Source organism: Salminus brasiliensis, chromosome 23 (assembly GCF_030463535.1).
Source record: "Salminus brasiliensis chromosome 23, fSalBra1.hap2, whole genome shotgun sequence".
NCBI lineage: Eukaryota > Metazoa > Chordata > Actinopteri > Characiformes > Bryconidae > Salminus > Salminus brasiliensis.
Window position 1 is genome coordinate 27166946 of NC_132900.1, and position 72089 is coordinate 27239034.

Here is a 72089-nt window from a genome sequence, read left to right on the forward strand (position 1 = left end):
GTGCGTACTATGAATAATGGCACAATGTGCATGACTGCAGCCAGAGGAGCAGACAGGCGACAAGTGGAGTGGACAGGGTGATAAAGCTCTCTCTCTCTCTCTCTCTCTCTCTCGCTCACTCTCGCTCTGTCTCGTTCGCTCTCGCTCTCTCTCTGTCTCTCTCGCTCGCTCTGATGCTTGTTGAAATAAGCCTTTATGAAGGTTAACGTGAATGAAACTGCTCCCAACTGTACAGTAAGCAAAGTGTAGAGTGCCACACTACATGGACAAAAGTATTTGGACACCATTCCTCTGAAATCAAGGCTACTGCAAAAAGAGCTCGTCCTGCTTTTGTTTGTTTGTTTGGAGAAACTGTCTCTACTGTCCAGGGAAGAAGAAGGCTTTGTACTAGATTTTGGAGGAGCACTGCAGTGAGGATTTGATTGCATTCAGCGACAAGAGCATCAGGGAGGTCAGGATGTTGGATGATGATCACCACCCCACCTCATCATCATCCCCTACTCCTCAACACATCCCAAAAGTATTGGAGGAAGCTCCATCCATCATTCCAGAGAACACAGTAGTTCTACTGCTCCACAGCTCAATGCCAGGGGGCTTTATACCCCTCTAGCCCACGGCTGGCTTTAGGCAGCATGGTGCCAATAGGTTTATGTTTATCTGCTCCAGAGAGTCCTACTCTATTCTGTGGGCAGTACTTCTCTACAGGGATTAGACAAGCTGTGTGTGTGTGTTCATTTGCTTGCATCTGTTAAATGCAATCATTAGAAGGGGTGTCCACAAAGATTTTTTGGACATGTAGTGTTCAGTAATGCAGATTTCTCCTGTACAACATCCGGAGAATTCGACCCTTCCTCTCTAGAGAGTCGCCCAGGTGCTCGTTCAGTCTCTCGTCACTACGAGACTTGACCACTGCAGCTCTCTTCTGGCTGGTCTCCCTCTGTGCACCATCAGACCCCTGCAACTCATTCAGAATGCAGCAGCACGGGTCATCTTCAACATTCCTAAATTCAGCCATGTCACTCCACTGCTGCGTTCTTTCTTCACTGGCTTCCTGTAGCTGGTGCCCACATCAGATTCAAAACCCTGACGCTGGTCTACAAAGCTAAGACTGGACCAGCCAGCCCCTCCGTACTTGATGGCAATGGTCAAAAGCTGATCTGCACCAAGAGCCCGTCCAGCTTCGAGTACGGCTCGGCTCGACCCGCCATCCCTCAAAATCCATGGAAGACGAGCGTCCAGGCTTTTTTCTGTCCTGCACCGAAGTGGTGGAACGAGCTTCTCCTGGGTGTCCGAATGGCAGAGTCCAACGCTCACTGTCTTCAAACGCAGACTGAAGACCCTCTTCTTCTGAGAGCACTTGGGTGAATAGCAGAGTGGTCTCCTTATTGACTTGTGTTTAGAGTCTAAACTTAGAAGATCTTTGAATTATTAGCCTATTCAAACTAGCTGAGGTTTTTCTTGGGTAAATAGCAAAGTACTTTTGTAAGTCGCTCTGGAGAAGAGCATCTGCTAAATGCCTTAAATGTAAATGTAAATGTTTGTAGAACCTGTTTAGGGGAATCTAGGGAAGATCTGATATTCTACAAGAGCTATAAGATCTACAAGAGGTTTTTCCTTATATGTGAAGAACCAGGCCAAGAAGCATTTGAGAATACAAATGGTTCTTTAGGTTGTTATGGTTCTATATAAAACACTAGCTTTTTCTAAAGAACCCTTAAAGAACCATATTTTTAAAGACTTTCATACTCAGTCCTTTTTGTTCTACTCTGAAAATGAACATCTGAGCTGTTTACAACAGATAATCTGTGTGACGACAGCTTTTACTGATAGTAGTTACTCTCTCAAATGGCTCTCAGCTCTCTAAGTAGGTCATTCCAATAGTGGTGTTTTTGATGTTTTTTGATGGTTGATTGACGTGACATTATTGATTAGGATGTACACTTACAGATCGTTACTGGGTCCAGGTTTGTTTACACTAATGGAAAATATGGATTACTTACCACATGGGAAGTCACAAAGATTGAGTAAGGTGAACGTTGGCCTTTTGCATGTGGCCCAAGATCTGATGCATGTTGAATTAATGTGGGAGTAATGTGAATATAACCTTAGGCAAAAAAAATCCAATTTATGCCACTTCAGCCTGATAATGTGAGCATGGCTTATGTATGTGGTCCAAAATCTGAAGTGACACAAATCTGATTTTTTTGCATTAGGCTGCATTCACATTACCACCACATTCATTAGACATGTATCAGATATGTAAAAATGTACCTGGCAATGTAAACATGGTCTTACAAATGTGGTCCAATATCTGATAATCTGGTATATCTAATTAATGTGGTGGAAATGTAAACATAGTCTAAAGCAAAAATCAGATTTGTGCTACTTCAACCTGGTAAAGTGAACCTGGCACAAATCTGATTTTTTTGCTTTAGGCTGCGTTCACATCACCACCACATTCATTAGACATGTGTCAGATTTTGGACCATGTTTACATAACAGGCCTGAAGTGGCACAAATTAGATTTTTATGTATATCTCATATGTATATATAAACCTGGTCATGTAAGCATGGCCTTAAATATATGTGGTTCATATCTAATCAATGTGAAGGTACTGTGAACAGAGTCTACGGCAAATGAAATAATCAGATAATGTGAACCTGGCTTACATATGTGGTCCAAGATCTGATGTAACCGGGTAATGTGAACATGGCTTACAAACATGGTCCAAGATCAGATGCATATCTAATTAATGAGGTGGTAATGTAAACAGAGTCTAAAGCAAACTAAATGATACGATTGGGGCCACTTTATCCTGGTAATGTGAATCTGGCACAGTTTTCTTTATCCTTAAGCTACGTTCACATTATCACCACATTCATTAGATATGTACCTGGCAATGTGAATATGGTCTTACATATATGGTCCAAGATCTGATGCATATCTAATTCATGTGGTGGTAAAGTAAACGTAGCCAAAAGGAAAAAATCCACTTTAATCTGGTAATGTGAACATGGCTTACAAATGCGGTCCAAAATCTGATCTATATTTAATTAATGTTCTGCTGATTATTTTGTAGCTTGCAATGTAAACATGGTCTGTAAACATATGTGGTCCAGGATCTGAAGCATGTCTAATTAACGTGAACATCGTCTACGGCAAAAAAATCAGATTCGACCTGGTAATGTGAACACAGTCTTAACGGAAGGGGGGGGGGGGGGTCACATGAACTCTGGTAATGAGCTAGACTAGAGCATGTAAACCAAAAAGTTTTGATGAGGCATATTAAGTATGGAAACCACAGGAAAACGAGTGTTGCCGTTTCCCCTTAATCATTCATCAGATGATCATTAATTTGTGTCTAATTAGCGAATAATGTTCTACATGAATATGTAACAGTAGTTATACGTTACAATATTCATGCGTTTCCCAAGTCAAACATTTCCCAAAGGCTCGGCGGCTTGGAATCGATGCAATGCAGCCCACGTGGCAGCAACAGTTTTTTTTTTGGGGGGGGGGGGTTTGCGTTGAGAATAAAATAACGAGAGGACCGGGCAAGGAAGAAAAGATCGTTCCGTCAGCACTGCATTTAGCGCCTTGTTCCTCGGAGGTTTCACTAAGATTCATCAGCGTTTCATCAGAATTATCAGCCTCTTACCGCTGCTGATATGACAGCAGATAGAGTTTGGGGGGGGGTGGTGTCTTTTGTCATGGCAGTAATTCCAGAAATGACGGGGGAGATAAGTGGAGGTTGGGAGGACAGTGTTTACTATGGCTGGGTGTCAGACGGCGCATTGTGCGGGGCTTTATCAGTCCCCAACGTGATCCCTCTGGCGAGAGAAGACACACAATCACACAGCACTGACAGTTCAATTTCACACTTCATTATTGGGCCGTGGAGTGGTTGGAGTCACTCAAAGAACTGGCATTGTTTTGGTTCTGTTCTGTGATGCTGTTCATTTTTTCTCTCTAAATTGGTCTGGAGCACAATATTAACCACCGTGCTTTGAAGGATCTCTTCCAAAAATAGAGGAGCCATGCTTTTATTTAAGGTTTATGCACCAGGTGAACACCACTCGCCTTCGGATGCGCGTCAACGAGCTGAGATGAGCTGCTGTTGGAAGCATCACAGGTTGAATATCTAATTGAATACGAGGTCAATGCAGATGCTCTGCATTCAAAATCAAGGCGTCAACACGGGCGTTTCGAGGCCTGCAGAGGAATGTCTCAGTGAACAACACCACTGTCATGTCTGCCTTTGTTATGTGTTGCCATGTGCTCCCAAGCATGGCTCTGTTTGTGTCTTGTCTGCCCTAGCCACGCCTGTCTATTAGTGCTTCCACCTGTGTCTCCTCTTTAGCCACGCCCCTTTGTTAGTCCCAGGTGTTCCTCATGGTTCCCTTGTTAGCGTCTGTATAAGTGAAACAACTCCTTTGTTTCAGTCGTTCTTTGTCTGGTCTTGTGCATGTAAGTTCACAAATGGTCCTGGTCCTGGTCCGTGTCCGTTGATTTGGCCTGTTTAAGTGAGTCTTGTGTTCTTTATTTTGCTAAACTTTGTGCTTGTTTGGTTTCAGTTTTCTTGTCTTGTATTAAAAACATTATCCTGAGAGTATGTCCGCCTCTGTCTACTACTATGATGTAAAAAATATGGTTAGTTGTGGAGAAACTTACCAAAATAGTTCGGAACCAGGCGTCAGAATTGGTAAGGCCTCTAAAAACTAGTTATTTATTATTTCACCCAACGTGCCGGTGACTAGGTCATGGGCGCCTAAGGCTCATTGGTGAGATCCATGGAGGCTCCACCTTGCAGCCTACAGCATGTGCTGTTAACGTTGGTTAAGAATCTAAAACACTTCTTCATCGTGAGACAAGGGCCAAATTGAGATCTCTAGACGACTGGGTCAAAACATCTTGTAGGGTGTTCCCGGTTTTCCCGGTTCCCTGTTTTCAACGTATGTTTCTTCCTATCTTCTGAGTTCACAGAGACCGGCTAGACTCTGCCATGCCAAAAGCAAAACACAACATGGCAGGATTGCTTGTTTTGAACAAGGCTAACATCCCTGGTTCAAAACCTGTAGGGGCCCGACTGCAGTGCTGTCAGTGCTGTGTCAACCTCCTCATTAAGGAGGTAGGCCGTGACCCTTCCACACCCCCTCAGGAAAAACCAGTAAAACGTAGGTTATTCCACAAAGCGTGGTCTTCTAGATCATCAATCACTTCCTTGCGCTGCATGTTGTCAGATTTGTCCAGAGAATTACAGACTGATTTGAGGTCAGTGATCTGCTGAGGTTTTGACATCTCGAATCTTGGTATTAATGGACCACAATCTGGATTTGAGATGAATGTAATTTGGCGATAAATTCTGACCTGAGTGAAGAAATCTCTTGAAAATGGTCGTTTTCAAGACCTCCTTCACAAGAGCAGGTGGTGATGGGTGAAATCACTGCAGGATTTGAACAGGGGATGTTCGCATCATCCTGGATATTATCCTCAAATCAGGCGTTTAGCTTTTGGCATGGTAAGACTTTAGCTAGTACTTGTCAGCTTAAAATGGCATGAAAAAAAAGGCTAGAGCAAACCTAAAAAATGATCACAGAGAAACCAGAAGCCCTGATTTTGGATACTAAATAAAATGGCTGAATAATCAGCCATAACATTAAGACCACCCGCCTCTGAAGATGTCTTGTGACATCTAGCACCAAGACTAACGGTAGCAGCAGATCCTTAAAGTCCTGTAAGTTGTGAGGTGGATCCTTGGGTGCCCATGACCCTGACACCGGTTCACTGGTTGTCCCTCCTTGAAGCACTTTAGGTAGCTACTGACCACTGCACACCAGGAACACCCCACAAGACCTGCCAGATGTTTTGGAGGTGCTCTGACCCAGTCGTCTTGCCATCACATTTCAGGTATCAAGCTCAGATTCTTACGCTCGCCTGTCTGTCCTGCTTCCAACACCAGCATCACCTTCAAGACCTGACTGTTCACTCGCTGCCTAATATGTAGCTCCCACTTGTTGTGTCTGATCAGTGTATGCAGCCCCTGTTTCCCATCACCACCACTGTAAAGACATCCCTCGATAACCCTCTCTAATGAACCAACGCACTTCAAACCATACTGAATGACTTGGTTCACACCTCAACTACTGAATTATGCAAGACTAATTTCTGTAAATGAGACAAGACCATAAGGTGCAAGATCTAAAAAGGCCGCTGAGGCCTAAGAAGCCCACAAAGACCAAAGGTTCCTCAGTGATTAAAGAATCTTTCCAGTGCTAAGAACTATTTAGGAACATTTCCCTTTGTAAAATCAAAAAAATGTCCCCATGGTTTACCCCCCTCCAAAAATTCAGCATTGTTCATTATTATTATTGTTACTGACCAGTTCGTTGAGGCTGCAAAGCCAGCGGCCATCATTATATGCCAGGCTACCAGCAGTAACCATTCCACTGCAGTGCTTTTGGCGTAAGCATTACAAGAACCTCAATGCATTAATAAGTTATGAGGAGTCATGATCACAGAGGAGATGCGCCAAAAATTCTAGAAAATAAGCGAGACGGTTCGGATGCTGATCCGCTTGAGATGACCTTTTGACGAGCACATCTGAGCGAGATATGCATCTTGTTGTTTTGGCTTTGTGACTAATGTGAAATATTGACCATAAAATTCAAATCAATCCAGCTTCTCTCCTGGCAAACAGTTTCCTAGGAGACATGGGGGTAATTACAGGCCTCTCTCATTGAAGCTTCTTTTTGAAGTCCCTTGAAAGTCCAGGCTTCATTTCGGATGCCGTTGGTTAGAGGCCAGTGAAACAGCTGCCCAGGACAGGCGAAAACATGCTCGCTGCAGAGGGGCTTTCCACTAATCAAACATGACACTTCAAAAATCTACCATCTGATATTTGTCTTCATCAGAGTGGAAGTTATTGATTTATTAGTTAGAAGCACATCCACTCTGGAGAATGCTAGTGAGATGCAGCACTTCTGGAAAAATGCTTCGCTTCTGCCCTGGGTGATCAGGGAACTGTGGTTACGCACTTATGGCCTCATCATTATATTATATCATATCGAGATGAATTTTAATTACTTTAATAGTGGCTTGACCATAATGACGTATAACAAAACCGTCTATCTAAAGAAGCAACTCTGCAGTAGAGTAGAGCCCAAAAACCGGCTTAGCTTTCAATGGAAAACTGTCAGCGTACAAAAAGGTCATTTCTATTGGCCGAATCAACATAGATAGAACAGCTGACATTTGAAATATTTATTTTTTTAAATGAGAAATAACGTTTTTTAACAAAAATTGAGATTATTTTGTACTGACAGAGACCATATGTCATCTTTTTTAATATCAAATTTTATTTGTTCATTGTCACCTATTACTGCTTACCCAATATGCTCAGACATAATCCATATATATGTAATATTAACCATATATCTCCATTTTTGCCCGTTTTTATTTTTTGCATAGTTTTAAAGTCTGTAGTTGCATCCTCTGGATAAATGGACCAATAGAAATGCTCTAAATGACTTGGAATAAAAAAATGGAATAAGCTCTTACATTGACTTCCATTCAAGGTTTCAACAGTTTCAACATTTCATCATTTTGGTGATAGATGTTTTTTTTATTGGAAAGCAATAGACTAGACTTTCTGCAGCAGATAAACATGAACCTACTGGCACCATGCTGCCTAACGCCAGGCGTGGGCTAGAGGGGTACAAAGCTCCCTCCCCGGCATTGAGCTGTGGAGCAGTGCACTACTGTGTTCTCTGGAATGATGGATGGTGCTCCATCCTTTACTTCTGGATAAAATGAGTTGGGGAGTTGGGGATGATGAGGTGGGGTGGTGATCATCCAGCATCCTGACAACCTCACAAACGTATTGTCTGGCTGACGTACTGGCTGAAGAATGAGCAGATGTCCAAATACTTTTGTCCATATAGTGTATGTGTGTGTGTGTGTGTATAGACATCTATTTTAATGTTGATTACACACCAAAATACCAAATAAAAACACATCGTACTACTTTGTCATAGTTCCGGACCTTGCTGATAGTTGATGACAGGTCAAGGGCATTCCTCTGGCTAGTGATAGGGTAAGTATTTGCAGTTTGCTACGATATGTGTATCATATCTGTAGGTTAATCTGATCCTGAGTAACTGCAGGGGCAGTGGTGGCACAGCGGTTAGAGCTCTGGGCTGTTGATGACAGGGTTTGAAACCCGGGCTCGGCAAGCTGCCACTGTTGGGCCCTTGAACAGCAGTGTTTACCCTCTCTGCTCCCCGGGCACCACCACACTGCAATGGCTGCCCACCGCTCCGGACATGTATGTTCATGGTCACTGTATGTGTGGGTTCACTGCACGGATTGGTAAAAGGCGGAAGCCAAATTCCATCTGTTTCCAGCCCTGATGGTGAACATGTGTGTCTTGTCTTGATGACTAGAATACCGACCGTGGAGATGGATCGGCCTAATTATCCAGTACCTGATCCAGCTATTTTGTTGGTATCGGATCGGTGCAGCACTACTTGCATCGCTACTCTTTTTAGCTGCCAGTTCATGATTCTGTTTAAACTCCTGTTCCGTCTTAACTGATGCTGTTTCAACATATAGAAGAGGCTCCGGCAGTGCAGACACTTGTGTGCTGATTTGCTATCAGACCGCACGTGCTCTGGCAGCGAGCCCACTGATTTGCTGCCAAGAGCGAGTCAACAAGTCAGCGTAAACAATCAAAGTATTATAAAGTTATGAAGTTAACTTCGGTCTGCGAGGAATAGGCCGAGTTTAGCGGCCAACAACGCTGCCTCCGTACGCCACCGGTTCGCTACGTTTTAGCTCGCTGGGAGTTTGGCATAGAAGCTCCAGAAGAGAGGATATAAACTCGGGAGTTTTGCCAGTTGCATCATCCGCAGGCACTTGGCTGGAGCTGGAGCTGGAGCTGTGTGTGCGTGTGAAGGGCAGGAGATCCTGCTCAGCCTACATAAAGAGCAGCATTGCAAGCAGCTCACAACTGCACTCATCTACCTGCAGGGTGGTTTCTGACCCTTTAACCCTTAGAGGCCTTACATCAGGCGAGGGGGATTAAGTAACTTTAACATGTGATGTCTGTAATATTTCTGTAATATTAAACACATGATGCCTGTAATACATTCTGAATACACACCAACCAGCCATAACATTAAAACCACTGACAGGTGAAGTGAATAGAATTGATTATCTGGCTCCAATGGCGCATTTCAAAGGGTGGGATCTACATAACAGGCAGCGAGTGGACAGTCAGTGTTGGAAGCTATGTGACTTTGAAATGTCCAAATCTCCAAAACATCAGGCAGGTCTCGGGGTCATGGGGTGGTCAGGGCCTACCAAATGTGTTCCAAACCAAGGACAACCTGTGAATCCCGATCCATGAAGGCCTCATCTCACGACTCACAGATGTCTTGGTACCAGATACCACAGGACACCTTCACAGGTCTTGTGGAGTCCATGCCCTATCAAGCCAGAGCTGTTAAGCCAGATATTTCCAACACTTCATGATGTGGCTCAGAGGTTTAATATACTACCACTATGGCCAGGGGGTCGCAAGTTCAAATCCCGAGCCATGCCCTCTCCAGTTGAGGAGATGGTGCACTTCCCACTCATTACTCTTAAAGAGATGGTGGCCGGCACAGATGTCTGGTAGCTGGTGTGGTGAAGCTGGGGCACCAGTGCATTTCCTCCTATTGGCTGCAGATTGAAAGAGGTGGCTCTGGTCTTGCTCAGCATACATTCCTGAACTCCCTGTTTTGCTCTTCATTTACATGGACATTGTATTCCTTCTCTACATATTTATTCCATTTTACTATTGGACCTTAATCACCCAGCCTCATGCACTCGTTTGTATATTTTGTATTTATGGTGTTTCATCTATTGACCTTGCACTATTGCATATCCTACCTATTCTGCACTGGAGACGTAGCCTAACAGTGTTTGGTTGTACTGTACAAGCATGTATTAGTATAATGACAATCAAGTTGAATTGAATTGAATGGAAATGAATGTTTTTGGGAGCACTGCTAGTGCTAGGTGGAGTTACGAAGGGGTGGGTTCATTGAGAAGAGCCAAATTGGGAGAAATTTTGGAAATTCAGCAAAATAAACAGCCAAAATCCACAGCTGGGACCTAATAGTGCCTAAATCTCCTAATTACAAACAATTAAAGTTATGTGATGAATTAGCTAACATTTGATTTTCATTGATTCATGTATTGACTGATTTAAAGCTGGGGAAGTGAAGGAGCCCAATGCTAACACACAACAACACAATCACATCCCAATAAAATATCTCCTCTTCCATTTCCAAGCGAAAACTGTCCTTTTAATATTTAAACTTAATGAAAAACTGCGATGGCATTTTAAAGCGTTTACGTCATGGGGTGCCTAGATTTAAGGCATTAAAAGGTGGTTACTTTTTAAGCTGCAAAAAAAAAACAGCTGATAAAGTTAGCTTAGCTTACATTATGATAGGAAATAACCCTACACCCAACACACACACACCCCCTACCCAAACGCAGATGAAGCTTTGTCAACCCCCGTGTTACAGGGTCCAGGGTCCTTTGTTGAGCAATCAGGTGAAGATAAGGCAGACAATGCTAATCACATGTCAGGGGGCCTGAAAGGACAGGGAGATCAACGGGCCGTGGCTGATAGCGGACCTGAAGACATGCTATCCTCACTCGACCCTGTCCTCCAGGTTCACTATCAGCTTCCATGCAGGGGGACAAGCCGACAAGAGGGAATCGCTCCCTTCCTTTTGCTGAAAAGCTTCACAACAGCAGATAAATCAGCCTGCCTCTGCCGGCTAAACGTGGAAAAAGTTCCCCCCTCTCTCTCTCTTTTTTTTCTTCTCAAGTTATCAGACAGGAAGAAGAAAAAGAAGAAGCAGAAGAAGCAGAAGAAAAAGGAAGAAAAAACAGTGAAGCATCTAGAGTTATCAACCGAGATAACGTCCCCTGGCATTTTAGCGAGATCAGCGTAGCTCGGAAAACTTTGAGCTCAAATGATGGGATCTTAACACTGGTGCTTGAGGAAATACTGGAAAAAGACAGTGTATAACACAGGAAAACGCCACTATGACCCTGACACTGGACGATGCCCGAAAGTATAAGCATCTCTGAGCTCTAATCCCGTGTCAATGGAATAAGGTGCCCATATTTTGTTTTTTGGGGCGGCCAAAAAGCTAGAAATGCAAGGTGCTATTTATTTACCGGCTTCTAATGGAACCGTATTGGCTCCTAATGGTTTAGTTTGGGTGTTGATCAACATGCGAGTCAAATCCGAGTCGCTGAAACCTCTGAAATCTCTGGACTGTGACCAAAAAAAGCCTTAAACCAATCTTGCCTTCCAGGTTCTTCTAAGTGGCCCCACTATGCCTTGATGCCGCTCTGTACACTCTTGGCATTCTCACAAGCAAAGAACCACCTGGGATGCTGATCAAACAGCCTTAGAAAAGAAGGAGAAGAAAAGTCACCAAACACCAATCAGCCATAACATTAACACCACCTCCTTGTCCAGTCTATCAGCTCCACTTCCCATATAACAGCAAATTCTGACTGCAGTCCATCTGTTTCTCTGCAGGCTTCGTTAAGGATTCTCTTTTCACCCTGTTCTTCAATGGTCTGGACCCCACAGGACTGACCACCACGACCACAATTTGGGCCACATCCCCAGTTAAGAAGTCATTTTTATAGGGTGTACGATATACAGTCTAAAGCCCTATTCAAAACCGGTCTCCTTGGTCCTTGGTCCACCCCAAACCTGATCTTGCCTTTGGCTCCCAAGATAAAAAAGTATTTGGACGGCTACAGACTTCCAAAATGAGTCGGAATTGGAGGGTGGATTCATATATAAATATACACCCATCAGCCATAACATTAACACCACCTTCTTGCCCATTCTATCAGCTTCATTTCAGACTGTATCCATCTGTTTCTCTGCAGGCTTCATTAGCCTCCTGTTCTTCAATGGTCAGGACCCCACAGGACTGACCACCACGGATACACTACAGGCAGTATTTGGGTGGTGTGTTAGTAGTGTGTGTCACGTTGGTTTGAGTGGATCAGACACAGCAGTGCTGCTGGAGTGTTTAAACACTGTGTCTGTCCACTCACTGTCCACTCTTACCTAGTTGGTCCACCTTGTAGATGGAAAGTCAGAGACAGAAGCTCTGTATCTGCTGCTGCACAGTTTGTTTGGACAGGACGCTGCTGCCCACAGGACGCTGCCCACCAGACTGCTCTGTCTGATACACTCCTACCACCAGCACAACACACACTACTAACACACTACCATCACCATATCAGTCACCCACCACTCAAATACTACAGTCTGCTCTGTGGTGGTCAGTCCTGTAGGGTCCAGACCATTGAGGAACAGGGTAAAAGGAGGCTAATGAAGTATGCAGAGGAACAGATAGACTACAGGCTGGAATTGAGCTGATTGAATGGGCAAGAATGGGCAATTCATATATATATGAATCCACCTCACTATTCAGACTCATTTTGGAAGCCTGTAGCCGTCCAAATACTTTTTTATCTTGGGAGCCAAAGGCAAGATCAGGTTTGGGGTTGGCCGAGAACCAAGGAGACCGGTTTTGAATAGGGCTTCAGACTGTATATCGTACACCCTATAAAAATGACTTCTTAATTGGGGGTGTGGCCCAAATTGTCCTCAACATCCTCACGGTTTTCATTTCGAACAACCCTGGTTTAAAAAGCCTTTGTGGAGCCGAAGATACATTTAATGTAATTGAGGTGTGTCCAAACTTTTGCCTGATACTGCATTGTCCTTTAATCACAGTGTCAGTGCCCCGGTATTGAGCCAGATTACATACCTCCAGCACTCTGGATCTCTGCAATTACATTTTTTTAATCTCAACATTCAGAAATTACAGCTAACGGTCCACGCTGATGGTCCGCCACTCAGCCCCCAGTGACCCGGCAGATTATCTATGAAAAACAGCGATAATTGACAGGTTAGAAGCCTGACTAAGGCAGGTGTACATCACACGGGGGCTTGGCATTCGTCACAGTGGGGAAAGGCAGCACAGATCATTTTGCAGCGAGCCAGAGAGATCTGCAGTGGAGAGGCATCACTCATAAGGGGGCTGGAGGGCTGGGAGGTGGGGGGGGGGGGGTGGGGGAGGGGTGTTAGGGGGTTGGCAGATGAACACTCGTGGCATCAGAAATCACATCTGCAATATTTCACCCGAGACCACACTGTACGCAGCATCACATCAGCTGTGCCAGTATCGCTCGCGTGTCAACTGGGATTTAGCGGCGGTTTGATTTGGAAGCCACTCACAGGCGCGGGGTAACAGGGCCTCGTGAGTAAGACAGGAAATGCGCGCGCTTCGCTAATGAGTTAGCGGGGATTACAGCCTAATCCGGACCAGAGGTTTCATTTAAAGAGGTGGCACCAATGAATCAGCATGCTGCCACGGTAACAAGCGGGCTGCGCACAGGTGCTAACCTAGCCTAGGCTTGATAGCTGATTAGCAGATATGTAACGCCTTCCCCTTAGTGCCCTGCTAACACCAACCGCAGGTGGGGTTTTTTTGCGTGTGGTCAATGCTGAGAAGTTGGCCCATATGTTTTGTGCGAGTCTGGATAAGGTGCAGCCATAGGGTAACCTACACCTTAATCTACACCTAAACCTAACCTTAACCCACACATTACCTACACCTTAATCTACACCTAAACCTTACCTTAACCCACACATTAAATCTATACCTTAATCTACACCTTAACCCACACATAAACCTACACCTTAATCTACACCTAAACCTAACCTTAACCCACACATTACCTACACCTTAATCTACACCTAAACCTATCCTTAACCCACACATTAATCTACACCTTAATCTACACCTAAACCTAATCTTAACCCACACATTAACCTACACCTTAATCTACACCTAAACCTAATCTTAACCCACACCTTAAATCTATACCTTAATCTACACCTTAACCCACACGTTAACCTACACCTTAATCTACACCTAAACCTAACCTTAACCCACACATTAACCTACACCTAAACCTAACCTTAACCCACACGTTAACCTACACCTTAATCTACACCTAAACCTAGCCTTAACCCACACATTAATCTACACCTTAATCTACACCTAAACCTAATCTTAACCCACACATTAACCTACACCTTAATCTACCCCTAAACCTTACCTTAACCCACACATTAAATCTATACCTTAATCTACACCTTAACCCACACATTAACCTACACCTTAATCTACACCTAAACCTAACCTTAACCCACACATTACCTACACCTTAATCTACACCTAAACCTAATCTTAACCCACACATTAACCTACACCTTAATCTACACCTAAACCTAATCTTAACCCACACATTAACCTACACCTAAACCTAACCTTAACCCACACGTTAACCTACACCTTAAATCTATACCTTAATCTACACCTTAACCCACACGTTAACCTACACCTTAATCTACACCTAAACCTAACCTTAACCCACACATTAACCTACACCTAAACCTAACCTTAACCCACACATTAACCTACACCTAAACCTAACCTTAACCCACACATTAACCTACACCTAAACCTAACCTTAACCCACACGTTAACCTACACCTTAATCTACACCTAAACCTAACCTTAACCCACACATTAACCTACACCTAAACCTAACCTTAACCCACACGTTAACCTACACCTAAACCTAACCTTAACCCACACATTAACCTACACCTTAATCTACACCTAAACCTAGCCTTAACCCACACACTAACCTATACCTTTCGAGCTGTCAAAATCTGTACAAAGACTATGTGTGGAAGCTGTAAAAGCAATCACTGATGTGGAATCAGTGCGAAATCCTGAAAGGACGTATGGTCACTCCATGCGAGAAGCTGCATAAGACGTCAATATAATCGATATAATATTTAATAAAACACGCTAAAGCTAAAGGAGGTGCGAGACAAACAGCAGGCGTAGCAACATATGGTGACTCATGGAAGATCTGTTGGGATGGTGCCACCAAAAGCCCATCGCCTGACTGTATAACAATAATAATAATAATAATAATAATAATAATCTCTCCGAGCTCATTTTTATAGCATCCTCCTCTTCGGCTAATCCTCGTTAGCACTAAACGTGGCTTTTGTCGGGCGGCGGCTGCGATGCAGCGGCGATAAAGTTGGATGGAAACTTTTAAAGTGCTTTCCAACTGAAAGATAAAGTGGTGGTGGCTGTGGTCAGTCTCCGTAACAGTATTGCGGAGGCTGGTCTGCGGGGAGCCTGATACTGAGGGCTGGCGGAAAAAAAAGGAAAGTGCCAAAAAAGAACTGCAGGGTCGGCTGCGCTCTCCGGCCAAAGGTTGCAGCAAAGTTAATTACTGTGGACTGAACTTATTTTGCCGTCCTCGCGGGATTTCCTCCAGTTTGAAAATAAGGCAGTGACTCGTGAACTGGTGCCTTTTTTCCTCCTGTTTTCTTTCTTTCCTTCTGACTCTCGGCCTTTTTCCACAATGACTAAAGGTTCTGATAGGCTTTTAATTTGCCCCCCACCCCTTAATTTCTAAGCCAGTCATTTTACTTTACCTGCAAAGTAGTCTTTAGGCTATTTGGTCCCCCCTCCCTCTACCTCTCTTCTCCGGTCCCTAATTATTTTCTTTTGTCTGAAAAGTAAAAGCTCTGTGGGTCTTCCACATTTCCACATTTACCTCGGTCCTGGACCTTCACAGCAGCTTGAAGAGAATTGTGGGCACTCCAAAAAAAAAGGAGAGGAGGAGAAGGGAGGTGGGTGGGGGTTGGGGGTGGGGGGGGGGGGGGGGGATTAAGATGGGTGGCTTTGTAAACCATTGACACCTGAAAAGACTTTTAAGCAGGCAGCACTCGGGCCTGAAGAATTTCTCGTTTTTGCCTCGCTAATTTAGAGATGGATTTAAGCGTACCTCGGATTAATCAACCCGACGGCCTCGGAAGATTCTTAAAGGGGGGGAAAAAGGGAAAAATACAGAGCGCTTAAGCGCAACACTTCAGAAAGAGAAGGAGAGAGAGAGAGAGAGAGAGAGAGAGAGAGAGACGGAACCACACGGGTGTGAAAAGTGATTTTCTTGAGGGACGGGATACAAATATCCTTATTTGCATTCGGAAAATCCGTCAACTTTACGGAATGTTTAGCAACTGAGGCAGGGCTTGTGTGGATGTCACTGCACAATTTGGCTTTTAATAGGAGCGCCGGCTTAAGCAGGGCATTACATCTTTCCTTCCTCTTGAAATTGTCACTCCGTAATCCCTTGGCAAAGAGTAATGCAGCTAGATTAGTGGCCCGGCCCTCAGATTTCCAAGCGATCCTCTGAAGAGAGGGGCTGAGGAGAGATCGCTGGGGCGCTCCGTACACTCCGTCCGTTCCGTAAAATGTGGCGTTTTTTTTGTACGTTCGGTACGTTCTGAGGGCAGGCAGGCATGCCAGCTACAAGGACATCTCCACATCTCCGCATCTCCACGGGCCGTGTGCGCTGATGATCTGTGCAAGAACATACTTAGGGATTTAATAACACAGAACAGATTCTGTCCATCTGGGGGACTTCGGCGGGGGGTCATTAATCCGCCTGCCCCCGTGCACCATGATCCCTGAGCTAGGAATGGACGACTTACAAAAGGAGCCGTCTAACCGCTCCGAAAGCTGCTCTTTCTTGCTTTTCCTCTCCCTTTTTCACATAAATCAAAAAGGATTAGCCCATTTCAGACCAGTCTTTCCTTCACCGACGGCTTTCTCAGGCCTAAGACTGGACAAATCTAGCAATACCCCTATTCAGAGCTTAGTACAAGATCTCGAACAATCGTGCCCTAAAGGCCCTAACTGGCCTAATTGCCTGATAATTCAACCTAAAAAAGCTTTTAACACTTTTCAGCATGTTTATCTGAAGCAAACAGCCAGCAGTTAATGGGGCTAATGTTAAAAACTCAGAGGCTAAACAGCTTCTAAACACTTTTCAACGTCTTTATCTAAATTGAACAGTCAGGAGCTAATAGGGCTAATGTTAAAAACTCTAAAATCAAGTAAACGCTAAATAGAAGCGCTCCGTTAAGTCCGAACAGGGGAGTGCTTTTGATTTTAAGCTTTAAAAATGCAGTAAATACAGCATTTGCTCTCTGCCTCACGGTTGTCTCCAGTCAGCACCGCGTGGCAGTTCCTTTAAGAGCGCTATCCGACAACACAAGTTCTCCTCTGCCTTTTCATTTATTTCAAAAAACTGACATAAAGCAATAAGTCCTTATGCTTCTCAGCTGTCGTTTTCTCCTAAACCCCACTTCCACACACAGTACTACCGCAGTTGCCCTGCAAATGCAACATGACAAAGTCTTTTAAGCACCATGCTAATTTGTCGTTACTATCTGCCATTCGTTCTTAGCGCTGCATTAGCATGTTTGCTTCAGCTGCGTCTTTAAAGCAATGAATGGTTCATCAGCAAATCAAATCCACACAATTTTCCACTTCAAGAGCAACACCAGCAGCCTTTTAGCCCTGCCTCCTTTCCCCCTTTGTGGAGAAATGGCCACTGGCCATAGTGACATAATATGCCATAAAAGATGCTGCCCAAGAAGCCCCAAAGTTACTCATGTACGTCAGCTCTGTACGTTGTTGGTAATGACCACAGTAACATCAGCCACATTAAATGACCACATTAATACCCTCTTTCGGTCAGCAGGCTCATGGAACAGCGTGGACACTGGCAAGCCTAGTGCGCAACTCTTCTCACAGTCTGAGTAAGAGTTGGGATTGTGGCTGATGGCTCAGTGTTAGCAGGATCTGGTCATGGTAGACACTAGTTGGACCAGTTGTGTTGGAAGCAGGGGACACATTATGATGTGTGGAGCAGTGTGCCAGGACCAGTGCTTCTCTAGCTCAAGGCAAATGTGAAAGCACCTTGAGGACGAGTTCACTGTTGTTGAAGGGATCATTCAAGACATGTTACAAGGCAAGGCTAACATTGTTAACAAACGCTAGAAGTCAATAGTCACCCAAATCCTCAACCTAACCTGCTCAAAACACGTCCAGATCTACACTAAGGTGGCGTAAAAATGCCGTAAATGCAGCATCTGCACGCTGTGCCTCATGGCTGTCTCCAGTCAGCACCACATGGCATTCCTTCAAGAAAGCTATCCCACAACACAGGTTCTCCTCTGCCATTTCATTTACTTACACACACTGACATGAAACATACACACTGTAGGTCTTTATGCCTCTTGGCTGTCATTTTCTCTTGACCACCCCCCCCCACCCCCCCCCCCACACACACACACACACACACACACACTTCTTCCACTGTTGCCCCGCAAATGCAACGTGACAAAGTCCATTGAAAAGGCCGTCTAATAAATTTCTCCCCCTGCTGTAGAGATGTTGCCCAGGGCCGTTGGGAGCTGCTCTCTTGCCAATGCCAGAAATCCCATTGTGCTTGGGAAGGCCGGTCAGCTCCCGACGATTTCCATGCTCCGCCAGAGCCTAGCCTGCTCGCGCCGGGGACTCTAGGGTCCTCCGGGAGTGGATATTTTGGAATCTGAGCCCCCCCCAACCCCACTCCCCTTAACACGCCGCAAACACATGCAAATGAACAGCTCTCGGAAATGTTCAATCTCATCGGGGGACTTGACTGCATTCCCTTTGTGGCAAGCCAGAATCCTCAGCTTCATAAATTAGAAATCCTTGTAACCTGAGGTTATACGACATCACAGCTTGCACTGGAGCAGATTTTGATTCCTTCTAATTCCGCACTGTTGAGTCTCACTTTGCGCTTGTGATGTTAAAATGTCTTGATACTGGTGCAGATTCAACCGCACCAGTTTTACAACCGTAGAATCAATTATAGTCATTTATAACTATGTTGTAAGGTGTTTTTGAGCTGGGGGCACCAACGTTTTACGCTGCATACATGACTTACAGATCAATATAATGAAAAGTTTTCATTTTTATTCAGTTTACGAATTTTATTCAGTTTACGAATAACAGGACATAACTCGTAATACACGTGTAACTGAGACACCAAACTGCTCATGCAAACGAGCTGAGCAGCAACCAATCAGATTCTTGACATGTGGCATGGAAATCAACTACACAGCCTCCATACAGTAGATGCATTCCAAAGCCTAGGCTTTGGCCGCTACGTCGTAGAAGGCTGGACTCTTCGTATGCAGCCCAGAAATGCAGCCTATGGTCGGAGTGATTTGGAGGAAGCGACTGATGTATCCTTTTAGGCCCTCGGTTACCCACAATTCTCTGCTCGCATACAACACAAGAAAAAATTGTTATAATAGTTACAATTATAATTCATTTCCGTGAAGAAATGGAAAAGCACACTAGTTTCCCGCAACAATTAACAGAGGCGGGACCTTTCCAGTAACGTCACCACCCAGTCTGGTTACACCGTTCCATTGGTTTAAACAATAGACTACTAAGTAGGAGTTTTTATAGGGCAGTCCTACCGAGGACCCGCCCTCCCTCAGGTGCAGTCTAGACTTTGTAGCCACTTTGAGGCTCAGAACTAACTGTACTTTACAGTACCTTTACTTCAAGCTAATAAAAATGCTAATTTTCAGTCCTACAGTCCAATGCAGATGTTTAAGGCACCTAAACACATCATTCACAATCATGTCCCTCAGCAATTAGACCAGATCACATCACCAAGCTGGTTTCCCAGCATGACCAGCGCCACCAAAATCAAAGGCAACATATTCTATGCTGGTCAAGGGCTGGTTAACCAGCTGGCTTACCCGCTTTTCAAAGACCTTGACCAACAAGGACCAGCATAGGCCATCGGAAACCAGCTAGGTCTTGAGCTGATTTTTTTTCAGCAGTGTAATTAAACAAAAGGTTGAATTTGATCAATTGAATTTTTGGTCCAACCCTTTTGTCCTATAAACTTTCACAGCTATAAGGTTTTCACAACAAACACAAAGCCCAATTTCCAAGGCAAGGCCACGGCTGCAAATGACACTAACCCCCTCCCTTTCCGCGTGTATGCTTTTCATTGAATTAGTGAATGCTTCGTGACAGATCTGGGCTGCTTATTATCTTTCATTTGCTCCTTGACTCTGTCTTGGTTGGTGTGAAAGAAAAAAAGAAAAAAGATATAAAATAACATAAGCCCCAGCCAATATGCTGTTTCTGATTTAAAGCGGATTAAGGCGTGTTGTCCTAAGCTTCGGAGAATCCTCTAAAATATTCGCATTGGCAGACCTGGATTAGAAAAAAAAAGAAAAGAAACAACAGTCATTTTTAGCATGTAGATGGGTTATTTGCTTCCTCAAACCACTGACAGTTTCTGACAGCGCTCGGCAGCTTCGCCTTCACTTGGACGCTCCTCGTATGGTGGTGTCTCCATGTCATTTTTCTTCATGTACCTGACAGGGAATGCGTACCGTGTCCGCGTCCCATCTAGCTTAGATTAGATATATGGATCTTAAAGCAATGGAGACATGGGAAAAAAAAGCTGTCAGGCCTCTAGATTGGATGTTAACCCAGAGCACGTGGCCTGCTAGTGCCGCCTTCTTTTCTTCCTGGGCCTTGTAAGCATTCCTATCTCTACATTGCCACAGTAATCTTGTGCTAAGATGCCATCTGACACAGATCAGAAGGGTGTTAGCCAGAGATGAGGGGAACCGTTACCGACTTCTTTGGCTGTACGCACATCTCCACGCTTCGTAGCATTAGCTAGATTAAAGCTTCTCAACTCCATTAAATGATATAGAGTGGTTGAGTAGATGTAGCACACTGGATAAGAACCTCAAACTCTTGGTTTTGAGATCCCTTGCCCTTGTGTTTGTGCCACAGCTGATTCTGTCTTCACGCAACCATCTCGTAAAATCAGCTCTGAATGCTTTCCGGCCTTTCCTTTCCCCCCCTGCAAAATAAGCATTTTTCAACCGACTCACGCTGACTAGTGCAGGACGTTCTGCTGGCTCAGCAGTCGGCTAGAGCGATGAACATCAGCGATGTCAGAGAACTCGCTTCAGCTGTGCCACAGTTATATCATAAGCAATACGTCTATTGTTGCGACGGCTACTGTGGGCCTTTCACACACTGATTGGACTGATTGGTGAAATTGGTGTGATTTGGTGGCATTCCAGCTCAATAAGGCTTATATAAATCTCAGCGATTGATTGATATCTTTGTGTAATGGGCATTCTCACTAAAGGAACCTAAGGACCTTAGGTCAGAACTCCAGGTGTCCTTGCAAGGCTCCCCACAGGCAAAGCACCTTCAGACAGAGAGGAATTTCACTACTCGTGAGGAATGTTGGGGAAATCAGCAGGACGTTCCTTTGTCGAAAATGAACTGGAGCTCAATGGGGAGTCAGACTAAAGACTTTAGGGCTTTCCACCCCGGACGTTAAGGAGCACAGTGTGGCTTCGGGTTTTGTCGAGAACTGGACGGAAGACCAAATCCGGACCTGAAACTGCCTTGAATTACGTGGTCGAGCCAAGCTGTATTGTTGTTTCTTCTCATCACAGCCATGTGCTGAAACACAGGCGCTCCACAACAAGGTGCTACATTTAACACGACGGCCGCAAACGCGCTGATAGACGGCAATAAATAGACAATGAGGTCTTCAGGGCTCTGTACAATAAGTACAGCACAATGGACAACAGGACAGACAAGCTAAAGTCCCGAGCCGCATTTGTACTTGTGTGTAAGATTTTGGGCCGCATAGACTCCCATTGAAGCGTTCAGGAAAAGTTGAATAACAAAAAAAAAAATTGTTTCAGGTTACCATGGCAATGCACACAGCCTTGAGACGGAGAAGTAACATTTTTCAGCTTTTCACTTTGAGTTGCGAGAGTGGTGCTTTCACAGATCTTTAGGGTTTGCTGAGCTTCTGCTATCTAGAACCGAGTCACCAGATAACCATATATATATATATACACAAGCTTGAGCCATGACTGGGGGAGCGGCTACCATGTATGATTGATCCGTCCTCCCTCTGGTCCGGCGCCCGTCACCTCTCCGCTCTGCTTCTCAGCTTCGACGGCCAGCTATGCGCAATGCAGATAGGGTGGGGTACGGGTGGGTGGCAGTTAGCGGGCAGCAGATCTCTCCGGCTACTGAGCAGCGTTGGGACTTCCTGTCCGTCCCGGCACCGAGACGCTAATCTCCGTGTGAGACGGACTGGGCCGGCTTTAGCTTTAGCTTTAGCTCGCTAGGTTTGTTTAAAATTGAAGAGATGGCAGAGCCATGCTAACCTTGTGATTGGTCAGGGCTATGCTGACGTAAACTTGACCCACTTTTAGGACCGGCCATTCCACCCAGAGGAAAGCAATGCTGGTGAAATCCAGCAGACGTTTATTAGACTTTAGACTTTGGGAAGATATTCACAAGACCTACTTTGTACATTTACACTGGGGGCCCTGAGGAGCCAGATTAACTTCAGTAGACAGAAAACTCCGATTTAGGTTCCCAGGGGCCTTAATTGTTAGCTCCATTAGCCTCACAGCTCCAGTGCGAAACTAAAGAAGCTTCAAACATGTCTTGGCTGGCCGTCTCTATTTTTAGGGTAATGGGGGAAAATTTGTACATTTGATGTTTTAGTAAACCATTTATTTAACATTGTCGCATGTGTGGGAATTGGGAAGCTTCCAGCCTGCAAGTGGGGAAAAAAAAAACAGTTGGAACGTCCCGCCAACTTGCAATTCCCACTTGGAAAGTCAGAGTTTCTCAAAATGGAAAGTCAGCGTTTCTCAAAGTTAGAGTCTCAAAAAGATGCCTCAGAGTTGCTATTCCAGGACAACATTTGAGACAGCATGGTGGCACCCATATAGAGCAGTTGTCATAAATGCAGCATTAGGCTGTAGACAGCTAACATTCGGTATGTTGGGCAATAATGACAGCATATAGCAAATCTCTCCAGGATCTGTTATGAGATGAGGCAAGTGGGAACAGAATCTTCGTCCATTAGCGTAAAACAATTCACAAATTAGCCATAACATTAAAACCACTGACATATAATATCATTGATTTTAAATGGTTCCAATGGCAGCAAGTGAACGACCCGTTCTTAAAGCTGATGTGTTGGAAGCAGGAAAGATGAGCAAGTGTAAGGATGTGACACACACAGGACCTGTGTCTGTGACGAGTAGATGACTAGGTCAGAGCCTCTCCAAAACATCAGGGAGGTCCTGTATGTATCAGTATGCAGTGGTCAGTACCGGGTCAGTACCTATCCAAAGTACTCCAGGGAAGGGCAACAGGTGAACTGGTGACATGGGTGTGTCATGGGCGTCCAAGGCTCATCGATGAGATCCACGGAGGCCCCACCTTACAGGATTTAAAGGCTCGGCTGCTAACGTTGGTCTCCATGTCAGGTGGTTTTAATGTTATGGCTGATCTGCTGGAGAAAAAAAAATGGAACCACGTCATAATAATGATGATATCATGATATGATGATTATATTGACTCAGTATCACAGTCTCGAACAGATTACAATCACTGGAACACTTTTAAGTGAACGGCAGCGCTCATAAGGCTTCATGACACCTACATGCATAAGCCTTTCATGGCAACTGACATAGGCCCACACAGACATTTCTATTAAGGCTCATTTCAACAAGCGCTGGTCAGTTGTCATAACACTTGCTTACATTTTAGGATATTCGAATAAGCCTTCTTGAACATGTAGGCTTATGTAGGCTTACGTCACTTGTCATAGGCGTAATGTATGCCTTACGAATGCCAAACTGGTTTTATTGATTGAAACCATTGACTCCCAGCCCTGTCTCTCCTCACAAGCACCGCAAATCCTTCACGTGCAAACCCGACACTATCCCTCGCCACGCATCTGTCATATCCTTAATGCATGCAGCTGAATCCTAGTGAACCTTAGATCAGCTCTCCGACTCCCTGAGACTTGAAACATATGGACTGTCTGAGTGGACCCCCCCCCCACCACAGCCCCCCACACACCCCCTTCTGACAGAGTGTGGCGATGCACAGGTGCTCCGTTAACCTGCGGTGCCCTGTCCCTCCGAGCCGCTGACATCCTTCAGCGCGGAGGGCTCCAGCACCTCCAGCATGGCCTGCATGCGCTCTGCATGACTATGAATCTCCAGCACCGGCGGCGGGCAGGAGGCTAGATTAGATAGCATTTCTTTTTCTTTCCTTTCATTTTTTTTTTTTTTTTTGCTGTCCTCCTCTTCCTCCATCACACAATTTCACAGATGGAGAGAGTGACGAAGTAGGCAGGCGAACATCTCACCCTGCGTGAAGTGGAGATGCCCCCCACTGCATGAGTTTTCCGGCCTGAGAGGCCGGCCACCACCGTTTTGGGCTCGGTTTTGCCTCTCACCCCTTGAGCCGCAGAGGAGGTTGAGAATATGGGTTGAATATTTCATCACGTTCTCTTCTCGGTGGGGAGGACTGGAGGACTATGGATTTTCTCAGACAGAGACAGAAGCTTTAACTGAAACTTAGGCTAAGCTATTTAGGCAGAATGCTGATTTTATTCATTCTATGAAAGAGCTGACGAAACGCACACCTCCCGTGACCTCCAGCAGCCTGCATAAGAGGAATCAGAGGGTGAAAAAAGTCCTCTCCTCACAGAGACGGCACCCTTCACAAGATCCACTTCTGAACTACTTTCACGTTTGGCCTCCATGACACCTCAGCCCTGGCGAGGACAGCCAATCAGCGGCTGAGTTCGCGTTTGACTGCGCGAGCCGGTGATGCTGAGCGGGTGGAGGGTGGAGACGGTGGGGGAGATTTGGATTCGGTTGAACGAACCGACTCTTTCTTGAACGACGAGGTTTTTTTTTTTTTTAGGTTTTTTTTTATTTTTTTTTTACGTGTCACTGTTATCGCCTCCATATCTATTATATTGATTAGTCAATGGACTGTTTAGCCCTTCTCCTCCTCCCCTTTCTGTTTGAGTCTGTGAGTGGGTTTGAGTGATGCCTGCAACGATTCATAGAGGAAGTCTGATTACTCTTTGACAAGTGATGATGATTAGACAGTTAGCCTGTTAAACTTTCTAATCTCTGCATACAGAGGTGAAAAATCAAGCCTTCATTAATCCCGGACCCACTGAAAACTTTACACACAGTACAAAAACATTCAAAACTCTGTTAACAGCCTGTAGATTAAAGATTAATAATAATCTGTATTTAGTTATATTTAAACTAACTACATGAAGTTAAGCAAGTTCATATTTTATTCGAGCGTAACTTTAGGAAACGTGGCGAACGCCGCGATTCAGTTCAAGCGTGTGCTTGTGAACCGGTTGGTCAGATTCACAGAAAGGAATCGGTTCAGAAGGAGCGATTCGTTGACAAGTCGCTAGGAGAGCTCGAGACTCTGCCTCTCCCAAACAGTTCGTCTCGCGCATCCAACGTATTCGCATCCGCAGCTCGGAGTAACGGTCGGCAGCTCGACGCTGAGGTAAGTCTGTGCTTCGCTGTGTTTCAGCTCTGGCTTTTACTCACTTTCTCTGTTTTATGTTCTAAGTTTTTCTGTTTTAAATGAACAACTTTAGCGAAATAAATGTCGATTTTCTTCACCGTGTCGGAAAATATCACTTTATTGGCCAGTCCGAGACGCCTCAGGTTAACGGCTGTGCGTGATACTGAGGTAAACGGCAAACGGTCACTTTCGCTTGCTAGCTTGCTAGATACCAAACGGGGGAAAGAACACATATGATTTAGCTAGCTATATATAAACATTATAAATGTTTTTAAAACTATTAAATGTCTGTATTTCGTCGTATTAGGCTAGTTAGCTAACGTCACTACTCAGAAGTTGGAGCTAGTAGCTATGTGTGCAGTCTGCGGTATAACGGCTCGCGCGTGCAGCTGTTTACTTGTTTACGCCGCTTTACGAGTTTTATACATTTAGCTTAACTTAACTTAAAAAAGTCATTTGCCCACTAATGTTATCTAACTAGATAGCTATCTAGCTACCACCTAAAAGTTTAAAGCTGACTGTGGATCAACTGAGGCAACAGTTCCCCTGATGAGGAATAGAGAGAAAAAAGAGAGTCAGCACATCTCTAATCTTCCTCATTTCATACAGAAACTCATGCTTGGTGGGGTATTATGGAGCTAGCTATCATCATTGCTCCAGGGCTGGCTATACTAGCTATAGCTATACATTATCATACATGCTTGCTAAGAAATGCATGTGCAGGGTGACTTTAGTCAGAGGAGGAATCTGACTGCACGCCCATGCCTGGCTGTGTCTACATATGAGGACCCTGGCTGTTTCAGGCCTGGGATGCTCATGGTCACACGTTTTTTTAAAATAGAGACATGCACAAAGAAATAAATGATAGAAAGGTTTATTTCTGGAAGTGATTGCTGGTATTTATCCAAAAAAAAAAAAGAAGAAGAAGGGGGGGGGGGGGGGGTAATTGGATTACTAGATAGCTAGCCAACTATCAACCAGTGGTTTTGGAGGTGAGCTTGTATGGCTAGTATTGACTGTTGAGTTGTGTGTCTGGCCTATAATCCATATTAGTCAACTTTTAGGCCCCAGTAACGCACATTCCTCTAAAATTGTCTTATAAGAATACGTCAGATCCTTTCCTAAAGCATTTATGGGGTTTAGGCCCATCACTGAGGTCTTAAGTCGACTAATACTTCACAAGCTGTTCACATACAATGTCGCTGGTAGAATAACTACACTTAAAAAACACAGTGCATATAAAACAGTGCTTAACTGACATCATAAAATGCTTATATTCTGCATCGCTGCTGTCCAATCATTTTTTTTGCCGCTGTCAATTAGTTGTTTGAACCCTGTAGCTTTTGGATGAATTGTGGATGAATAGACCATTAGAAATGCTCGAAATTATTTGGAATAAACTCTTTTTTTTACGTTAAGGTCGCTTTTGTCTTCTCCTGTAAAGTCACTGTCATTGGACAGTTTTTGATATATATTGATTCCAATCTATCTGCATTTTATATTTATATATATATATATATATATATATATATATATATATATATATATATATATATATAAAATGCAGATAGATCTGGGATCACCTAAACTTTCTGCGCTAATGGATTAATAGAGTAAATACATCAGCAAGTTTTAAACAACCTGTCAATGTTATGTTTACAATATCATGGCACAGCCCTAATGATTCCAATAAACAAATAAAGGCAAAAAGCAAATATTCCCACAAGAGCAAAACACTTCTGTTTTAAGTTTGGAAGCTCATAGTTGGACCTTAATGATCTCTGACATTTTTAAACGGCGGCTTAATAAAAACAGGCCATCTTTTCCCCCTCTCACTTTGGAATGTTAAATTGACGTGACATTTTGTGTAACGTTTTGATTTACTATTTTAATAAAATTGGACAATGCATTCATCATTTTTTTTGTGATGTACTTACATTGACCAGTGGTGGCGGCACTGAATGCTCTCTTGCCACTCCTGGACAAGCTTAACTTTAAAACCACAGCTCTGCATTTCTCGATTTCCAAAGTAACATTCCTTCCCTTGTGTGGGTAAACAAATAGTTTAGTCATTTTATTGTTTTTGTTGTTGTCTGAACAGTTCAATCGTCCAAGCTGAAAGGATGACTGTATGCAAATGCCATGTGTACTTTTGTATGCTAATTAGATCAGTGCCCGCTGTCACCTGACATGACAATGGCCCGTAGTCAGCTGCGTTTGCTGCTGGAGATGGAGCTGGATAACATTGATTAGCAGACGCCTGTAATTAATTTCACCCCAGAGTGATTTATGAAGCCGCGTGGAGTGCCATTACGTCACTAATGGAATTTTTCACGGCTATCGCAATGTCAAAGAAGAGCACTTTGAGATAGCAACAGCCCAGCTGCCACAAACGCAGGCAGCCATTTCAAACCGCTGCTTTAAGGATAAGGGGAGGCCTAAAGCTTTAGTCCTGTATTTACAGGTCCCTGCAGTTCCTTTATCTATCGCTAGGTAAACACAAGCACTATTAGAGCCGTAAAAACAGGCCTTGTGAAAGGGTGTTGTCGCTGGCTAAATCTGTACTGTTCGTTGTAAGTAAACATTTACGAGTTATTTATAAATAAGAACATTAATCTGTTACTGTGTGATGGGGAGTGAGAATCCGGCAGATTGAACAGCTGTAGTTGATAGAAAGCAAGTATCATTTGACGTGTTTGGTATTTCTTCAATTATTTTAACCAATTACATCTAACTTACCTTACCATAAAATAATTGACCACAGTGCTTTTTATCAGCTTGTATTAGAATGACAGGAAGTTAACACTCATTGGTCCCCTTTATTGAGAATTTCCCCACTGCGGGACTAATAAAGGACTATCTTATCTTATCTTATAGCAAATGTGTTTTGTCAATTTAAGCTTTAACGTTATTCAATTTTTTATTATTTACAAATATTATTTATTGCTTGGCTTGCATTTAGATATGTATTTTTTAGATAGATACAATACAATCAGCATGCAGAGAATAACAGCAGCTTTATGCCCTTTTGTTATACCTGTAAGTAGACTCCATAAGCTATAAAACTATGACTTTTACACCCTGTAGTGCAATTAATGTTAAATAGGAGTTCTTGCAACCTGTAACTTAATATAAATAGGTTTCTATTAAACGTGCTATTTAGGTATTGAAGGCGCTGTTCATGACTAGAGCCATCTGAGATGTGCATAATACAAATATAGGTATAAAATGCTGGCTTTACAGTGACATTGTCCTTGTTACAAGCGGTTAGTTTAAAGCGTAGATTGATTTAAGCTTAATCAGTTACCTAGATTAAAGCCTTTATCACAACAAACCTGCCTATGTATTCCCACCTAGCGTATAGTGAAGGAAGTGCAGGGGCCTGTGACTATGGGACTGAAGCTGCTGGCTTTGAGCAGGACTGCAGAAATCCCATATTGTCTTCTAGAGCTGAAGTCAAAAGATTCACAGAAAAACTCTTTAGTATTTTGGTATGTTGGTGTGTCCAGATTTGGAAACAATGGGTGTGCATGTCCAAATTTCTTTTTAAAAAAGTATGCGTACTGTTGTTATACCATCTGTTGTTTTTTTCTCAATCTTGTTTGTGGAACATGGTGCTGTCTTTATTTGTTTAGATTCTGGCATTGTTCAGTGATGTACCAAATAATTGGATTTCATAAGTGGATAAGTTGGATTTTCATAAACAGGCTTGCATACAGTTGGCCTGTTATTGGTTTCAGCACACTAAAACCCGCTTATGGGTCTTTTAGGATGGTTTATTAGTATTATCCTAATGAACAGAAATGTAATGTTATGAACATAGAAAGAGCATATGCCAAAGCACTGGTCTAACTTTTAGAAACATGTCAGATATGGGCCTTAGTTCTTTTATCCCCATCGTCCCTATAGGAGAAATAGTCACAGAGTCTGAAGGCTTTGGACGCTCTCCATACTGCTCACATCAGACAGTGACTGAGATGACAGGGCAGATCACAGAGATGGAGGGAGAATTTGGGGGGCTTGGAAATATGGCATCGATGATGAAAAACAAACTTAAAACGGAATCCTAAATGCACAATGAGTATTTCTGCCATTCAGGGCCTGTGCATTAGAATAAGTAAGGACCGGTCTGCTCTCTTTGTGAATTGTGCGGCGTGTGCAGATGGAATACTGATCGTACAGACATCTTGCTACCAGTTAGGCTATGTCAGAAGATTTTCAGTGTCTCTGTCAGCGTTTAAGTGATTTATTCACTGAGCAAATGGCGAAGGTGACCTCCAGTGATCTCAGTTTTGCATAGTAATCGCCACAACCCTGCCGTCGAAGGTCGACCACTGATTAAGCACCATATTGTCCCGGCTATTCTGTGAGTGTGAACCACAGTGTGATTCTATCGTTCGTGCACAGACGGACTGTGAATTTTCACACCGTAAAGCACAGAGGAAACCCCTTTCTATCCAGATTATCAACAGAGCCACCTTGATCTTGTCACTTCAAGATTGAAGACACTGGCCTGTAGAACCGACTTTCTCCTCACAGATGGTTTGATTTATGGTAGGACGGACTTGTGAATGTGTAACAGCACTGAACGAACCCATGCTCATGTGCAGTTACAGGGTAAAACAGAGCACCTGTTTCTCTTGGGCATTCAGGACTTCATTAATCTCCTCAAACCATGTACTACTTAGACTTGCTGGGCTATGTTAATCAAATACCTTGATGTTTCTGAATATATCACAGTATCAGATGCTATCGCATATTTAGGTTTTTATTAATAATGACCCAATGCTGCCTGAGTACTACTACTCTTCCTTCTACTTCAAGGTTTTATAGTTATAAATGAATGTGGTTTTTTTTTTGTTGTTTTTTTTCGTTGAATTGTGCTTCTTCATTACAGCCATTGCTGGCATAGATGTGGAAATGCACACACACAACTTGTCTAGTCTCTGTAGAGATGTTTTGCCTATAGAATAGGATTCTCTGGAGCAGATAAACAATTAGCACCATGCCTAATGCTAGGTAAGTGTCAAATTCTGGGTACCCTAAGTTAATTGCACAAAACTAAATACAAATTGTTTGGCAAATGGTATTGTATTGTGTATATATAAAATGCTTATAATGCTTAATGTGTATATGGCTAAAACTAAGGCAATAACACAACGTGTCAGTATCATGGTATATCAGTATAGACAATCTAGCACCCAGCGTTGCTGAGAGTCCCCTCGTTCTCGCATGTTCGCCATTTTTAGAATTACAGATCACTATCAGGATTGCCAGAAAGGCCTGGCTATAGGATTAATCATATCCGAAATTGCTGCAGGAATTGCAGTGCACTCTGTATTAATTTCTTCAACCCCTGGTGGTATGGTATAATTTCCATGTCTTATTATCTCACCACTGATAATATTGGTAATAGAGCCCATTGAGAACGCCTGCGAATAATGACTCCCACAGCTGGAGTCAAAAATCACCTTTGGTTCTAAATTCAGGCAAATGGTCTTGTCTTCTGTATTCAGTAAAAACTGATAACGGCCTAATGTTGTTAACTTGGGTTGCTCCCCTGTTGTCTTTGTTCTTTCAATCGATTATTCTCTCTTACTTCACAAGTCAATCCGAACTGAGAGCAGATCAGTAGACATAAATTACTCCGTAGCAAAGCTTGCCAGGTCTGTTTTACAAGAGTGACACGTCACCCAGATGTGCAGACTGCTTCATAAAACTACTGGATGATGTTAATGCTGGGAACAGACAGTCTTCAGAAGGTGTTTACAAAACAAAATCATTCTTTTTACCTCCAGTATTATCTGTTTTTCTGGTATTGACCTAATGCTAATACTGGATATTGAATAGGCGTCTTCTTTTTGAATACATATAGTAGAACGCTTTTGGGTACCAAGTGCACTCCACTTATTTTCTATCAATGAAGAAGTCATCACATCGAGAATGGCTCGCTAAGCCAAATGTCCATTCGCTGGAGAATTGCTGCTGCAGTAGAGTGTGGCCGCTGAAAGGTCATGTGCTCCAGCCGCAGACAGCAGTGAATTCGACCAGGGTGTTGAGATTTCTGTATGGTTCTTGCACGTCATGTGGTAGTCTAGCGCAGACCCTTATGGAAAGAACAAACCTATTTCTTTTGTACAAGAGCAGCAAGACAAGTACAGACTAATAATCTGACAAGCTCAGGGCCAGAAAGTTCAGCTCTCCTACAGCACATTAAGGCTGCACAGTATGGACGAGCTGAGGAAAGGCGAGCAAAGAGGCAATCCGTTTAATCAGTATCTTTTAACCTTTCCTTTCTCTATATGCCTGGAACAGCCCATCATATTTGAATTCTAGGAATTTCCTAGATGCTGCCAAAGGCTTTCATTTATTTATAGCTGTAGAGCTTTAGGGTTTTCAATTCTATTTCTGTGGTTGTTAATGTCAATAAATGTCATTATCGATTAATTTGTTGATACATGTTTTTCCCCTCTCTCTCACTCTTTGTTGTGGAGCTTAAACTCTAATACCAGCAAAGGAGCAGAATCAAAATGTCAGACGATGTTGTGATTGCAATCAAGATGACTTGGCGTGACCTTTTAAAATGAAAGCATTGTTACCGTGATTGTAAAAAGAAAAAGCTGTTCAAAGCTAGGGTTGCTGCCATAAAAACACATACTGAGTTATTACTTAGAGTGGATGCTTTTCATTTGGCTACCCGGCATTTAAATCTTTCCTCTATAAACAGAAACGTATTCTGAGGCCGTGATAGTTATGGAGCTGCCAGTCTGAAGTGCTAGTCTGCTGTTATTACCTAAGTGAAGTGCCAAAGTTCCAAGACGGGTTTGAGTCTGCGGATGAGTTAATGGTGCTGTCAGGCTGTTAAACGCCTTGAGGGAACAACACACAATAAATATCAACACTGATGCGCGAAAAAAAGTTCACCCTGACTTTGACTACAGCAACAACAACTCTATTAGCAGGGTGTGCTCCTGATTTGCGTGTTTGTCAGTGAGGTGGAAGTGACAGGCAAACAAACACGCGTGCACATACACACACCCTCACATACAGAGAGGTGCATTTGCATTGCAATGGGGGACCGCATTCCACTGCTCGACCACAATGCTGAGGGGAAGCTGCTGACCCGAAAGCTCCCGCAGAGTTTTTTTACACAGCAGCCGAAAGCTTCAGTTCTCACGCCGTCTTCTCCTCCCCTTCACACAGGGAACCCCAAACAAACACCCCACAATAAAGCCGCTGGATAACAGAGGGAACTCGCCAATGGGACTGTAAACGACAGTGCCACACACAAACACACTCACACACACATACTCACTCAGGTTAACAGGTGCTTTGTGCTTCCTATTTGAATAGTCTGCATGGATAGACAATAGAGAGTCAAGCTGCAGTGAGTTGCCGGCCGCGGTTGAGTCCCCCCATGAGCAAATGAATGGCGCACACCTGAATGGGGTCTTCAGGAGCATTGGATTTTAGCACGTATGGCTGAATTGCTTTGTTTAATTCACTAAGCAGCCTTCCAGTCAAGACAGCCGTGCCTTGAAAAGCTCGCATTTTTACGCCTCCGTCGAGGCCGAGCACAAGAAGCAGAGTCATTGGCACAGCATTGCTTCCAGACCACATTATGGCCTCTCGCATTACGTAATTAAGAGGTCCCATCTGGTCTGGGCAACGCTCCCTGACACTAATTGTGTTGGTGCACATGGCCATCCCATTGAGCAAAAAAAAAAAAGGAAAGAAACTTCAACATTTGAATCCATTATCTCCTCCTGTTGAGATTAAGGCGCACATGTTGCAGAAGAGATTAGTAGGGGAGGCTTGGGGGACACTTGTGTCTGGTAGGGGCCTAGGCTGCGGGATTAAGCCTTGTATGGTGTGGCAGCCCTCCACATTAAGCACCAGCAGCCACTGAGTCACATGCTGCAGGCTTCTTCCACTTCGCTGTGCTCCAACAAGTGGTCATAAGAAAAGAATTATCACTTACTGCTATGTTCAAGTGCATGATGCGTAGCTTATGGTTATGTCTGTCTGGTGAACCGAGGTCGGTTGTGTTTTCAAACGTGACCAGAAGCATCTTCCAGACACTTCTGGTCTTTCTTGCGTCTCTATTCAAGGGACATAATTGCATACGGACTGGCTCTCGACGGGTATAAATAGCCATGGAAAATGGACCAATATGGAAAAATTATGACTGAGATGAATGAATCAATCATCATTCTCCAGGAGCATTGCGGGAGAAGTGATACCTTAGCATCCTAACCCAGCTGTCTAGACAGCCCTTTTCCCCCCAAACAGACGGATCAATAGGTATTGATTACCCACCATGCCCTGGGGAATGACACGGATTGGCTGCTTGGCCAGCTAGTCCGCAGAATGGAAACAGGATCAGCTCTGATCAGCTCCAGTGTGCCACCCGGACTCAATTTGCCTTCACCTGATCCTTGCTTTGCCTCTCCAGCCTCGCCACTTGGCATTGAGAGAGGGCCGACCGCAATCCAACATGGCATGTGTCTCCTTCCATTTTGCGCAAGTGAGATGAGAGAGTTCACTTGCACTGTTTTCATTTCCAGAGCTCACTGATGCAGCTAGAGGACGAGAGCTGCTCCACCGATCCCCTAATAGAGCACCAATGGTGTTGAGGGGGGACAGAAAAAGATGTCCGTATATCAATTCAGGGTAATCAAACATTTATTCAGCCACCGCTATCCTAAGCGGCATTATCATGTAAGATCAGCATGCAAAACATGACTGGCCTATTCAAAAGTGTGGGAGCCGGGTATATCTCATTAATGGGCAGTGGTCCAGTGCCTTATTCATTATATGGGAGAACTGGGAGACAGTGTATTGGTGTAAGCTGGCTATGCCTTGCTCTCCGCTCTGCTGCGCCGTACTTCCTGCAGCAGGACTTGTTACCTGTCGCCTCCCGTGGCTGACATTCTTCTTCTCTCGCTCCTAATTGCCCCTGCGGGACTCATCAGGAGTGCTGTGCTGTCTGCTGTGTGGCAGGGCTATCAGCAAGGGCCACGCTTAGAGCCTCCGCCTCGCTCACACACACTCACACACCCACACACACACACACGTAGGCTCACCAGCTCCCCTCATCCCACCAGCTCCCCATGTCCTCCACAGGTGTCGCTGCACCCCCACTCCCTCCATCCCTCCTGCCTGTCAGTCCTCGTGTACCCTCCCCACTTCGTCTCGCCCGCTCCCAAGAGACTCTGAGGAGACTGTGTCTTTGAGAAGGAATAAAAACAAGGCATTTTTTAAAGAAAAAGAGAACAGCTGATGTCTCAAGGTCAAACGACATGCTAAGTTCTTAGAATCAGAGACACTTGATAGGCCACCTTAGCTAATTATTCGATGTCTTTGCTGTGGTAACATGTTTCCTGTTGTTCACGACAGAGTACTAATTTATGAGGCTTTTTGTAAAAACATAATTGTGTTGGTCTGAAGAAACAACATTCAGACACTTCTGTTCCGTTTTCTATTATATTTTCACTAGTTTTACTGTATAATTTGTTTGAATGAGCTGATGACATCTACATTAGGGATGCACTGATGCCATTTTTCCCTTCCAGTACTGATACCTAATGCTCAAGTATAGGCTGATATTTATAACGGCTCAATGTAACCTAACTACTCCTACTGTTTTAATCCTGATATTTATACCATTCCACATCCCATAGCCATTTGTAGGTCATCAAACCCATTAAAATACTGGCAGTATTATTACTGATGCTGTATTTAAGAGCCTTTTGTGCAACACCTTCTTCATCTTCTTCTATACATTTCCATGTTTATCATTTCATATGTGCAAAACCATAAACACCCTGCTTCATTATGGCATCAGCATGTGTCCCTAAAATGATGGACAGTATCAGTGTCAAGGTGTCATGTTGAGTTTTCCAGACTATGCGGTTGTATTTGCAGACAGCAGGCCGACCTGCTTTGCCTCGCATCGGGTCCGGGAATTCATAAATAAACGCGGGAGACATTTTGTGGTGGAAGCTGTGTCTGTTCACTCGGCCACACCATGTAACAAAACCGCTTTAGATCCAGCTGACTTCCCCCGGCAGGACTGTGTCAGGGGATTTGCCAGGTCATAGAGCTGTGCGAAATGGCTCCCTGAGTTTGACTAATGTGCTCCAGGAGCCCTTTTTCTGGAGTTTGGACTCCAGAAATCTATAAAGACCAGCCACCATAAACTAGAATTGTGAGACATGAGAGAGCCGTCATCTCCTTTTTCTTACTTTATTATTTGTGCACGCACACACACAACCGCACACATATACATTATGAAGGTCCCATGGTACATTCAAGCTCATTGAGTTTGACAGCAAATCAATATGACCCAGTATCTATTGTTGCCTTATTCAATTAAGCCAATTCATAAAGCGGAGCGAAATGGAAAGCTCAACAGAACCTACATCAGAATGGCAGCAGCATTTAGGCTAAAGTACATACCTATGATGAAATCTAGCAGTTCTTATATGCCTTTTCAGCCGAATCAGTGGTCCTTAAGCATCACGCTCGCTCACACAGGCGCGTTGACCCGCTGCCTTTTTTTGTATAGATGAAGATGTGCATGCAAATGTCACTGGCAATATTGTAAATCAAAAATTGAAGGCACTTAAATGCAATTCATAAAAAGCAATGGCTGTCTCTCCTACCTTCCCAGTCCAGTGCAATTACATTTGCAGTCTACTCTATAAAGAGTAAAAGGGAGGAAAGCTAGGCACTGGGCTGCAGACAAGCCTTAAGATTGATGTGGAAACAGAAAATGGGGTGATTGCTGATTATTATGTGGTGGCAGGATGCTTTTGTCTCTCTGGCTTTCATTTGGAGGGTCAGCGCAGTGGGACCATGCTATTCTCTCCAGGCCAACTGATGAAACCGTCCACACATTACCAGTAAACATCTGAGTGTCCAAGTGAGCTTTTTATTCGTCCTCTTTTTTTTTTCTTAACTCTATTGCTACATAAGTGTTTTGGTCTTTTAAGCAGGGCAGTTAGAGTGGACTTGCATTGATTAATTGACAATAGATTTGGGAGAGCCATTGGCATTTTCTGCAGTATTTTTGGAGTTTAATGGTTTGCTGTAGACAGGGAGAAAGAGAGAGAGAGAGAGAGAGAGAGAGAGAGAGAGAGAGCTTATCTGAGTTTCATCGTGCTTGTGCTAAACGGGCTCCTGCAGAACAGCGCTGGTCTAAGCCTCCACTTTCCACTTCACGCTCACTAAATCGTGGGACACCAATTATATAGATATCAGAGCCTGAGTCGCTCAGAAGTCCTGCAGAATTGCCATCATATATATTTTAAGAGATATCTTTTAATTAGCAGATGGTTGTCATGATACAGTTGCCTCTAATTAAAAAAGAAGAACGATTCGCAGTAGCTGTTAACTAATACAATCTGAATCTGAAGCATCCACCCAATTAATGACTTAGTTTCTCTGTCTTTACAGGTACAGTGTGCCCAACACCAGCTGCCAGCTGAGAGGACTATGAGGGTGGCAGACGCCTCCGCAAGACAAGTCTTTAACCTAGGCAGATAGGACCAAAGACAGCTGCGGGCTACCCTGAGATCAGACAGCATGAGGACTTGGACCGTGTGCCTCTTATGGGTGTGGGTGGCCCAGAGCGTGGACGCCATGGCACTTTTAAAAGGGACAGTTGGAGAAGAAGGAGCAAGAGTAACACAGAAAGAGAGAGACACTCTGAGACGTTCCAAGAGAGGCTGGATGTGGAAGCAGTTCTTTCTCCAGGAGGAATACACTGGCACAGATTATCAGTACATTGGCAAGGTAGGAAGCCATTCTATTTGCTTAAATGCACCGGTAAAAAAAAGATGCTGCATTAAATTCACTTGATTTAAACAACCGACCCCCACAGGTACAGCATTTTCATTTGAATAAAACACTATTCTAAAGCTTAATTGTACAGCTTGTATAAATTGTATTGTAATTTGTTTTGTTTTTTTAAGAGAATGAAATTGTTGTTCTTAGCAGCACCAATTAAAGCATTGTCAAAACATACAAAATATCTAGACAAAAACTGTTATGAAGAATTTCTCCAAGCTTGGCATTGCGCAAGTGCAATATAAAGATCAATATGTAGTATGTAAGAACAGTTAGGCTGTAATGAATGACTTCAACTCAAAGCTACAAATGGTTGAAACGACCCGGAAAGTATAAACTTATTAATAACACACCTAGGTCTTGGTTTTTCCATTGTTATGTCAATATCGTATTTTCCATCTTGTCTACGTAGGATCAGAATAATAATAAGTCAGTTGAATGCTGGAACAGTTTCATCATCTTTCCTCATGCCCTCTCTCAGCTGTTGTCTCTTAATAACTAGCTATACAGAAGATGAAAAGCGTGGGCATGGAGATGGTAGTGTTCTCCAGCATGGCTCCTGCCAGGTCGGAGATAAGGACTAAGGAGAAAACGGGGGCCTTAGCTTTCTCACTGTGCTGCCCACCCTCAGAGGCGGAAGGGTCTGGACAAAGGATCAAAGATTAGAATATATGATAAGAAAAAGAAACTCTGCACAGTTGCTTAGTGTTTCCGTGTTTTGCGAAGGGTCAGCACACACTGGAGGATTCATGTAGGGTGCTAGGAGCACAGAATTTGCACAACCTCCATCCCTGATGTGAGCCCAAGCTGTAAAAGAGACTGTAGAGTAGGGTTGTGAACATTCTCTGGGAAAAAAAGGGCTGTGAAAGGCTTTTTGGTGGGGTTGTGGAGTTATGGATGCACCTTGGAAACCCTTTTTGCCTTCCCATCAGTTTTGTGAATCTCTGCAGTCTAAAGAAAGAGTGCAGAGGAGGATGCATGCGGAAAGTCTCCGAAGGATTTTAAAGCAAAGGGCTATTGTGTTCGAATGAGCGTTAGTTTTCCAAAAAAAATGATTTTTAACATGCTCTCTACAAAATGTTCTAATTTCCAAATTCTAAGAGCAGGTGTGGCTCAAAAACATTCCAAAACAAAGACTTGAACAAAGAAACCCACTCAAACTGTGAACATAATGCAGATTAAGTTCCTCTTTTCTTCATCAGGGGTCCTTGTTTAAAGTAATCAGATCAACACCTAGCCATTTTAAAGTGAAATTTTCACCCACCCCCTTACTCAAAATGACATACTGAATGTCATCTGTCTGTGGTGGTAAGATCTGTTTCAAACATGTCTCTCTTGGGATGTAAAGGATGGCACTCTTTGATTTTGCTCATGATAGTCTGACAAAACTCCCCATCCACATAGAGATAGCAGGTGGGGATGGCTCTTTGTAATGAATATGTATTTTCCCTGATTGCACATTTGATGTTTTTACTTTCATGTGATAAGCAATCAGAATTCAATTTTGTCAGGGCTCATCTTCACATATTGGCATCACAGTACCTGCAGATAGTTAACTTTTTCCCCCTAGTTCTCACAAAAACAACCACTGCCGAATAAACAGCTCAGGACTACTGAATGTAATACATAGTTTATCTGATGAATCACTTGAATGCCCCTCCCTCCACAGCTTCACTCTGATATGGATCGAGGAGATGGCACAGTGATGTATGTCCTCACGGGCGAAGGAGCCGGGACGATCTTTGTGATAGATGCAAACTCCGGCGATCTGCATGCCACCAGGAGTCTGGACAGAGAGGAGAAGCCATACTACACTCTCCGTGCCCAGGCTGTCAACAAGAAGAACGGCCACCCCTTGGAACCGGAGACAGAGTTCATTGTTAAACTACACGACATCAACGACAACGAGCCAAAGTTTGAGAAAGAGGTGTACATGGCCAGCGTCCCTGAGAGGTCACACATTGGTATGATATGCTCAACTCTAATGTATTCATGTAGGGAGGTCTTGTAAACAGCATTATTGGTTTGAATGGCCACACTCGCCGTTACAGCAAGTCCATGTTGTAATGGTTTTGCTGTTCGCTCTTAGTATCAGAAGATTCCTTCCTTCTAGACCAATCAATGAGCCTTTGAGTCCAACTAAAAGAGTTTATGCAACTGCTTTATTAGATAACAGGTCCCAGTATATGCATTTGAGTCATTTGAAACTTTAATGCTTGTTTTTTTCCTCTTCTTCTCAGGCACCTCTGTTATTCAGGTCACTGCACAGGACGCAGATGATGAAATGTTTGGCATGAGTGCAAAACTGGTCTACAGCATCAGCCAGGGTCACCCATACTTCTCGGTGGAGTCAAATACAGGTCAGACTGTCCAAACGGATACGTTAGATCATTATTACAGATAGAGAGAGAGAGAGAGACAGAGAATTACGATACACACATTCACAGAAAAGCAAAACACAGGGAGAAAGAATTAAAGGATAGAGCAAAAAAGAGCACATCAGTAATGTGGAAGGCTGGCATTATGGCCCTCCCGCCTGAGCATTTCAACCAACTCACACAGTTAGTTTAATCATTCTAATGTGCACCCTGGAACATCTCCAGCGGAGGTCTTTGTTTAAACAAAAGCGAAATTGAAACACAAAAGCTCCTATGGCAGATTACCATCCAGCTTAACACTGATAGGGGTTAGCCCAGATGTGACATGGATGATGATGTCCATGCCACATCAGAGTACATAAAGTCCTAAAAGAGCTTTCAGCTGAAAAAAGGGATATTCTCCAGAGTTCAGGGTTAATCTGGGAATGTTTGTGCCATTCAATGAAAAAAAGGCAAAGCCTAGACACCACGCTATATGAATTACTGGATTTGCCTTTTGCCGTTTTCTGTGCTCATGTAGATATACAGTAAGACAGAACAGTTATGAGACATAGCAGATGCACTGTTCTAACGCCCATCTGTGCCAGCTTTATGACCATTTGCTGTCCTTCTTGTCAAATGCTGCTCTCTGTGATTTACAGTATTACTACAAGTGTGTTATTATATTGCCGGTAAGAAAGGAAGTTGGTTTTGAAATAGTTAGTGTTAGGGTAATAAAGAATACCCTGGGCTGTCATGAGAAAGGTGTGGGTTGAAAGAAGTTATGAAGTCCTTATACTTCAACCAAGTTCATGCACCTCCTGCAGCTGTATTTCTGTAGTGACCACTTACGCCCATTTTAACCTCTGATGCAAAATAAGGGAGGGTGTGTATGCATGCAATAAGATCCATGCTGTTCCAACACTGCAAGGTTGTTTGCTGCTACTGAAAGCCCCTGTTATATTTCCCCGGAGCATCATGGAACTACGATACTCGTCATATGGTAGAGCGAGTGCTGCTTTAAACTGTCTCAATAGCATATAACGTGTTGCAGAGCTATTTTTTAACAGAACACAGCCCTGTGTAGTTAATGATCGTCATGTAGCAGAGTAGAATGTTTTTCAGAAAATACAGCCCACTGTAGTTCATCTCTCTGAGTGAGGAGCTGACTTCATCCCTGTGCAGATATTGGCGAAACAATCAGTCAAAAAAAAAAAACTCACAAACCTCTTTCTACTTCCTTCAGGCATAATCCGGACAGCCCTGGGGCCCTCGGACATGGACAGGGAGCAGAGGGAGCATTACCAGGTGGTGATTGAAGCCAAGGACATGGCAGGCCAGAGGGGCGGCTTAACTGGCTCCACTACAGTCAATATCACCCTCACCGATGTGAATGATAACCCCCCTCAATTCTCGCAAAGTAAGGCTGCAGTAGACACCAGTAATAAAGAACTACAGATGAGGCTGTCTTTACTGACACATTGCCCATTGGTTTTTGCTTTAGACCATGAATTTTCAGTCAGTCTACTCTTTTCTAAATTGATAGTTATGGGGACATTGACTACTCTGAATGCTTACTGGCATGATGTTGTAATACAAATGTAATACGGGTTAAACTCAGTGAGTCTTATTTATTAGATCTTTCAGATCCAGACTTCTGGTTCAGGTTTTAGGTCGATGCTTGGTCAGAAACAACAGCGTATATCACTGGCAGTTGCAGAAATAAGGCATGTATATATTGTTCATGACAAAGTATGTATATATTTGCTCAGTGCCACAGAGGGACAATCTTGCAGTGGGGCGCCATCATAGCCATGCCATGAGTGCATGAGGTCTGTGTGGTAATCCTGATTAAAATGGACAGATCATTCTTTAGTGCCTTTACTTCAACCCCCCTCTCATGCCTCTGTCTTTTTCTGCATGCCAATTGGGAACGCTGTATGTGATGTTTGTCAGAACAGAACTATTTCTGAGAAGAGTGGCCTAATTAACGTATCATATGTAATAGTCTGTAATATTTTTTTCAACCTGAAATTGACACATAAATGACATAAGAAGTTCCTTTTTTCATCTCAGAAAGTTAGGAAATGCTTGTAGACGTTGTCTTTAGAACAATATAATTTAAGAGCACACAGTCAAGTACACCACTGTGAGAGCTGCTACTCCTGTGAAATATCCAGGTTACAGAATGGCTAAGATGTGCGAACTCTTCCCATCAGGTGTCTACCAGTTCAGCATCCCTGAAATGACCGAGGCCGGGGCAGTGGTGGGCCGAGTCCAAGCCGTGGATGCTGACATCGGCCGAAACGCTGAGATGCTCTTCACTGTGACCAGCGGGGATGGCCTGGATGCGTTCGATATAACAACGGATAGAAACACCCAGGAAGGCATTCTCACTGTCAAGAAGGTAAAGATTTCACGCACCTGCCACGCGTGCAAACCTGAATATGGCACAGTCTCATTAGAGGCATTCATGCTGTGAAATAATGATTTACCTCAGCTTGGTTACTTGAGTTTGGCTCAACAGGGAAATGAGCATGTGTGGTCCCCCCACACTGCTCCTGCATATTGTGATGAGCACACAATGTGGGCACGTTGTTTATCTCTTGATCACATTCTGCCGGCAGCCTCTCGACTATGAGAAAAAGAAGTCGTACACACTGCAGATCCAGGTACGCAACACCTACCCGGACCCGCGATTCGTCAGTCTGGATGCCAAAGACACAGCCACGGTCAGGGTCGACGTGAAGGATGTGGACGAGCCTCCTCGCTTCGAGCGTTCCAGCTACATCCTGGAGGTGAAAGAAGACGCAGCAGTTGGTACCGCTATCGGCTCCGTCAGCGCTGTGGACCCTGACGCTCGCCGCAGCCCAGTCAAGTAAGCAGCTCATGCTATAGGATGCTATCAAATTACCTGGCCCTCAGAACACTGAAGTGTTCCAGCTTAGTACACGACCACACTGTTTCATTAATGAGCTCTCATCTTTGAGAAGGAAGGAGTCTAATTAGTGAAATCAGGTGGTGGTGGGCACAGTTGGAACAAAAGCAAATATCTGCAATTATTTATCTGCACTCATTTAACCTCTTTGTGGAGCTTTTTAAGCTGCATTTGCTGTATGGATGGATGTACTTCACTGATTGTGAAGAGGAAACCAGAGTGCATTTGCAGAATGTCATGTTTGTTATTATATATATTTGTTAATATTGTTTAGGCTCTATAACCTTCTTTGGGCCGTGCTGTAAAGCATAGTAATACATTTCCACAGTACCGTATGAGCCAGACAACTCAATTTGAGACTGCAAGATGTTCTAGCATCCATCTTCACTGATTCAGCTGACCTTCCAAGTGTAGAACTCCAGTTTGGGCTTCAAACAGTTGTAGACATGAACTGAGACAATCCTTCCATGTTGTGCACTCTTTTAATTCAAAACGTCCCTCGATTGCAAGTTCTCATTGAGATAATGGTAATAAGCTTCCATTATGAGAATAAATGAGTGTATTATCACTGTCCAGAGCCTCCAGATGATAAAGCTGATGCACTGGGCTCACCACACCGCTACAATAAACGGTCCCTTTTTTTCCCTCTCCCCTCCGGAGACCACAGTAAATAAGAGCAAAAAGAAGAAGTGCAATTAAAGAGCCTCGGCAGACAGGGAGCAGGACTTCAGGGCTGGTAATTATCAGAGACATCAGGGCCAGTGTGCACGAGCAAGCGTGGTCCTGCTGAACATCAGGAGGATAATTAGCAAATTGAACAGTCCCCCTGAATGATTGCGTCTGAAGGAGCAATATTGTGGGCTTCCAGTTGAACAAGAACAAATGGGCACAGGGCATGAGCGGGCTTCAGGCTCCATGTTTGTAATCAGTTCTGCTCCGCAAGGTGTCACCGATTCCTGTGTCCTCTGTGCAGCGGCCCCCTGTTTGGCATCAAACGTAAGATTACTTTGTAGAAAGCATCATTCTTTGTTTAACATGCATCACACACAGCAACATCGCAGCATGCTTAGTAGGTTATTGATTTAAGGAATGGTGTCATTTCCAGGTACACAATTGATCGCCACACGGACGTGGACCGGATCTTTAACGTGCACGCTGGAAACGGGTCTATATTCTTGAAGAATCCTCTCGATCGCGAGAACCTTGCATGGCACAACATCTCTGTGATTGCTGCAGAGTTCAGTAAGTCATGTACACACTGAGCAAACATGTTGATCACAGTTTATTCCTGAGATTTCCCAGTATTAATCCATTTCTGGGAAGTCGACAAAAACACATTCGGCACAGATCCATGCCTATGCCGTAAATTCTGGCTTCTTGTGAGTCAAATCTGATTAAGATTGTTTTGAGATTATTCCAAAATCCTACACACCACAGCTATGCATTACTGGCTGACTAGAGTATGTATCTCTGCCTGTCAGATTTTCTGATACTTTATATGTACTATATGAATGGTCTAATACATATTATAACTCATGATAAGATTCAATCCAACTTTAATATTCCTGGTTTTGACTGATTAAAATGGCATTTGGGTTGCATTTAGCTACAAGAGTGTTAGTGAGGTCAGGATGTTGTATGATCACCACCCCAACCCATCCCAAAAGTAGTGGATCAAACACCATCATTCCAGGGAACACAGTTCCACTGCTCCACAGCACAATGCCGTTGGGCTTTATACCCTTCTAGCCTGGTTTTGACTGATTAAAATGGCATTAGCTTTATCTTGTAAACAGCTATGGTACCTTATGTGGCCATGTATAAATATTGTGATAGCATGTAAATGAAGTTAGAGCTCTCTGTGAACTGAGATTCACTATGTGGACAAAAGTACTGGGACACCTGCTCGTTCATGGTTTCTTGAAAAAAAGGTTCATCTGGCTTTTGTTGGAGTAACTGTCTCAGCTGTCCAGGGAAGGCTTTCCACTAGATTTTGGAGAATTGCTGTGAGAACTGGGTTGCATTTAGCTACAAGAGTGTTAGTGAGGTCAGTATGTTGTATGATCACCAACCCATCCCAAAAGTAGTGGATCAAACACCATCATTCCAGGGAACACAGTTCCACTGCAGCACAGCACAATGCCGTTGGGCTTTATACCCTTCTAGCCCATGCCAGGCATTAGACATGGTGCCAGTAGGTTCATGTTTATCTGCTCCAGAAAGTCCTATTTTTTTGGCAGTACTTCTCTACGGACAAGCTGTGTGTGTGTAAAAAAAATCAAACTTATTAAGTCAAGCAAGCTAGTAAACCCGCAAAAAAGTACTCAGCTTGTCTGGTTTCATCTTGCGTAGATGAAACTGCACTGGCAAAAGGAAGGACTTTTTCCTGAGACATTAGACCGTATTGAAAAGCAGCCTCCAACTACTTTTCAGAAATGAATTAGGTTTCATTTTTGTTTACAAGTGAGCAAACATACTTTCTGGTAATTAAGCTTGTTTGCTATTGACTCATTGCCTCGGACGATATGAACATCCGTTTTTCCTATATATCACCAGTGCCTCTCTTTGTCCTTGCAGATAACCCCCAGCAGATGAGTCGAGTGCCTGTGTACATTCGCGTGCTGGATGTCAATGATAACGCTCCCGCTCTGGCCTATTTTTACGAGACCTTTGTGTGCGAAAACGCTAAAGCTGGTCAGGTAAAGTCCTATTTTAATAGGCTCTAACACTTTTTTCCTGGGGACACCTTGTCAATTTAGATGTGAGATAGGAAGAAATTAGATCGGCGCTGCTGTTCGCCCATTGGACTGGTGTGTCGGTTTAAAGCAGGGGCGTTTGTTGAACACTTTGTGACCTCTATGGAACTCGCCGCCTGCGGATGGAGATAGAGATCAGTGATGAGTATTTCCCCTTCGTGGATTAGACACCGGGGCCTTTTTCTGTCATGCTTGATGAGATTATATGTCGTGGCGGATGACAAGGGCTGTCACTTATCACAGGCACTTTATAATAACTGTCCACCTCTCCTTCAGTGCCTGACTCCAAATGCCTCCCCTGCTGTCCGTCATCACACAGCTTACTGACCCGCCCACCGGGTGACGTCTCTCAGAAATCCTCGTTACTGAGAGATCTGCTATCTGTCGTCCACTTTTCTAACAATCACATAGAAGAAACATTATCCAAGAGGTCTTTTAAATTGTTTGTGTACAGTAGCTTTTCTGGACTTACATAAACCAGCCTCCCTTTCCATTCATTCCTAGCCTGTTTTGTACGTACTGTATATTGAAACTAAGCTTGTAAAAAAAATCTTATTGTTTGTCTGATCATGAAAACCAATTTTCATATAATTTGCAGTCTGTTTAATTCTAATAGATAAAGAGAGGTTGGAAAATGATCATGTAAAAATGATGAATGTTTAAATTAATCTACACAAACGTAATAATAAACCTCAGGGGGAAAATAAAAAAACAACTTGAAAATGGCCACTTTGTGAATCACACAATTTGATTTAATATATAAAACACTACATTAGAATTTTACATAATTATAATGTAGTACATTATATATTTGCATAAAATAATACATGAATTGTAGTCCCCACTGCATGTATTTTATTTCATCCACTTTTATCAGGCTGGCTGTGCAGCCTAAAGGGAAGGGAAGCAGTCCAGTAACGGGAATGTTCTGGCCAGTTGCTATGCCTGACAGGCAGGCTAAACACCAGAGGACTGCTGATTAAATTTTAGACCCAGCTTACTGCTGATGTGCCCTTGAGCAAGGCATTTAACCTCAAATTGCCCTTGGTAGCCACACAAGACAACTCTGAGCTCAATCACTGAACTGCTCTGTCCTCGCCCCCAATGAGAGCTTATGTGTGTGTGTATGCGTGAGCAATAGAAGTCATTGGGAGATATTGCTGCACCTCACAGCGCTGTAAAATCTGATTTGCTCAGTTCACCCAAAAGGTTGGTGGAAAATAATTGATTTAGATCTGACATGAACTTATTTGTAGATGTTTTATTGATTAGCACAAATGACAAGACTTGACTTTGAAAGCATAGTTAGGTCTAAGATGCTAATGTTGTGAACACGTTATGAAATCACATACCCACTAATTAGTGCTATCATGCTAATTGGTTGCTGCAAGAGCTATGTCTTTAAGAATATCCCAGCTAAATTAAGGTAGCTGTTCTCCCCAAACTAAATGTAACAATTTAGAATTTAGTACATGTAAATTGGTCTTTGTTTAACAAAAACATTTTTTTTATTATTTCTCTCAGAAAATTCAAACAATAACAGCAGTGGATCCAGATGAGCCAGCGGGCGGGCAGCGGTTCTTTTTCTCTCTGGCACCGAAGAGTTCTGTGAGGGCCAACTTCTCAGTGCGAGACAATGGAGGTGAGTGGCCTCTCACAAACAATCCCCCAAAGCCAGCGTCTCAGAGTCGGCATAGAGACAGGTAGCAGGGCCGAGTCTGAGGCTCAGCTTTCCCGACCCTCGGCTTTTGCAGATTTGCACAAGCCCCGCTTACGAGGCACTCATAACCTCTGCTATATCTCAGTTTGGTTTGGTTTGCAGAGTTAGTGATGTCACACAACTCTAGCTGAGCTCTTGTGTGACTTGTGCTGAACCGGCTGCTCTTCTCTCTTTCACAGATAACACCGCCAGCATCTTTACCCGCCGAACAGGCTTCAGACGAACACAGAAGAGTGTACATCTGGTCGCTGTGGTGATCTCTGACGGGGACTTCCCCATGCAGAGCAGCACAAGTACACTGACGATTCGTGTGTGCACGTGCAGCCGTGACGGAACCATGGAGTTGTGTAACGCCGAAGCGCTGAGCGGCTCGGCTGGACTGAGCACTGGAGCTCTTGTGGCCATTCTTCTCTGCGTCCTTATCCTGCTCTGTAAGCCCCTTTGTTGATTTTGATACACTCACTCCACATTCACTCAATGGTTTTAAATTTGTTTTAATGGAATGGGAGAGAATGTAGCCCATGTGGGTAGAAACAGATGTATTTTTTATACCAGTGCTGCAACAGCACCACTGCTGGACCAAATCGAATCCAGAGTGTTTTGTGCCCCAATATGACATTTGTCCCTATTCCCCAGTGAATCATGCATGACTTTTAGGAATGCTTAACACTCTATGTACATCCATATTAATTCATATTATATATAACGAAAACGAATTTCGTTGGCTTTATTACAATAAGGAACAAAATAACAAAATATAACATGCAATCAAAGTGTAGAATATGGTGCCTCTATGATCCTAATCAACAAATTCAATTTTAGCTAATGAAAACGGGGGTTTTAGGTTTTGGTCCTGGGGGGCCGTTGTTCAACACGGTTTGATGGTTTCCCTGCTCAAACACACCCACTGAACATGGTAATTAGCAGATGAGTTAAATCAGGTGTAAGAAGCAAAATCATCAAACTGTGCTGGATTCTACTTCTCTAGGTCCAGAACTGAGGACCCCTGCCTTAAAACAGATGCTGCTGTTATATTCAGTGGCAACTCATCCACTGTTGTGAATGCATTCACTACTTGAGATCTGAAATGACTCAAAACTGAATTATAAAATTCAAATATAAACCCTAGAAAAAACATAAACCCGGGATCCTCAAATACAACCTGAAAACGTCTCTAAGTGATTTAACTGAGTTAAATCAGGTGGTTTTAGGTCCAGAATTGAGGAACCTCTTCCCATAGAACAGACATTATAAATCATTATTATCACACCATCTTGAATGCATTTATAAATTGGAAAGTAAAAATTTATATTATTTCAGTTAATATTATTTTAATTCCTTGCACATTATGTATCAGACCTTTTCATTTACATAGGCCTTCTAACATTTGCAAGACAACAGCTACATCATACAATATGTAATGACTGTAATATCATATATTTGACTGCTTATGTGACCACAGCTAACGACAGCGAGCTTATCCTTGTGCTGTGTGCTGTTGCCGTGGTAATAAAAAAATCAGACCCATCCGGGTATTCCCATGAGGTCCTCAGTCAAAATACCACCACCTCCTTGAGCAAAGTCCACTGTACAAATTGTGCTTCTATAGTCTTAGGAGTCTGATCAGTCATCACTTCCCTCTATCTGTCTGTCTGTGTTGAGTGTAAGCATTCATCCTTCAGATTCAGTTTGTCAGGGAAACCGAGGTTCTCTTCATTCTCTCACCTGTCTGCCTGTCAGCCTGGGCTTTTGTCTTCCAGAACATCAGATTAATTATTTTTCCAGTGGTCTGAAATGTGCCTGTCTGATCTGAATGCAAAATAAATTGAGCGAAGGTGGAGGGGTTGGGGGTGCTACAGGCTTAAGTGTTTGAACTGATAAATGCTGTTGTTAGCCTTTCAGTCAGGTTGTTGAATAACAAAGTATATTTTGATCCAATTTCAATTAAATCCATCTTAAATGCATTCAACAAAGGAGAAATATTATCACTTTATTTCAGAGCAGCATTTGTGCAAATTGTTGAAAAGTCTTGTGCCTACATTTAATCAAACTATTCTTAGTGGGGAGATTTGCTCTAGCACTGTGGATTCTGGGCCACTGTATTCTTGGTGATATTAAATTAGCTCCATTTTATATCAGAGCAGAGTGACATTATGAAAGAGGCTTTGGTGCATGTGTTCCCGTTTGCGAGATCTTACCTGAACAGAGTGTGCAGCTGTTCTTGTGTAGGTGACATCCCATCATCCACAGAGAGTGCATTATTGTAGAAGGATGCCATACATGCATGGAACCGTGCCTGTTCCAGAACTGTGATAAGAGATTAAATCAACTCCTAGTATTTTTTTCCCACTCTTGCTGTCTGTATTTCTCTTTTAGACAACAATGATGCTCATATCTGGCCTTCAAATCTATATCCGAAGCTTATTCGTCTAATCACTGACAGTTAATTGAACAACTGACTGGCCAGTGTGGTTTCAGAAAGGCAGAAAACCGTGCAGAGTCTTAAGGCTTAAGCAGACTGTGTTTGTCACTTCTCTATTATCTGCTCCACTCACTGTGTACCTTCCTCTCTCTTTTCAGTGATAGTGGTGTTGTTTGCTGCCCTGAAGCGGCAAAAGAAGAAAGAGCCTCTGATCATCTCCAAGGAGGATGTGAGGGACAACGTGGTCAGCTATAATGACGAAGGAGGCGGTGAGGAGGACACACAGGCTTTCGACATCGGGGCACTGCGTCACCCGGAGGCCATGGAAGAGAGCAACAAGCTGAGACGAGACATCCTCCCCTCAGAGCCGCTGTATGCCCCACCACCGCTGCGGCGGGCCACCGCCGCGCCGTCCCGTGACAATGCCGATGTTCGGGACTTCATCAACCAGCGGGTACAGGAGCACGACGGCAGCCCGACAGCGCCACCTTACGACTCGCTGGCCACCTATGCCTACGAGGGCAACGGCTCGGTGGCCGAGTCTCTGAGCTCACTGGGCTCGGCTTCGTCGGAGGGGGTGCAGGACTACAACTACCTCAGCGAGTGGGGGCCACGATTCCGCAAATTAGCTGACATGTACGGGGGCGAGGACAGCGACTGGGACTGCTAACGGACACCGCACCGTCTGGACCCACGCAAACCAGCTGCCTCTGAGGGAGGTGAAATGCACAGCTGGAGTTATTTACAAAGTGCCCTTCTCCTTTCCACCCAGCTCCGTCCAGCAGGCAGGCAAATACCCAATGGGCCCTGTTTGCTGACTGTGTTCTCTCTGCAAGGCAGATGAATTAAGACAGCACAGACGGAGTTGGAAATGACACGGAACTCTGCGCAGACTTCGCTTCTGCATAACTCTTTGGAAGGAAGGTTATCGCAGAGAGGCATATTTTCGGATAATCCGGGGTTTTTTCTTTTTCATTTTTGAAATACGTCTGGCTGCATTGCTTTTTCGTATCGCTGAAAATGTACTTTCGGAAAACGCTCACTATCTGTTTCAGACCTCCTTCCCGAGATACATTGCAAATGGCAGTTTATCAGCAGGGGCGTTGAGCGTCCGCGTCACTTGAAAAGCTTTTTTTTTTTGAAGCCAGCATGGTATGAACTGCAAGCTGGAGAGCCAGGACCAAACCCACTTACCAACGTCCCCATGAATGTGTCTGGAACTAAAGCGAAAGCAGCCTCGGTCTACTCTCCAATAGACTAGTGTGCGAAAGGCAGCTCATTATAAGATGGTATCTCTACAGGTGTTAGCGGCAGAGATCACTATTTAGCTGTTTACCATCAAACCTGTGTATTTTTGACTCTTTTTTTTCCTCCATGTGCTACAAACTACATTAATCTGTTACCACGCTCAAAGCAGACTTAGTGCTTTAGGAGTGGGGGGAGTGTTTAATGATTGGCACGGGTTTTCATCATCCACTGGAAGAAGTGCCAGAAGCTTCCAATTATCTACTCTGTCATAGGCACTAAATGTGGTTTACTTGGATTTATGCTGCATTTTGGCACACGTTTGCCTGAACTTAGCACTACCCCACATTTGTGTCTCTTCCCATGAGAAGCATATTTACAGTCACCTAATGACTTGCTAAACATTCCATACATTCGCCTCCCAACAGGAGCAGCACCCCCCCCCCCCCCAAAGATAGCCGTCAGATGCAAAATGCTCAGCCCAAACAGGAAAAGTTCAGAGACGAATATCACTACATATTGTTTCCAGTCATTTTCTTTAACAAATCCCAAGGTTAAAAGCTATAAGCTTTTTTCATGCCGATATGTTCTAATGTTGTCATTTCTCTACGATACTCTGCTCTTAAAAGAAACCATCAGCAGCCTTTGTAAGTAATAAAAAATACAGAAGATTCATTCCCTCAGTGAATGATAATCACGGCAGTCCGATGCTGAGGTATGACTGGGATGTTAAAATAAATCACCGCCCTGCTATTTTGCCCTCTGTGCCAGCCAACAAAATGAGTCTGGAATTGCATTCGGTGCCTCAGTTATCAAGGGGATGAAAAGAGGTTATTTTTAAAATATACATATGATTGAACTGGGCTACAAGCAGCGGAAAGGCAGGTAAATATTTGTGTTTTAGGTGCACGCAGCGTACAGATCTCACAACCAGTAATATTCCCGTGCTTTTCGTCGGTGACATACTGTAAATTAAAACAATAAATACTCAAAAAAAAAAAAAAAAAAAAAAAAAACAACAACGCTAACTGATGTTGTACAAATGTGGTTCTATGAAACAGTGCATTGTTTGCAGTGATATGGGAGAGTAGAAGATGTCCATGTACTACTTTGCTTTAAATCCTGTGATTCTTTTTGTACCAAATATTTATATTACATAACATGATGACTAATATTCTTGAAATGTACGTCCAATATTATCGTTTTCAGTGTTTTGGGGGTGTACAACTTTCAAAGTAAACTTGTTGCAGTTCGTATGATGTACAGATGGATTACTTTCATTACAATAAATGTTCTCTTTTACAGAAAGCCTGAGAGCCACAGGTTCATTTCTGAGAATAAACATATTCAGGTTTTGAATTTCGGTTCAGGTTTGATACAATTTCTCATTCTGAGTCTGAGATTCAATTAGATTTTGTGAAATTTAATTTGTGAATCAAATTAAACATGAAACATAATATTGTCAGCAAACGTTTCAGAACTTGATTCAATCAGGCCTGATTTACAGCCACCAACTGCGTAATTAGGAACTGTCAGCAGAATCAAGCTGAGTTCCAAGTTTTATTCTCTTCAAAACTTTGCCTAACATTTGTCAAATATGGGCTCCTCTAAGCAACTGTCTAAAGATCTGAGAACATAAGAAAGTGATGCCTACGAGACAGATAAAGGGTACAGTGTAAAAAGATAACCAAGTATTTTTAGCTTGCGGTTTCTACAGGTTCAGAGGGTTATTAACCCATAAGAGCCAACATCTCAGTTCAATTAATTGAGCAGTTCTTTAGTGTTTTCTTCTTATTGTGATAAAGAGCTCACATGACGTCTGTTAAACAGTTCAAATCCAGATGTATTATATATGCCACAACAACTTTATAACTTGTATATCATTGTTTTGTTTTAGAAATGGGCTCAGAAATGGTTATATGTAACATATGACTTTTTATTTAAGCATATTACAGAATTGTCAGACCTTTAGAAACCAATACACTCAAAATGATCTGGGTTTCTCTCAAGTACTAACCAAAAACACCAGCATTTTGTAAACGAGGTCATATGCACACACATTCAGCACCATGTGATTCATGTGATTCACTCAGGATGTTCACTGAATATCCTTTGAAGGGTCTTTGGGCTCTTATGGGTTAAGAAGTGGTCTGATAGACCAAGAAAACTCTCAGAAAGAACTGCTCATATGCTGGTAAGACAGGCAAACTTAAAGGGCCTAGTTGTTTGAGCGTATGTGAATGTATGAAACTCCAAAGGTTCCACCACCAGGCCCCAAAAAAATCTGTAAGATGCTAAGGCTATTAAGACCCCAGCAGCATTTTGCAAAGACCCATGAAAGAGGTGCTTGTCAAAGTCAAACAAATCTGGTTGGTTCCTAGCCAACATGCTCATGTAGGGCTCCCATGGTAGGAACGTGGGCTAGGTGGGTTCCGGTTGGGCATGGGCCTTGAGTGAGTTGGGCTTCCCAAATGCTTGCACCCTGATCTCACATGGGCTTCATCTAGGCCCCACTTGTTTAACCACCCTGGTCCCATCACTGAGCCTGGTGGGCATCCATCTGTGGGGCCAACATGGACCCAGTTGGGCTAACCACACAGGCCCCACATGGGCATGTTATTTGGGTTAGTGTAGTGGGTATCAAGTCTCCGAACACCACATTCTCTTCGCTCTGGATAAAATTGTCAGCCAAGAGCCCTGGGTTACCGATCACTAGGTCAGCTAAGCTGCCACTGTTAGGCCCTTGAGCGAGGCCCTTAACCCTCTCTGCTTTAAAGGTGCCACAGCCAGCACTGATTGAGGACTATAGGTGCTGACCCCAGTGTTCTAAGCTGGGAGCTGTGATAGCAGAATTTCCTTGTACTGTATAAGTGTATAAGTATAACGATTAACTGAGGACTATAGGTGCTTATAGGTTGCTCGAGGGCACTTCAGCTGTGGACGCAGATCCTGTGGATCAAACCAGCAGCCTCCTGGTCCCGAGTCCACCTCTCTAACCTTTAGACGACAGCTGCCCCATCATCGGCATGCCCTTAACATTCAGTGCTGCAAAGCCGGTTCACTTACAGCAATTTGCAGCAAGTTTTCCAGAGGCCATCTGCACAAACCCGGCTAATCAGGCAGCGGGCAGTTTGCGAGGATGATGCGTTTTCCAGCAGCCACGACACGATTTACACATTAAGCCATGCTGCATCGCTTAAAACAGCCTCAATTTGTACAGCTTGTCGGTGTCAACCAGCTATCATTCCTCTATATGACTGAAATGTGATTGGGGCTTGGCTTGATTTCCATGGTAGTGATTGGAAGTCTTGCCATGGCTTGTGCCTGTCACAGGATGTCAGCTAATTAGGCCAATCTATAATTGAGATCTCAGGGCTTGCTACTGGATTTGAGGCGCGGGGAGAGGGGGATTCGCTTTTTAAATTGATTGGGGATCAGCCGTCGCGAGGCAGATGGTGACATTTCACATGACGCCCATTTTAACTCAATCACCCGACACCAAGAGCACACAGCAAATATGTCCTGCTGGCCTCATCTGATCCCTTGCCTGGCTTTCTGTACAAATGCATTAAGGGCTTAGATTCAGCGCGTCGGGCCTTCAGCGCAGGGCGAGTCCTGTTAGACCTGCAGTCTATTGCGACGCATGCGACCGTTCAAAACCTCGGAGTGAACTGGACAAGTGGATTTCCTGAAGGACACAGGAGAGCAGAATGCTTGGGCAGCTGAAATGACTCCCACTTCCAGGCAGCTCCTAGGCTTTTGCTCCGTGGTCACAAGGGTGAAACCCTTGCTATAGAGTTTAGTGGTTGCTATGGTGTCGCTAGGTGGTTGCTAGGCATTTGCTATGGTGTTGATAGGTGGTTGCAATGATATCCCAGACTTTTGCTATGGTGTTGCTAAGTGGTTGCTAGGTAATTGCTATGGTGCTGCGAACTGGTTTTTAAGTAGTTGCTATGGTGTTGCTAAGTGGCCACTTGTTGATTGTTAAGGTTTTGCTAAATGGTTGCTTTGGTATTGTAGGAGGCTGCTATGGCGTTGCTAGATAGAGACCCAGGTGGTAGCTCTGGTGGTTGCAAGATGCTATAGTGGTGTAAGGTTTTTGCTGCGGTATGTCAGGTAGTTTGCTAGGGTGTTCTTAGGTGGTTGCTATGGAGTTTAACAGGTGCTAGATGGTTGCTATGGTGTTGCTAGGCAGTGAGTTATGCTGTTGCTTGATGGTTGCAGTGATATCCCAGGTTATTGATATGATTTTGCTAGGTGGTTGCTATGGTGTTGACGGGTGGTTGCGGTGATATCCCAGGTAATTACTATGCTACTATGCTATGTTTTTGTTAGGCAGTTGCAGTGATGTTGATAGGTGTTTGCTAGGTGGTTGTTATGGTGTTGCTAGGTGGTTGATAGGCAGTTGTTAGAGTGTTGTTAGGTGGTCGCAGTGATATCCCAGTTAATTGCTATGATGTTGCTAAGTAGTTTTTAAGTAGTTGCTATGGTGTTGATGGGTGGTTGATAGGCAGTCGCTATGATGTTGCTTGGTGGTTGCTATGGTCTTGCTAAGTGGTTGTCAGTGTATCTGTATCATAGAGACATTAAAAGGGTGCACCCTATTCATGCCTTTGAATGTGCAACCATAACAACAGCAACACGGAACAGACAGCTCGGGGGAGAGCACAGCGTCCCCAAGTGGTCACTGCAAAATACACTGAAATTTAAACCGCAGGTAAAATAACACTGCCTCCAAATATTCCTGCCCCTTGCCGACGTCAGCCGGATCACAGGAGCATATCAAATCAAAGTCGGCTGGCGGACGGCGGAACTCCAGAGACGAGATTATCCACGCTGGGCGGTCACGAGAGTGTGGCGAGCGCAGAGCAATAGCTAAAAAATGTCTCTGCAGTTAATCCCTGTGATGCTAAGCTGATTGAAGGTTAGTCGTACTCCAGGCCTCAGTAATAAGGGAGCGGAGAAGGCAGCCGCAGTGCAGGGCTCTATGACGCCGGCGCAATTTGGTGCTCTCCCTGCTCCAGCACACATGACTCAACTTCAGCGGCTAACTGTCAGCGGCCTTAATGAGTACAATCAGGTGTAGTGTAGCACAGGAAAACACGAACTCAGGCCTCGCTTCTCGAAAGCGCCTCAATATCAACCGTCGGAGAGAGTGCTGAGAGTGAAACGAGCCCGACCCTGCGTCTAATAATCGGAGCGCTACAGGGCTTACTGGCGGAAGAAAGGACAGTTTGCAGGACATGTCTCTGGAGGACGGGGCGGTTCGCATTGGTGGGAAAGTGACAAAAGGGTTCGTTCTGTGCTGAAAGGCTTTCGACTTGTTCCACACCAACGAACCTGGAGCAAAGCAATGTTACGTCACGCAGCACCTCCAGGGCCCTGGGGTTGTGGGTTCGAGCCCAGCTCTGGTTCCTTGTCAAGGTCATGTCCCTCTCATTTTTTATTTAGCGTTAGCTTTAGCAACACACCCAACCAACCACATGGGGTACCACAGCAACCACCTACTAACACCCAAGCAGCAACTAAGCAACTTCATAGCAATCACCTAGAAACCACTTTGCAACCCTATAGCAACAGCCTACAAATATAAGATCCTTGAGCAACCTTTAGAGGTTCTTCAGTTTGAAACATTGGGTTGTGTAAGTGGTTGCTAGGTGGTTGCTATGGAGTTTAACGGGTGCTAGGTGGTTGCTATGGTGTTGCTTAGCAACACTATGCTGTTGCTTGATGGTTGCAGTGATATCCCAGGTCATTGATATGATGTTGCTAGGTGGTTGCTATGATGTTGCTAGGTGGTTTTTAAATAGTTGCTATGTTTTTGTCAGCAGGGAGTCAGAGCAATCACCTAGAAACCACTTTGCAACCCTATAGCAACAGCCTACAAATATAAGATCCTTGGGGTTCTTCAGTTTGAAACACGGGGTTGTGAGGAACCTTTTTAGAAAGAAAAAGGTTTCTTGAAGGTTCCTCAAAGCACCTTAAAAGGTTCCCCCACAGTTTCAAACAGAAGAACCTCCAAACGTTCTTCAAGGATATTATACTTTTAACAATGTAGCAGCACCATAGCAAACACCTAGGAACAACCTCATTGCAACCCCTTAGCAATCGTCTGGTATACCATAGCAACCACCTAGCAAACAAAAGCCAACACATAGCATTGTGGTTTCACCCTAGTGAACCCATAGCTTAGCTTGTAACCAGCATAGGATAAGTTGAGGTTTTGGACTAGACCAGACCACCCTGTACATCGACCTCACACAACACCTACGCTACGCTGACCAATCGGCTTAACCTGCTGTTACACCAGCATAGGTGTTTTATTTTCCCCTGGAAGACCAGCCTTTCAACCGCCCTGACCAGCTTTCTCCAGCAGCAGTCTCAGACATACACTGACTCATTCGACAGCACTGGACAGCAAGGCAGCGGCCTTCTGTTTCAGACACCCTCTATACATCCGACCGATGGCAGCACTGTCAGCCAGCAAGAATAACCTTCGGCCCGTCTCTTTTGACACGTCCGTCTTCGTCCGGCACGCTCTCCGCTACACTGTACTGTAAGCTCCAGAGCGCTAGCTACACTTGCCAAGGCCTCCAAGGGCCGCCGCTCGGAGCCGCAGCTGTATACGCAAGAAGTGTGTTTGTGTGTGTGTGGGGCCCAATCTCGTCCCATCTGCAGCTCTGCCATTGACTGTTGGTAAAAGTCATCACTGCCCGCGCTGGGAAACGTGGCGTCTCTTCCGATTAGCCTCGGCTGTCTCTTTAGCCTTAATCCTGCGTCGGGAATGTCGCGCAAGGAGGCGATGAGCAGCCATCTAGCTCGTCTCGCGCTTCGATTTCCTTTCCTCCTTTTCACGGGCCGTCATGTCAACCCTGACAGCCGAGCGTCCGGCATTATGAGCAGAAAGGGAAATGCGGCCTGATTGATGCCTCCTCCGCCGAGATCCACTGAGCTGCAAACGTACAAAAGAGAACCAGTCCCTTTAGGTGGGTTGTTGTTTTTGTGCTCCCATTTACCGCCAGGGTCCCCGAGATGCCGCCCCAAACGCATTTTGTCACGTCCTATTTTCCACTCAGCCACTGAATGACTGCGCTTAGCGCTGCGCTCATTTGCGCTTATTTGTCGTAGTTCTGACTCATTTAACAAGCAAGAGACTATTTATTTGGTGGCATAAAGGACATTTGGCTGGGGCTCTGAATAAGCTCCCGACGAGCTCATTCGTCGCGTGGAGTGATACGTAGACGTGTGGTGGGAGTTTAGTTTTTTGGGTTTTTTTTTTTTTTTTCGCTAACAAAGTTGTAAGTGTGCTTAGTGCTCATTAAAACTTCTCAAAGCAATCATTAGGCAGCGTCACGGTGAACGCATTTGATGGATTACTCTAATTAATGTGGACTACTATGCTTTTTCCTGCATTGTTACTGGGCTGGAACCTTTTATCTCTTCATTTTGCACACCTCTCATTTCAATGGCTTTTATCTACATTTCCATTTCCACTGTATTTTTTTCTCAATTGTGTTTTTTTTTTTGTCTATTTTTTTTTTTCAGCAGCCACTCCGAGAGTCTGCAATGATGGAGGTTAAAAAAAATGACTCTTGTGTGGTTTTTCATGAAATATCCACATTTCCCTTCAATGCCGGCTTTCCCTTAATACCAGGTGCTCATCAGATGTGGATTAACCAAACAGGGACAGAAAAGAATACATAATAATAACACTCTCTCTTCTCGTGAAACTGTAGTCATGGAGACTCGCAGCAGGGGTGTAAATCTCTGACCTTGCAAATTCACTTCAATTAGGATTCTTCAGGACAGGAACATCACTAGAAATCTGAAGGCTAGGGAACGAATAGAGAGGCTAGGCCTTACCTGAAGGGTTCTGGGGGCATGCTCCTCCAATGTGGCCTGTGCAAAAGTGTGGGCCAATCCCAGCTTCTTCTTTTTTCTTTCTTTTTTGACAAGGTCTCAGACCTTGATTAGCAAATCAGACTGGAGGGATGTCACCAGCTGTGATGGGAAACTCTCGGCTGAATCAGATTTTCAAACTTTATGAATTCCTGACTCTGACTCTTCGCACCGACACCATCAACCGCGGGCTGGCTCCTCTAAGCAACCGCTCAGGTCTAAGGATCTGACAATGAAGGCAGTCGATGGCCAAAAGGCGCAGGAAGGCTTTAAGCAGATGTGGGACGTTGTTACGAAGGGATAGGTCAACCCTTGGCGAGAGCTGCTCAAAGGCTGATTGGAAATGCAAAGCTAAACCTGCGTGTGGTAGGCGGTTGGTGGTTGGCTACTGCAGCTCTCTTCTGGCTGGTCTTCCTCTGCGCACCATCAGGCCCCTGCAACTTATCGAGAATGCAGCGGCACGGGTCGACTTCAACGTTCCTAAGTTCAGCCATGTTCATCTCCACTGCTGCGTTCACTCTTTACTGACTTCCTGTAGCTGCTGCCCAGGTCATCAGATTCAAAACCTTGATGCTGGCCTACAAAGCCAAGAATGGACCAGCCAGCCCCTACGTACTTGATGGCAATGGTCAAAAGCCGTTCCTTCAAGTACGGCTCGGCTCGACCCGCCATCCCTCAAAATCCATGGAAGACGAGCGTCCAGACTTTTTTCTGTCCTGCACCAAAGTGGTGGAACGAGCTTTCCCTGGGTGTCCGAACGGCAGAGTCCAACACTCACTGTCTTTAAACCCAGACTGAAGACCCTCCTCTTCCGAGAGTACTTGGGTGAATAGCAGAGTGGTCTCCTTATTGACTTGTGTTTAGTAGAGTCTAAACTTCTAAGGTATCGTTAAATTATTAGCCTATTCAAACTAGCTGAGTTTTTTCTTGGGTAAATAGCAAAGCACTTTTGTAAGTTGCTCTGGATAAGAGCGTCTGCTAAATGCCGTAAGTGTATATGTAGGTACAGGTATGTGGCGTAACTACATTTTGGGAGATGGACCACACCCCAAACTCCTCCTCTTGGCCCTCCAGCACCTTAAATACCCCCAAATGTTGCATCTACCTCCACCCCGTCTCCTCCCTGTCACTCACCACACTAACAGGGGGACCTGGCTTCTCGCACAGACCACAGGAAAGTGGACCCGGAAAGAATTCTCTGAGTCCGCCCTCCAGTTCCAACTCAGGGCGTGGTCCGCACTAGCAAATTAGCATATGAAGTATGCTAATCAATCAAACCGATGTCTAATCCGAGCAATTTGCTGAAGATTTTGGGTCTAATGTTTGATTGGCCCGGGTAAGACAGGCTATAGACTATAGACTGGTCCTTGATCAGACATGCTCCTTCAGCTGTAGCGTCCTTCAGCTTTTTTCGACACCTGGGCACCAACTGATGTAACTGCTGAATGAAACTGGGAGCGTCTAAAGCCAAATTCTTGTTTGTGGACATGGTGTTTAATCATCTGATTGGCTGTCAAGAGATGACAAAGACAAAGCAGTGACAGAGCACAACACAAAAACGTAGAAACAAGGCCTCATTCCAGTCTATATCCACAACAATACACGATCAGGGCAGGTTGTGCTCTGTAGATTGTACAACTACACAGTACCAGTCCTAAGTTTGGACACGCCTGGTTGAATGTGCACTGTGCAATGTGTCCAAACTTTTGACTGGTACTGTAGTTTCGCTCTGGCCTGGGAGTTCATACACATGAGACACACGATAAATAGAATAGATGTGGTAAATTGCCTTAAATTGCCTGTAAATCTTTATATAGCTAAAATTGCTAAAACTATACATAGCTAAAATTGCTAAAACTATACATGGCTAAAATTGCTAAAACTATACATGGCTAGCATTGCTAAAACTATACATAACTAGCATTGCTAAAACTATACATAGCTAAAATTGCTAAAACTATACATGGCTAAAATTGCTAAAACGATACATAACTAACATTGCTAAAACTATACATAGCTAAAATTGCTAAAACTATACATGGCTAAAATTGCTAAAACTATACATGGCTAAAATTGCTTAAAATATAAAACATTGCTAAACATACAACGTATACATACTGAAAAAGGGTTATTTAGAGCCTTTAACCAGACAAAGAACCATTTAAGTCACTAGATGGTTCTTAGAGTATTTATGGTTCTATATAGCACCGCTGTCTTTACTAAGGAACCCTAGTAGAGCCATTTTTTGTAAAGTGTGGTGAAGGGATGCTACTAGACAATGCTAATCTTCTATAAATACACTGCTCAAAAAAATAAAGGGAGCACTTAAACAACACAATATAACTCCAAGTAACTTCTGTGAAATCAAACTGTCCACTTAGGAAGCAACACTGATTGACACTCAATTTCACATGCTGTTGTGCAAATGGAAAAGACAACAGGTGGAAATTATTGGCAATTAGCAAGACACACTCAATAAAGGAGTGGTTCTGCAGGTGGGGACCACAGACCACTTCTCAGTACCTATGCTTTCTGGCTGATGTTTTGATTACTTTTGAATGTTGGTGGTGCTTTCACACTCGTGGCAGCATTAGACAAACTCTACAACCCACACAAGTGGCTCAGGTAGTGCAGCTCATCCAGGATGGCACATCAATGCAAGCTGTGGCAAGAAGGTTTGCTGTGTCTGTCAGTACGCCAGGAGACATGGAGGAGGCTGTAGGAGGGCAACAACCCAGCAGCAGGACCGCTACCTCCGCCTTTGTGCAAAGAGGGACAGGAGGAGCACTGCCAGAGCCCTGCAAAATGACCAGGCAGGGCCTGTGGTTTTAGAAGGCCACAAATGTGCATGTGTCTGCACAAACGGTTAGAAACCGTCTCCATGAGGATGGTACGAGGGCCTGATGTCCACAGATAGGGGTTGTGCTCACAGCCCAACACCGTTCAGGACGCTTGGCATTTGCCATAGAACACCAGGATTGGCAAATTCGCCACTGGCGCCCTGTGCTCTTCACAGATGAAACAGATGACACTGAGCACATGTGACAGACGTGAGTCTGGAGACGCTGTGGAGAGCGATCTGCTGCCTGCAACATCCTTCAGCATGACCGGTTTGGCAGTGGGTCAGTAATGGTGTGGGGTGGCATTTCTTTGGAGGGCTGCACAGCTCCCCATGTGCTCGCAAGAGGTAGCCTGACTGCCATTAGGTACCGGGATGAGATCCTCAGACCCCTTGTGAGACCATATGCTGGTGAGGTTGGTCTGGTGTTCCTCCTAAAGCAGGACAATGCTAGACCTCATGTGGCTGGAGTGTGTCAGCAGGTCCTGCAAGATGAAGCCATTGAAGCTATGGACTGGCCCGCCCGTTCCCCAGACCTGAATCCGATTGAGCACATCTGGGACATCATGTCTCGCTCCACCAACATCACGTTGCACCACAGACTGTCCAGGAGTCCAGATCTAGGATGTGTTATTTGAGTGTTCCCTTTATTTTTTTGAGCAGTGTATATAATCTCAATAAACATCAAGAAAGGTCTTCCATCAAGAAATGCAGTTCTATGGAAGTGTGCCTTGTTTGTAGCCAGATATTATTCTATAAACAGCAAAATGTTTTTTTTTTGTTTTTTTGTAAATCAGATTTTACCTCCGATGTCTGCTTCACAAACCAGTGCACTGAACAACCCATGTTTTGAAAGCACCTGCAGGACATTAACCAATGAAGCATTTTTACACCCCTAGTGCATTTTTACACCTCTTGTGCTCAGTATTCCCAGCATGTCTTCTCACGTTCTGAGGCCTACAGTGCAGTGTTTTATGGCTGCAGTCTTTCTATCACAACAGCAGCCACAGGAGGTTGTACCTGAGCAGACGAGAGGTCACACAAGGCCAGAAAACTTCACTTCCAAAGAAAGAAGCTGGTGGTATTGTCGGCCCTGTGATGCATCATGTAGCGATCTCCCGCTGGATTCCAGCTCCAGCCTTTTGTTAACGGGCCCAGGCGCGAGTCAGAAAAGGTTCAAATCGATGGCCCCTTCATGCAGGCTTTTATTTGAACTCTTGAACCTTTTCGGCTTCATTAAGCAAACACAGCGTTTTTTCCGTGGCCAGACATGAAAGCTTTCTCCAAAACAACGGACATCGGAAGTGTTAACACGGTCCTCCGATAGATGGGATGGGCCAGGCTCTTACCCTGAGATGAAAGGGTCAAGAGGAACATTTATTTTGGTCGCAAGAACTTCACTCACCATGGGTCACATTCTCATTCTATTCATCTCAACAGAGGCAGCGATCAATACTTTTCCTCTCTGAACTCCTCTTCTTCTTCTTCTTCTCTTCACGCTCTTACCCCCACGCCTCGGTACACTCCATGCGGCGTCACTGTCATCGCATCCAGCGGATTATGATTGGGAATGTGAACGCTGTTCCCGGATTTTCTAATACACCAAGAATATGACTCTGTGTTTACTCGCAATACGGAAAAATGAAAGATCGGCAAGTTCTGGCGTGCCTCGCTCTCGCTTTTCATTTCACCCACTGCATTTATTCTCCCCACCAGCATCTCCTCCACCACCCCCCCAATAAAATGATCAGAATAATTCATGGGCTCCAGCCTCGTTTCTAGAATGTGATTTCCGGCTCTCGGGCCTGTTCAGCGGAACAACCCCGGAGAGGCCACGGGCTTTGAGGTCACTCCGGCTCCAGCATAGCTGATGCCCATATCCATAATTCAATGGACGGGAGAAGAAAAAAAAGAAGATGAGTACAGATCACAGACTACTTAGGAGACGTACGTGAGTGTGGAGTCTCCCCTGTGTCCGCAAAAGACGAACCTGCATTCCGATGGGGGCGTCTAAAAGCAAAGTCCATTAGCAACAGCGTTCCCGAAATGGAAGGTCCCCCTTTCTCAGATATTCTCAGATATGCCCTTGGAAATGTTTGTTTTTTACCCCATTAGTCCACGCTGAAGTTTTATTCCATTTCAGCTGCGTCCCGCTCCAGTTCTCGTCATTGGAAACTCAATGTTTTTTATTTTCACTCAAAAACAGAAGGACGAAACCCCCTCTCCTCGTTTAAATGTCTCGTATGAGTGACACGTCTTTGCCCGGAAAACAACGGACGTGTAGGCCGAATGGGCTCAAATGGGCCTGCAGGGTTTTTGCGTCAGAAGCCGGGGCCTTTCAAGTCGGACGATAAGGGATTGGCCATTAAGTCCACTTGCATAGCGGCCCCTTCGAGTGCTCCATTGATTTGTCTGAAGAGCCTCTTCTAACCAAGCCAGCAACCTATTAATACTCTCATCTGCAGCTAGGGGGATGGAGTAAGAGCTTGTGCTTAGAGCTCATCTCTTTGTCTCTGTAGGAGTGCTGATGGGCTCTGAGAGCACGAACGTGACAGTGTGGACAAACTGAAAGAATGAGAGTCGCACGGAATGAGCGAATCGCTCAACGTCTGAGGTTAGGTTCCTGGCAGCGCACCTGCAAAAGAACCCACTGACACAAAGAATCACATACATGTGTGATTAGATCTCCATAAATTTGATTATATTTTGATATAATATAATAATATATACTCCTAATATATCAGCCATGACATTTACACCAGCTGCCTAATGCCCTGCAGGACCCCCTTGTTTATATACCTTCATTTCAATACCTTCTATAGCCTTTCCTTCTGCAACCATTATGATGGATTCTCTAATGATGGAAAAATGATATTTCATATATCACTGAAACATCTTGAAACCTTGTATGTGTGTACAGGCTATTCTAAACACCTCATTACACTGTGATGAAGTGATGAAAATGGATATTAGTGCATTTTGCAAAAAAAATACATTCTGGTAGACAGCCACATAACTTTATATAAACTACTGGAGTTACTGGTCTAAACATGTCTGGGGCATTATCAGTGGGATCCCTCTCCTTGTATGGTACAACTGCCATCACCTAAACCTGAATCCCATCACCTGTAAGACCAAAGGAACATTTCCCATAACAGACCAAATCCTTGGTTAACTGGTTAATTGAGAAAGATTGCTGGTAACTGATTGATTAGGGATGCTTGATTGACTAATTGGAAAACTTGGTAAATTGGTTGTTTGGGAAAGCTGGGTTGACTGGTTTATTAGGGAAGCTTGGTCGACAGGTTAATTGGGAAAGCTAGGTTGACTGGTTAATTAGGGAAACTTGCTGGTTGATTGGGAAAGCTGGGTTGACTGGTTAATTAGGAAAGCTTGCTGGTTGATTGGGAAATCATGGTTAACTGATTGATTAGGGATGCTTGGTTGATTGATTGGGAAAACTTGTTAAATTGGTTGTTTGGGAAAGCTGGGTTAACTGGTTTATTAGGGAAGCTTGCTGATTGATTGAGGAAGTGTGGCTACCTGATTAATTAGGAAAGCTTGGTTGACTGATTGTGAAAACTTGGTAAATTGGTAAATTTATTAGGTACACTTGGTTAAGTGATTGGGAAGCAAGTGATTGGGAATGCTTGCTTGACTTGTTGATTGGGAATGCTTGCTTGACTTGTTGATTGGGGAAGCTTGCTTGACTTGTTGATTGGGGAAGCTTGGTTGACTGATTGATTGGGGAAGCTTGGTTAACTGATTGATTGGGGAAGCCTGTTTAACTGATTGATTGGGGAAGCTTGTTTCACTGATTAGGGAAGCTTGGTTAACAGGTTGATTTGGGGAGCATGGTTTACAGGTTGATTGGGGACATTTGGTTGGAGCTTGGTTAACTGAATTTAACTGGACTTTTGGTTGACTGGTTTATTGGGAAAGCTTAATTGATTGGGGATATTTTGGTGGACTGGTTAAATAGTAAATAATATTAGATTTTGAGCCAAATTTATTTGAAAGTACCCAACACGTCTCTTTATCATGAAACAATACAATTCACAGCCACTATCAAAAGGTTGCCAAATTTGATGACATAGTCGCTAATCTGGCAGCACTCATAGAGCAGCAACAGGAATTGTTTACAGCCCCAACAAGGCGCTGCCAAAACCGAGGATTTAGTCTAAGTGGACTAACAAAGAAAAGAAAACCAAGCAGATGGGAGATCACTCAGAGGTGCAGGAGAAATTTCCAAACCGAGACAAATGTATCTGTAAAACCCTTTTGTAAACTGAAATATCCATAACAAAAAGCACCTGAACTGCCCTAGGCTAGTTTAAACAAAGTCTTTGTTAAGCATGTGTCCACACTATCAGCCCACTGCTGTTTTGTCACATATAATTCCCTCATCAATCTCTGGAATGGAAGTACTTGCTCTGTTCTGTCTCCGTAGCCTAGATCTTCCAGGCCCCTCCATAACGGGCTGAAGTTAGTCTCACTCTCTGACATTTCATCACCGAAATACGATTCCTTGGCCCGATCTCTCATCCGCTTCACCTTTGTTTTTCAGTGCGCCTTAAACCAAATGGAGCTTGTCAAGCCTTTGGCTTCGCTGAGTTTCCCAACGTATCCATTCTTTAGTTGAATGGCTTCGAAAATGTCACCATCCCTCTGAGGCTTATATACGATAAGGTGTGTCACATGTAAGGAACGAAACCTGCTACAGTCAAGCATCACTGTCCCACTTTCTCCGTGAGATTGTTTTACAATGTGGATCCACATCTGAATCGCCCAACGCTCCATAGGCAGAATACCTCATTAGGCATGCTCTACGCCACATAAAGTGATAGAATGAAGGGTTTCGCTAATACCCGCAAAAACTCCCTTGATGAAACAACGCCATTAAACATATCAGAAAAACACATTAATCGTGAGCGGGGCAAACACAGTGGAAGTAGTCAGTTGGAAAAGAAATAGCAGACAGATGTTGGAGAACGAACCAGGTTCCAGGACTGTTTTATTGAGGAATGTAGTGTCTTTTGAGGGCATTGATCTCCATCAGGCCGTTATAGCCAGCACTACTGTACATCTGCTGAGCTCAGACATATTGTATGGGGTGGAACTGGCCAGCAGCTGCAAATTTGCTTGGCTCTCTCTGCTAGCCCGTAAGCAAAGCTGTATGAGCGAGCGAGCAATGATGCCTTCTGGTATGACCCCTGCACCACAAATCATTTTTAATGACAAAATTGCACCTGTTTTGATGCTGCTAAGTGATGGCATGAGTATCCAGTAAAAAACTGCTTTATCTGACACCATTTACCGTTTATCAAGGACCAGCCATGAAGCTGTCAACGGCCAGACAGCCACAGACAGCCACACGGCTCACAAGGAATTTTAGCGATTTTGCCCATATAGGTTTCTGCTGTACAATTAATCCTTTAATTAACCATGTCTTACTTAATTAAGTGCTCCTGTCTTTAAAGGTATCCTAAAATGGAAAACTCTATTTTGCTTTGGAAGTGACCAACCATGACCTTCAAACACGGTTGCGTCCTTATTTAAATGCAAACACAAATCCTGCATTATCAAAACAGAGCTGGGAAACAGGCCAATTCCCCAATTCCAAAACCCCACCCCTATCGTCATCCATTAATATATACACCCCTAAAATTTACACACAATAGCCCAAGTTCTAGTCCCACTCCAAGATGGATGAAGCTAGACAACATGAAGCATCCGTAGAACACGGTGCTTGTGTTACTTTTGCAATCTGATTTGTAAGAGAATCCTGCAGAATCCTTCAGGATGTGCTTCAGTAACACTGGTGAGCACAACACCAGTGGACTCTGCTAGTTATCAGCTGTGGCTTAGCCTGATGTCACTGGCCAGGAAAGAGGGCATGGGAAGTGATACCCATGGAAGTGAAATCACTGGAAGGAAATAGAAAGGTCATGACTATGCTATGCTATGCCGCTCTGTAAAGTAACCAATCAGAGCAGATCTCATCGAATTATTCATGAGCCCACTAAAAAATGGCGAACAGGCGGTTTTATTTTAGGGTAAAATCATTCTGGGTGCAGTTGGGAAAACTATTGCTTGTGCCATTGGCTGGATTCAACCAAAGCTGCTTTGACTTGTTCTCGCTTTAATTTGGACTTGATCTTGGAGCCCTTTAGGACATTTTCACGCCAGCTTTTTTTTTTTTTTGTCAGATCCAGGAGCTCTTACTCTGAAAGGTCTGTATGGTTGGTCAAGTGTGAAAGTTGTTTTTTGAGCTTGGGAGTGGCCCAAAGACCAGATCTCCGATCCTTCTGAAATCAGTAGTCTGGGGTTTGCTTCAGGGTGGAAGCTATCTGTTCAATGCGTCACGTCTGGGATTGCCTGATTGGTTCATTTTGTCATGTGACTGCTTCGACTTATTCCTACAAAAACAGCTTCTTCATAGCTATCATGTTCATGCGCTACCTTTATAGTTAGCCCAACTGGAAACCAGAAAGTTTTGTCCTTGGGTTTTACGTTTTCCACACATATGGATGCCCACCAGGGTCAGTGATGGGACCAGTATGGGTTAAACATTGGCCCCATCTGGATTGTACACTGCATACAAGGCCTAGATGGGACGTATGTGAGATTAAGGTGGGCTGCAACAATGAGGACCTTTTGGGAAGCCCAACCGGGTCCTAATAAAAACTCATGGAGCCCACCTAGCCCATGTTCCATCTCATCAAATTATTCATAAGCCAACTAAAAAAAGGCTAGGGTGAAATCATTCTCTGGGAAAACCATTGGTTGGCACCTCTTGGACCCCTTTAGGACATTTTCACACCAGCATTTTTTTTTTCTTGCCCTGAGAGGTCTGTATGGTTGGTCAAGTGATTAAGGTGGGCTACAACAATGAGGACCTTTTGGGAATAAAACCTCATGGAGCCCACCTAGCCCATGTTCCACCCATCTGAACGCCATATATGGGTTGTTTGCAGGTATTCCTGCACAGTGAAATGCCATTCATGCAGAAAGTACTGTATCCCAGGAAAATGACCTAGGTTCTACATTTTGCTAAATGTGTAGCATCTTCACGTCTGTCAGATTCTCTCATAATTCGTGTGAAATGTCTGATAATTTTTATTATTTTTAATGGTTTCTAAGGCTTGAAGCAAAAGAAGAGCTAGAATTGGAGCCTTACAAACAGCCAAGCGACATGTTTCATGGCTTTGTTTGGCAACAGATACGGGCTGCTTAATAAACTGGCGATAGCCACCCCTAAGAAAGATCCGAGGCAGGCATCATAGAGACCTGGAAGAGAGGAGAGGCAAAGGAGATAGAATCCGCTGCTTCTTTTGCCCCAGAGGAGCACTTAAAACATCTCCTATAGAAGATGAAATAAATGAGAGGAGCCATCTCTCATCTCCACAAAAAGCCCATGAAAATGCCTCAGCGGTCGGACAGGGCTGCAGAGAAACGCCTGGGGTTGGAGAGGTAACGGTGGGTGGGGGGGGTGGGGGGGGGGTTGGGGGGAGTTTTGGGGTGGGGTGGAGGGGCACAAAGAGAGCAAAGAGGAGCACCTATCAATCTGTCCTGATGTCCTATCCCGCTGGCCTGCTTTATATCACTCCGGAGAGCATTTCTCATCCATGTCCGCTCCTCTGCCAACCACCGCACCCCCCCCCCCCTCCATCTCTCTCACCACCCCCACCTCTGCTCAATCTCTCCCTCACTTTCTCTCTCCCTCTCTTTCGCTCTCTCTCACCCAGAAGGGATGCTGTCATCTACCATCGCCTCTGTCGTTAACAAGGAGGGAACACATCAAAGTGGTTCTGAAACCTCAGGAGGCGAGAGATCAAAGTTGGGCTCTAATCTCATTGGGAAGGAGGCAGATTGATGGAGATTTGAGAGAGGGTGGTGGTCCGCCAGTGGACACGGCCGCTCTCCCACAGGGAGCTCAAAGAGCAGTGTATGGTGCAGGTGAGCCAGAGATCTGGCCGCACCTACGAGGCACGGACGGCATGCGGACAAATTGTACGACTGACCTGTCCACCGTCTGCTCATGTGCACTGCCATGACATATGGGATATATATTTCAGCCATGAATCAACAGAGACAAACATATATGTGTAAAATACAGTATATATATTAATACTATATAATCGACATACATACACATGTCCAAATGTTTGTGGACACCCTTTATAACAAATGTATTCGCCTACTTGCAGTTCTTGCAGTCCCATCCATCGCTGCCACAAATGTGCATTCACAGCTTGTCTAGTACCTGCAGAGAGGTACTGCCAATAGAATAGGACTATCTAAAGCAGATAATCATGAACCTATTGGCACCACACCTAATGCCAGCACGGACTAGAAGGGTACAAGCCGCCCCCCCCCAGCCCTCATTGAGCAGTGGAGCGGTGGTGCTGTGTTCTCTGGAATGATGGATGGTGCTCCATCCAATACTTTTGGGATGAGTTGGAGAGTTGGGGATGAGGTGAGTTGGTGATCATCCAACATCCTGACCGTACTAACAAATGCTCTTGTTGCTGAATACATCAATCAAATCCTCACAGCAATGCTCCTCCAAATCTAACAGAGAGCCTTCTTTCCTGGACAGTAGAGACTGGGGACAGTATGGGGTTGGTGAAGTCTAACAGGACGTAAATGAAAAGGATGTAAAAGAAAAGGGATAGAGAGCTAAGACTGCACAAAATCTGAATTGGGAAATAAGGCCTGTAATGTGGATGCAGCCCTAACGTTTCTTATTATAGCGCCATTGGAAACTGTATTTGCATTTGATCTAATAGCACGGGAACGGCTCTAAAATCTGATTTATAAATATCCATTTCTTTGTTCACACAGCTCTGTAAAAACAATCCGATTCGGCCCGCTTCAACCTTCTAATGTGAACACAGACAAAATTCACAATTCGCCATTCGACGAGTTTGAACAAAACTGAACAGAACTCAGTTCAGAAGCACTCAAGCTCTCAATCAAGCTTGCCCTTTTTATTTTATTCCAGTATGAATTCCCCACTTGATAGACTTCTACTGCAGCTGCGTCTTAATGCAATACCTTCATAAAGGCGAGGCCTACATCAGTGCGGCTACATTGGAGCCCAAACGATTCACAAAAGCACGGCTGGAGTTTAGCACACTCTGCTGGTTAGCACAGTGCCGTGAGCTTTTGTGCCAAGGTGGGCCGCGGCATACTGTAGCTTATCAGCCCCTTTCATTCGACCAATAAATGGGAGATTGTGAATCTGTTCCGGCAGATGCACAGCCTGTGGCCTACAGACGACACGAATGTGCAAACAAATTATTTTCCTCAGCAGACCTTTGGACTCCTGCCCTAGCTTTATTTATTTCATTATTTATTTTTTTGTTATATTTTTTATAATAACATTTCATTTTCCTCAATCCTCAATAAGGTGTTTTATTACCAAATACCTGGTGAATAGCGGGATGGAGTTCCACATAGGAAGGTTTCACGTATGGCAAAAGGGTTAATGGCAAAACACCCATTGAAAGGGTCATGGGTGCCTTGGCAACAGAGCAGGAGTGACTAAGGGAGCCATGGGTTCCTGTTATTCTTCACAAATAAGCAGTCTGTTAATGCCCTGCTGTAACTCCTAAACATACAAACTGCAAGAAAAGCATATCGGCGGGTGAAAACCTCTTCAGTATAGGCAATATGGTGACACTTTACTGAGGGCTGCTGGTATTCATAAAGCAATACAGAACCTGCAGTTGCGGTCAAAAGCTTCCATATACTCATCAGGGGCATTGATGAATGTCATGGCAATTTTGGGCTTTCAATGGAATCTTTGAACTGCTCTTTTTCTGGGTCATCATGAGTGACAGCGTTCATCTTTAACCCCTTAAAAAGCCTATGGACCGCTGGCGGGCCGAAAGTGTTATCACACACTTCTATTACTGAAGAATGGCCCCACCATTGTGTGTGTACAGAAGTCCCTGTAGTTACTGAGTTACTTTTGGTGCGTTAATGGTTTAATATAAACACAACAAGCCCAAAGATACTGTACCAAATGATCCACATGGTGAGGTGAGGTTAGTTAGTGATCATCCAACATCCTGACCTCACTAACAAATGCTCTTGTCGCTGAATGCATCAATCAAATCCTCACAGCAATGCTCCTCCAAATCGAACAGAGAGCCTTCTTTCCTGGACAGTAGAGACAGTTACTCCAACAAAAGCAGGAGAAACTCTTATATATTCTTGATTTTGTAAGAAACAATGCATGAGCAGGTGTCCCAATACTTTTGTCCAATCACACATAGTGGCGCTAGCAAGAATTCGGTGCACGAACACAACTCCAAAACTGTACAAACAGGGTCAAAAATATACATACAGGACAGATAATATGTGTGCTGTGACTGTATCTTTCTGTAAAACTCTATATAACATTAGAATAAACCCAAATAAACATAAGGTCAGTGATCAGTAAATTTGTAAAAAATCTCTACAACTTATATACAATATATACCATCACAATGTATATATCAAAATAATATCAAATATATCAATGTATATCAAAAATATATAAGGTCAGTGGTCAGTGAGTGTATATACCTG

The 72089-nt window shown here is 44.1% G+C and overlaps 1 protein-coding gene across 1 annotated transcript; it reads left to right on the forward strand.

Annotated features, from left to right (window-relative positions):
- The first annotated feature begins 25381 nt into the window (after window positions 1–25381).
- cdh6 (cadherin 6) lies at window positions 25382–52044 on the forward strand. Its single transcript, XM_072669383.1, has 12 exons — window positions 25382–25458; window positions 36940–37278; window positions 39002–39296; window positions 39573–39692; window positions 40936–41109; window positions 41909–42096; window positions 42317–42567; window positions 43733–43869; window positions 45205–45326; window positions 46908–47025; window positions 47283–47534; window positions 49684–52044. Exons 2-12 carry the CDS (start codon window positions 37069–37071, stop codon window positions 50193–50195), a joined length of 2379 nt encoding a protein of 792 aa, XP_072525484.1. The 5' UTR covers window positions 25382–25458; window positions 36940–37068; the 3' UTR covers window positions 50196–52044.
- Window positions 52045–72089: the final 20045 nt, after the last annotated feature.

What these genes read in the sequence shown, in the direction of transcription:
- cdh6 (XM_072669383.1), top strand. Translation starts at nt 37,069, where the DNA reads ATGAGGACTTGGACCGTGTGCCTCTTATGGGTGTGGGTGGCCCAGAGC. An exon ending in TGTGATTGCTGCAGAGTTCA is followed by an intron (nt 43,870 to 45,204) that starts GTAAGTCATGTA and finishes TTGTCCTTGCAG; the next exon opens with ATAACCCCCAGCAGATGAGT. An exon ending in CTGCGTCCTTATCCTGCTCT is followed by an intron (nt 47,535 to 49,683) that starts GTAAGCCCCTTT and finishes CTCTCTTTTCAG; the next exon opens with TGATAGTGGTGTTGTTTGCT.